This window comes from Nuphar pumila, chromosome 8 (genome assembly GCF_984573655.1).
Source record: "Nuphar pumila chromosome 8, dmNupPumi1.hap1.1, whole genome shotgun sequence".
NCBI lineage: Eukaryota > Viridiplantae > Streptophyta > Magnoliopsida > Nymphaeales > Nymphaeaceae > Nuphar > Nuphar pumila.
In genome coordinates this window covers 104170486-104242574 of record NC_143256.1, presented here as the reverse complement: position 1 = coordinate 104242574, position 72089 = coordinate 104170486, and the positions used below count along the sequence as shown (strand labels likewise).

At 35.1% G+C, this 72089-nt stretch overlaps 1 protein-coding gene across 3 annotated transcripts; it reads left to right on the top strand.

Moving 5' to 3' along the window:
- Positions 1–29340: 29340 nt before the first annotated feature.
- Positions 29341–60555, top strand: LOC149830104 (inositol-tetrakisphosphate 1-kinase 3-like). Of its 3 annotated transcripts, none has more exons than XM_090016314.1 (9): positions 29341–29582; positions 30568–30649; positions 30795–30827; positions 49298–49418; positions 50617–50709; positions 50953–51072; positions 51342–51571; positions 58651–58735; positions 60191–60555. In XM_090016314.1, exons 1-9 carry the CDS (start codon positions 29485–29487, stop codon positions 60274–60276), a joined length of 948 nt encoding a protein of 315 aa, XP_089872440.1. In that variant the 5' UTR covers positions 29341–29484; the 3' UTR covers positions 60277–60555. The 3 variants fall into 3 exon arrangements, with proteins under 3 accessions (XP_089872440.1, XP_089872439.1, XP_089872441.1); XM_090016313.1 differs by having other exon boundaries at positions 29349–29582; positions 50590–50709; XM_090016315.1 differs by lacking the exon at positions 58651–58735 and having other exon boundaries at positions 29349–29582; positions 50590–50709.
- The last annotated feature ends 11534 nt before the right edge of the window (positions 60556–72089 follow it).

Sequence of the window (72089 nt, the reverse complement as noted above, 5' to 3'; positions counted from 1 at the left end):
ATCTAAGTGGCAACATCAATCAAATCCATGAATGTCTCACACCTTTGAGTGGTTAAGAGTCCTTTGAGAGGTTGATTTAAGTTGTTCATGATAAAGGTGATGGCATGAAACTTGGTGATTGGATCATTCATATAATGGTATACGGATCTCCGTCTGTTTATGAAGTCTTGTTCATCCTCATATTTCTTCTGCCTAGGAGCATACAATTCATTGATCGTTGGCAGGACATTCACCTTGAACTTGAATCTCTCAATAAGCAGATTCATTAAAGTCTTAAATTGTCGGATTTGATGGACATCCAAGGTTAAGAACCAAGACAGAGCTTCTCCTTCTAAATTTCTTGGAAACCACTGAATTAGAGCTCGATCATTATTGAGATAGTCTGAACAAGCATCTAGAAACAGGGTGATATGGGTCTAAGGGTTCCCAGTTCCATTTAACTTCACAAACTTTTGAGAGATCAAACCTAAAGGTTCAGTGTCTTGACTTGGGTCGAAGACATGAATCTCATATGGTCTTTTCTCTCATTATGCTTCTTTTATCTAACAAGTCATATTTTTTAATTCTTCTTCGAGATGGTGAACCCACTCCTCATACTCATTGGATCTATGATATATTCCCTTGGAACTGGTATCACTGGTGATTCTGGCATCAAAATGGATTAGACGTTTCATATCGACACTTGTTGTGTCTTACGCTTTTGACTTTGGAGCTTTTCATCTTAGCTTCATTTTCTATGAATTGTTGTTGTGGACCTTGCATTATGGTTATCAAAACTTCATTGGAGTTCTTGACTTCTTACAAGACGGATTGTTCCAAGAACTCATATGCAAAACCTTTATTTGTTTTTGCGTATCGAATCACTTCCTCGCCATCTTCTTCTTCTTTTGCTTCTGGATCTGATTATGATAGATCTGAATCTTCTTTGATGGGTTTATTGATGGATATCCCTTTGGACGAACGAGTTGTCTTCATTCATTTGAGTGAAATCCTAGCTAACAAAACTCTTAACTCCCGAGTGCCTCTGGGTAGCTTCCTTGGATTCCTAGATGGATTTCGGGTCACATGCTCAGGTCGATTAGGGTTCTAGGAACTCTGACCCAAATCTGAAATCAGTTTTTTTAGGGGATCGGTAGGATCATTTTGTGGAACCGTGGTTTAAGATCTAGTACACATAAGAGTTTAAACGAAACAAATAGCACACAGATCAAGATTTCAAAAATGGGTTTCCTATTTATCCTCGAATGCTCCACGGATCTGCGAGGTTTGTTCTAAATAGGTTATATTTGGATGGGCTTTCTCTGCACTGGTCTCCTGGTACTGTGAGCGGGTTACCGGTCTCCTTGATCCATCACCGATATACCAAAGGTGAAGGCTTCTAGTACTAGTGGGGGATTCAAAGATCCAAAATAATAGGATGGGTTGAGGGGTTTTAAAAATCCACACAATAAAACAGAGTCTCTATAATCAGAGTTCTAAGAAGAAGGATAAAGTATTGAGAACATGCGCAAAGCAATATATTGTTTTCACCTAAAATGATTTTCTATTTTTTTTGAGGTTCAAAATTTTCTTAAGAAATTCTAAGTGTCATGCAAGTCTCCAACAATTTTTTTAAGTTATTTTTCTAAATCTAAAACAATAAAGTAAACATACAATCTATCTATTGTTTTTACCTATGAAAAATAGAAAATGCATGCGAGAAAATACAATGATTTTGTATCCAAAATAATTTTCATGTAGGAAAATAAAACAGAGTAAATTTTTGGATCCATATATGGATCTCATCTAAAAAGATATATCTGATCCAAACACCACACACACAATAGAAAATAGGATGCAAAACATGGGTTATGGAAACCAGGGCCCCGAAACACAAGAAAATTGGATCCGATGCAAAGAAAAGTATTTTTTTCAAAAATCTCCTATGTTCAAAAGACAACAAATGTTTATACTTATTTTTGACTTATAAGATGACAAAATAAAAAAAAAACTCCCAATAGAAAAAAAGAAAGAAAATAAAATTATCTTTCAAATGGAATATGTCATGCTAGAAACTAACATATGAGTGTTGAGATATGACCCCAGAAATGCTCCTAAAAGCAGGTGCTGAACATACACCAAGATGACTTCTGACTATTGTAGCCTATTTTATGGCCACCTGTTCTGAAAATACAAAAAATGATAAAAATAACAGAAAGAGATAAGTCCATTATCTTTTCAATGCCATCGAAATAACAACAATCTAGTGCACAGTTGGGGAGATAAGCCTCCGAGAATCCTGACTGGTTGGTTGTTTTACATAACCAGGAAAGTACAAATGCCAGATTTTGAATTGAAAAAATGATCACTCTAGAGGAGTTTTCGGTTATGACTTTTAACTAGAAAATTTTAGATCTAGATATGAGCTTTTCAATAAATTTAAGAATATGCATTTTTATCATTATTTTTTTTAAAAAAATATAGAAGACACTTGGCATTTGTTTGCTTTAAGTTGATATTGTCATCTTGGATGAAAAATGGTTGTATTGTCAAAATGCATTTCTAGACATTCCTTACTCCCTAGCATGTTGATTAGTCGTTTAAGGTGGGAGGGTTTTGTCGATGACCAACCATCGGCCTTAACACAAATAAGGAATCTTGTTGCGCACGAGGGTGTCTCTAGCATAATATGCAGTCATGCAAAGTGGGAGGCCTTGCCGACAATCAACCATCAATCTCAAGATAAAATAAGCAAAACAAAATGTATAAAGAAAGAGACATATTTTTAAAAGATTGACTCAAAATGACACTTCTTGCAAAAGCTGACAATGATCTGTGCATTGTGAAAACCCCAATTTGGATCAAATCAATAAAAGATTGCAAAAAAATTTGTCAAAACAAATATTGATGTAGGATCAACTTGTTAACCTTTATGGGCCAAATGAATGAATGAATGATTGCAATATGAATACTATTGATGAAACAATCAGATCATGATGTTAAAGAACTTTATGACATGACAAAGATGATATTTATGAATGACATAATTTGCAAGACATGATGTTGAGTGCCATGGTGAGACTTATGAAATGCAATATGCATGATGGCCTAAGTCTAAAAATGATGCTATAATTTTTTTGTTCTAAAGAAGAAATTGCCCCTTGCGAAAATTTTTGAGAACAAATAAAAATTTTCACTTGATTAGATGCTTTCCATGAAAAGTGTTGCAGGCATGAGAAGACTGAGCGCAAAAGTGAGTGGGTGCAACTTGCATTACTCTGCAGCAGTTTATTTCTTTGTTATTATTGATCAGATTTAACTTTTCAGTTTTTACCCCTAATTGATGTCATCATAAAATAACTAAGCTCGCTCTTTTTCACTATAATAAATCTTCTATTTGACCTTCAACTTTCAAAGTAACTAGTCATAATAGCACATGTACAAACTCATACTTCAATAGATGCCAATCTAATTTTATAAAGACTGAGACTATAGAAACTTTCAAATAAGCAAGACTCCTTGGCCATCTAGGCCTGAAAATGAGAGCTCGAAGCGCATAAAAGCCTGGGACTTTCTATTTCGATGCATTTGAACCTCCTCACTCCAAGGCTTTCATCAAACTGATCCATATTGAATATTTTCAAGCAGCTAATCATTTTCCAAAGACTTAAAAGAAAACAAGTAGGACATGAATTATTGGACTTGAAATAATTAGGATAAATGGTGATAACAATGGTTAATGATAGAATGGTAATGTTTTTTTTTTTTGGTAAATGAACTTTTCTTCTTCTTTTTTTAACTTTGGTTTAACAAAAAAGTTGGACACAACATTCTTGAATGTAAAGCTCAAAGAAAAGCAAGTGGGTTAAGGAATCCTAGGCATTTCTTTCTTGAGATCTTTGATTACAGAGGAAGTATTGAAATTTTTTTAGTTTTTTTTTCATATTTTTCTTTTCTTTTCTTAATGCTATTTTTTTTCTTAATGCATTTTTTTAGAACATTTTTTTATGCTCCTTTATAAAGATAATGCCTCAGGATAAGGCCTGAATGATAGATTTTGCTTTTTACAATGAGATGACAAACTTAGTCCTTTTCAAGGATATTGAAAACAAGACTTAGAAGCAAAAATTACTAGTGCATAAGATGGATAAGTCCACATGATTGACCAAATGAGGGGATAAGAGGCAGAGGCAAAGACAAAGCAGAAGGTAGTCTTTACATCTTTTAGTATGAAGAGTTTTTTTCCTCTAAGTATACCATCATGGTCTTAAACCATAGAGTCTAAGTATGTATATGCCCCTGTATGACTCATCCTTTGCTATTTTCAGGCTTTACAAAAAGATTTATCTTTCTATTTCACTACAAGCTTCTTCATTTTATGTTGTCTTCTAAAAAATGACTTTATCTTCAAGTTTTCTCTTCACACTAATGAAAAAGAATCTGACCATTGGTAATGATGAAAATATTGAGATGAAGTGCATGTGAATTTCTCACAAATGCAATGATTTATTTAGCAAAATCAATTTAAATCACAAAACTTTTGCAACAAAAGAGGTAATCCTTTTGAAAATTTTGATTTTTTTAAAATATCTTTTGGACTTTCAAGAATTTTTCGTTTTTCAGGGTTTTTCAAATAACTATTTACAAAAGATGATTAGACAATTTATTCATATTTTCAAAAGATGTGAGAATGATGAATGTGTGACTTTGATCTATAAGAGGTTGAGATCAAACCTTATCCGGATGGTGTCATTTTACCTTGTATGACTCTCTAACCCGATGTAGAGAACAAGGTGTACTTTTGATATGTCCAAGTGATAAACTGCAGGTACTGTGGAGATAAGTCCATGGCATTTTCTCCTTGACTTATATTCTCATTTTGTCCTCCTCCTTTTTAACCCCAGTCTTTTAAAGGAATGGGAGTTGGACTTTGGCTCTAATGTTTCCCCAGATGTGGCTCTATGAAATGCCAGATGATATCGACCTTCCACGTTATTCAAAATATTTGTTGACCTTTTGGCTCTCTTGACCCAGCATAGATTTGCTCTGTATAGTGCAGACTGGAGGTGACTTATTCACCATTTTTTAAATCAAAAGCAGAGCTTCTGATTGTTCTTGCAAAGATGTTGGTTCTTCCCTCGACACTGCTCAAGGTCCAGATTGAGATCATAAGATTGATGACCAACATGAGCATGAAAATGATGCTGCTGCAATCCTTCGGCAAATTTTGAGCTATTTTGGTGAGTCTCCTCAACAAAACTTTCTTCTTCCTCAATAGACACGGGGTTTTTTAACTTTTGAGGAAATCTCCATGACATGATCTGGACAGTTCATTTGAGCATGATCGTCTATGTCTGCCATGTTGGATGAGTCAAAATCTTTAATTGCATTAGTATATTCAGGATCTTCCTCTTCGATGGGAATTTGAGACACCTTTTCTTCCTTTAAGGCGAGAGAAATAGTAGTTGATTTCAACATAGTCGAACCTTCATTTTCTGGAGTCTTGGTAGGATTATCTTCTTTTGGAGCCATGGAAGGACTTTCATTTTTTGAAGCCATGACAAGGCCTTTTTCTTCCTCTTTTATAATGACGACCTCAGTGGATGACTCAAGAACGATTGGTTTTCTTGGGACTTTAACAAAAGTGTTCACTTCTTTCTCCTCAATTAGAGTCTCACATTGGTGGACCTGAAGCCAGGCAAGCTGTGGTGATTCTAATTATTGTAAGGCTCATTTTAGATCAACAAAGTCAACACAAACTTTGGAAATTATGATAAAACTCTTCAGTATTGATTCACCTTTGCTAATCATGTAGAGTTCCTCATTCTGAATGCAACTTTGTTTCTCTTGGACTTTTTTATTTTTCAAGATCTGTTCACCTTTGTCAATATGGTCCTATATTATGTGCTTAAGAGGAATATATTTTTTGGTGTCATGACCCAAGGCTTGATGATGTTTGGAGAATTTTGAGTGGTCTCTTCCTTTTATCTGGAGAGGATTTGACACTTCAGACAATTCATATTTCTTATTTTGCAACAAAATATCAAAGACTTGGGATTGAGTCTGCTCGATCTTGGTGAACTCTTGGTCACTAGGCCATCTTGGATTTTGGGTTTGCCTCTAGTTTTGCTTGGGAGACTTTGACTTTTTTCTTTCTCTTTAAGGAGTGATCACACTTAGTTGGATCTTGGGTGACTCTTCCCTTTTAGATTTATCCTTTTCAGACCCATTATTGACCAAAATCCCATCATATATGCTCTTTTTAGGGTTAAACTCAATCCAAGTGGCAACATCAATCAAATTCATGAAGATCTCACACCTTTGAGTGGTTAACAGTCCTTTGAAAGGTTGATTTAAGTTGTTTATGATGAAGGTGATGGCATGATACTTGGTGATTGGATCATTCTTATAATGGTATATAGATCTTCGCATGTCTATGAAGTCTTGTGCATGCTCATCTTTCTTTTGTCTAAGATCATACAATTGACTTATCATCTACAAAACATTCATCTTGAACATGGATCTCTCGATAAGCAGATCCATTAAAGTCTGGACTTGTCAGATCTGATGGACATCCAAGGTTAAGAACCAAGTTAAAGCTTCTCCTTCTAATCTTCTTGGGAGCCACTGAATTAGAGTTCGGTCATTATCGAGGTAGGCTAAACAAGCATATAGAAACAGGGTGATATGGGTCCCACTGAACTGAACTTCACAAACTTTCGAGAGATCAAACCTAGAGGTTCAATGTCCTGACTTGGGATGAAGTCCTGAATTTCATATGGTCTTCGCTTTCCTTATGCGTCTTTTATCTAACAAGTCACATTTCTTAATTCTTCTTCAAGATAGCGAACCCTCTCCTCATACTCATTGGATATGTGATTCATTCCCCTGGCAACTGGTATCACTAGTGATTCTGGCATCAAGATGGATCAAACGTTTCAGATCGACACCTGTTGTGTCTTACGCTTTTGATTTTATTTAAAGCCTTTCAGCTTAGCTTCATTTTCCATGAATTGTTGTTGTGGACCTTGCATTATGGTTATTAAAACTTCATTGGAGTTCTCGACTTCTTACAGGATGGATTGTTCCAAGAACTCATCCACAAAACCTTTATTTGTTTTTGTGTATCGAATCACTTCCTCGCCATCTTCTTTTTCTTTTGCTTCTGGATCTAATTCTGATAGATCTGAATCTTCTCTGATGAGTTTATTGATGGATATCACTTTAGACAAATGGGTTGTCCTCATTCCTTCGAGCAAAAGCCCAGCTAAAAAAGCTCTTAACTCCTTAGTGCCTCTCGGTAGCATCCCTGTATTCCTAGATGGATTTTGAGTCACATGCTCAAGTTGATTAGGATTCTGGGAACCCTGACCCAAATCTAAAATCAATTTTTTGGAGGATAGCTGGGATCATTTTGTGGAACCATGGTTTAAGATCTAGTACACATAAGAGTTCAAACAAAACAAATAGCACACAGATCAAGATTTCGAAAATGGGTTTCCTATTTCTCCTCGAATGCTCCATGGATCTGCGATGTTTTCTCCAAGTAGGATATATTAGGATGGGTTTTCTCTGCACTGGTCACCTGGTACTGTGAGCAGGTTACCGGTTTCCTTGATTCACCATCGATATACCCAAGCTGAAGGCTTTTGGTACTAGTGGGGGGATCCGAAGATCCAAAATAATAGGACAGGTTGAGGGGTTTTAAAAATTCACACAATAAAACAACGTCTCAGGATAAAGTATTGAGAACATGCACGAATCAATATATTGTTTTCACCCAAAATGATTTTCTATTTTTGTTGGAGGCTCAAAGTTTTCTTAAGAAATTCTAAGTGTCATGCAAGTCTTCAACAAAACTTTTTAAGTTATTTTTCTAAATCTAAAACACTAAAGTAAACATACAATCTACCTATTGTTTTTACCTATGAGAAATAGGAAATGCATGCAAGAAAATACTATAATTTTGTGTCTAAAACAATTTTCATGTAGGAAAATGAAACAGATTGAAATTTTGGATCTAGATATGGATGTTATTTAAAATGATATATCCAATCTAAACACCACACATAGCATAGACAATAGGATGCAAAACATGGGTTATGGAAACTGGGGCCCCGAAACACAAGAAAATCGGATCCGATCCAAAGAAAGGTATTTTTTCTGAAAATCTTATAAGTCCAAAAACCAACAACAAATGTTTCTACTTATTTTCGACTTATAAGATGATAGAATCTAAAAAAACTCCCAACATAAAAAAGAAAGAAAATAAAATTATCTTTCAAACGGCATATGTCACGTCAGAAACTAACATATTAGTGTTGAGATATGACCCTAGAAATGCTTCTAAAAGTAGGTGTTGAACAGGCATCAAGACTCCTATGCCGATTGTTCTAGCCTATTTTATGGCTACCTATGCTGGAAATACAAAAAAATGATAAAACTAACTAAAAGAGATGAGTCCATTATCTTTTCAACGTCATCAAAATCACAATGACCCAGTGAGCAGTTTGGGAGTTAACCCTCCAAGAATCCTAACTAGTTGGTTGTTTTACAGAATCAAGAAAGTACCGATGCCAGATTTTAAATTGAAAAAATGATCACTCCCGATAAGTTTTCAGTTATGACTTAAAACTAGACAGTTTTAGATCTAGATCTAAGGTTTTCAACAAATTTAATGATGTGCATTTTTGTCATTGGATCGTCGAGATACAGATGAAAGAACATGTACTTTTGGTGGGAAACAGTCACCGAAATGACTATTTTCTACTATTCTTGCTGATTTTTAGAGGTCATATGAACATAATCTAGAAATTAACCAAACATGTGAAACTTAGCTATTTTGTCAACTTTCCAACAAGCCTAAAAACAAGAGAAAGTGATCTACAAGTGCAAAGATATGTCTCTGTCACTATCATTACTAGAAACAAAAAACAAAAAATAACAGACTCTGGATTTGGATTTGAGGTGGATCCAGGTTTGAAAATACACAAAACAGAGTACCAACCTTGTAGTGCTATCCTGACAACTTTGATCTTCAGATCATGCGAATGGTCCCACCGTGATCGCCATTCTGTGGATCCATAATTTTTTAAAGCAAAAATACAGTTTTTGCAATAAAATTTGATTTGGAAAATAGATCCAAGATCTAGATCCGAATTTGAGAAGAGTGTGGGAACTGTTCTTCAAGACATAGAGCCTTTCCTCCTTCATTGAGCAGGGATCAGCTGAATCAAGGATGTCGGATCATCATGACTAGAGTTGTGTTGCAATGGTATATGCCTCATACACGAATTCCTAGGAAAAACAAGTTCGGTAGTGGAAACCTAGGCTCAGTTGACTAGACTAGGCTAGGTCGTGGAAGAATTTTTGTAAAGTGGTGTTGCTTGAGAGATTTATTCCAGATCCTCTAAATAGAGAGAATGTCTCTCCTATTTGTAGATTTTGAGATGAATTTAGATATGTTCCTACATATTCAAGATTCAGGACAAGATCTAGGGTTGAAATCAAAAGAATTCAAACCTAGGGCTAAGATTTGATCTTTGGAAAGTGTTTAGGGGATAAGATTCGGTTTTAATAAATATCATTAATAGAGGAGAGTGTTCTTGGCTGTAAAAAATGGACGAAAATGGGTGAGACGTGTCATTTTCCAAGCTTGCTGACATCCAAAACGTAAGACATTTTTAAAAGGTAATAACAACAAATGGGTGAGTAATAACGATAAATCATTTGTCATTATTACTTCCTAATAATGACCAATGTTGAAAAAAAAGTAATAAAGATACATAAATTATCTTTATTAGCTTTAGGTCAAAAGTAATAACAAAAATTCATGAAAGTAATAATGGCAAATGATTTGTCGTTAGATGACTAGACAAAAATATGTCCAATAGATCAACTTGTTTTGGCCATAACTTTTTATTTGGTGGTTCGTTTAATATGATTTTTATTGCGTTTGAAAGATAACATCCTCAACTTCAATCTATATTTTAAGCAAAAAACTAGATTAGATTGATTTAGAAGCCAAAAACTTGGTTAAAATGGAGACATACCTGAAAAGCATTTTTTTTACCTAAAAATAGTTTTTTTACTAAACAAGTCACCTTGTTTTGGTCATAACTTTTCATTCTGACGTTCGATTGACCTAATGTTTTATTCGTTATAAATTTGAGATCCTCTAGTTTAATTTCTCTTTTGTATAAAAACCTTGAAGATGTTGTTTTAGAGGTGAAGTTGAAGTTTGCAGAGCCTTGAAATGTGCCAAAAACACTAGTTTTTGTTACATGATTCATGACATGAAATGACTCTGTCAAAATTTGTCTACAAGGTCTGCCTAACCCCAACTTACCTTTCAAAAACAAAAAAGAAGTCTTTAGTACACACATCCATACTTTTTCAATGAGTTGTAACTTATAGGTACAAGTTGTTTTGACTTGATGCTTTCAATGTGGTCAAATTACAAAAGATGGGCTTCTAAATCATATTTTTCTGACAAAAAAATTATGAAAAATGACTGTAGTGTATGGTAAAAATGATATGTTTCCTTAGAAAGCCTATAATTTACCAAAATTTGTCCGATGACCAAAACCACAAATAGCCAACTTAGTTAGGAGCTTTTTACCCTTCGCATGTGAGAAACTTACAAAGTTCGTGCAATATATCATTCCGCTCATCAAGTATTGCAAACTCTCACTTAAAAGGAGGTCTACACATCTTTTTTTTTTATAGTCCGCAAAAAGTGCACAAAAAATTATGTTATTTATGTAGTCTTCTCTGTTAATCATAAACTCACACATACCTTAGTAAAATTGCATATTTTATGTCAAAGTCATGGGATACCATGCAAACCTCATTTTTCCTTTCTTTAACCATCACTTTAATGTATGTTTGCACCTATTTTTTTGTGATCTTCATGAAGCATGCAAAAACAAGTTTTATGCACCTCCTTATGATCATAACTTCGCAAATACCTTAGTAAAGTCACATTTTTTTGGTACCTATAGAATGTAATTTTCATATTTATGGTTTTTCATGGTATAAAAAATTATTATATGCACCCCAAGGCTATTTTCGCATTTTCTAGGGTTTCGTTGTGGTCTCCAACTTGCTTGATCTTTCCCAAAAAAAATCTGATGACTTTTTTGGCAACTATTTTCACCCACTTTTTCCTAGTGATTCATCGGCAACACTTCATTATTGCATTCTGACGAGGTTGCAACCCCAGTTAAGTCAAAATATGAGTTTCATACAAACAATATATATATATGCATATTATTTTATTTTCATTCAGGAATTTTTCCTTTTTTTATAGAAATGAGCATCATCTAGACCCATGCATATTTGTGTCTTTTTTTGCTTGTCCTATGTTTTATTTAATATTGTTTATGTGATTTACTGATTAGGGTTTACTATGTTTAAGGTTTTTTTGGTATATATATATATATATATATATATATATATATATATATATATGTGTGTGTGTGTGTGTTTATGTTGTAGATGATTTATGTGTGTTTAGTTGTCCTTTATTTAATTTTTAATATTTTTGTATTGGTGTAATGGGCTAGGGTTGACTGTATTGGTGTAATGCGTACTGATGGTTTTCTATGTAGGTAGTTAATGGACCTCAGTATTTGTTAAACTACACTATTGTTTTACTGATTATCATAGTTAAAGATCTTTAGTGGTTCTAAAAAACCTTAGCTTTTGTCAAACTTTATGAATTGGCAAACTTTAAGGATATAAATTATGACTTTCATCATTGTTCTTTAAATATTTTAAGTTTAATGTTTTGCAAATTTTGTATGTTTAAAAAGGACATAGAAAAATAGCATAAGTTGGTTAAATTCATATATATTCGTCATTGTTGGCAAACTTGTATTGATGGTTTGCAGAAGCACAAATAATAGTATGTTAAAGTACTGATGGTTTGCAAAATATGTATTTGTTAGAAGTTGTTTAATAAATTCCTTATTTGTATTTATGAAGTCTTTTTTAATAAATTGCTCCATGTATTTTATGTATATCTTAGGCAACTTGTGATGAATACTTATAAACCAAAAAGAAAACATGGCGACAGAAAGCCATTTAAACCCCCAGCCCCAGCCCCAAGCAAAGATGCAATTGTGGTGCCTAAAGTACTTGTAAATGTCCTGAGTCATGTTTATGTGTTTATATTCAATTTGAAGTAGTGGTTTTGACATGTATGCATTTATATTCAATTTTAATTATTGATAATAATAGGTTGGTTAGGAAAGTTAAAACGAGCTGAAAGCGTATGAACTTTACAAAGATACTTTGATGAGAAGTGACTTAAGTGTTAGGTTTGCACGCTTGTTTGTTTGTTCTCTTGTTATGTTTATATGTGTACTCAAATGAATCTAACATGAATGTATCACATATATAACATTTAGCAAGATTCATAAAAAAAACTAAAAAAATACACACAACTGAGACATGGAAAAATGAGAGAATCTGCTAAGGACCCTTTACCTTACCTCTTATTTTTTTGTGAGTCTAAAAACCGTTGGTTCTGTTGTTTTACTATCAACTAACAAAAACTAACTTGAAAATATTGATTGGTCACAACAAATGCTCATAACTAAAGGAAAACAATAGGGGGCTCATGGATGCTTGGATGTTGATAACATGCCATATCTTTAGTTTCATGCTAACAAGGTATTTGTTGGATAATGTTACGTAAGTAGAAAACATAAATTTGAGGTGCCTAAAGTTACCTTAAACTCAATTTATGTTATAGGTCTTATTTTTTGTCAATTGAGGCAACAAGTATTAGGTTCTTTGGAAAATGGACCTGAAGGCGAAGAAGTTCAAGCTGTATAATTCAATTTGTAGCATAACTTGTGCACACAAGAATATTTGCAGTATAGTAAGTTAAAATTACTTATTTAAACATGAACTTATTGCTCTCTCGTACTCAGTAGGTTCAATTTTTTGTTATAGGCCAATTTTTTTGCAACATGGATAGGCTATAACTGTTACTCCGAGTGGGTGGTCTCACTTGTGGATGTTATTTCTCAACAAAAGAGTGAGTAATTACTTTGCTTATATATTTGTTAATTCAATTAATATTTTATACATGTTGTTGACTTGGAATATGAATGTTACAACTATGATTATAGTATATTTGTCCTTTTGTACATGCACTACTTAGGCAAGAATGAAGAATTAACCTTCACCCAAGTACATGTTTATGTGTACCTTTCTGTAATGTTTAAAGGAGGTAGGTTATATTAGTTGTTTGCTCATAATCTTTTTTCAAAATGATGTTATAAAGTGAAAGAATTATATGATCTCATTCTATAAGAAAATGAGCAAGGATGCTAAGGAAAAAATTTAAAAAAAAATTACAATAGAAAACAACAAATACCAAAAAGGCAAAGGCTATGGAGACAGGGGCTACAATGATGAATGCTATGGAGACGGAGGCTACAAAGATGGATGCTATGGAGATTAGGGTTGCAAAGACAGATGATGCAGAGACGGATGATGCAAAACTGTTGGCAATTCTAGAGACTATGTGTTGATTAATATTATAATTTATGAATTGTCAAACTTTAAGGATGCAAATTATGAGTTTAAATTTGTTCTTTAAATATTTCATGTTCAAATGGGCCAAAATTTATAGTTGATTAAATTTTTCATGTTTAATGAGTTTAAATTTGTCAAACTTTATAAATTGACAAACTTTAAGGATGTAAATTATGAGTTTTGTCATTGTTCTTTAAATATTTTAGGTTTAATATTCTGCAAATTTTGTATGTTTAAAAAAAACATGTGCAAAACATAGAAAATTGGCATAATTAGGTTAAAATCCCATATATTCATCATTGTTAGCAAAAAAAAATTGTGAAAGTCTCAAAATTTCTTATGTTAGCAAAATCACATATCTTGTGTTGAAATTGCATGAGGAAAAACACTTATTTTGTGTTGCAAATATCCTAAATTTCTTTAAAATCACATATATTCATCATTGTTCACAAATTTTTTTGTAGAGTTCTATATAGTTGCAACTCTTTGTTTACAAAACTGCTTTGCAAAAGTCCCAAAACTCCTTATGTTCACAAAACTTTTTTGTGGAGTTTCGCATCTTTGCAACTATTTATTGTAAAACATTTAGGTTAAAATCAAATATCTTGTGTTGAAATTGCACATGAGGAAAAACACTTATTTTGTATTGCGAAAGTCCTCGCAACTCTTGATTATTATTTGATGCAATTATTTGCAGAGTTTCCTAAAGTTACAAATCCATCATTTTCTATTATAATTCACCTGTTGTAATTCAACAGACATTTTATAATTCAACATACATTTTATGTTATAATTCTACAAACATTTATAATTCAACAGACATTTTACAATCAGCAAACATTTCATGTTATAGTTTAGCAGACATTAACAATTCAACACATGTTTCCTGTTATAATTCAACAAACATTTACATTCAAATTTAAAACTATATACAATTCACCTATAATATTCAAAACTACATTCATTCATTCTCAGCATACATTTAAATTGTTATAGATATTCAAAGTTAAACTATGAAATAAAAATGCAATTACAATTGCATTTATAGATATTTACAAAACATTGTTTATTTAATTATAATGATTTATAATTATAAAACACTTTCACTTTTATAGATGCCTTAAGTGCTCGTAGCTCCTTAATGATCCTAACATAGTTATCAATAAGCTCAGCTTGATTTTGTATAATGCACTCTTCTGCCGCAAGCATATCCTTTAACACATGGATCATGTCCTGTGTAAGAGCAAACTCTACATATGCTTCACATGTAGTCTTTCTATGCTTTTGATTCATTCACCCATATTCTTCCTCCTCCTTAATGATCCTCTTTCTAGAGGGGCTACCTGCAAAATACTGGGATTGAGCAGTTACATCCTTATCATTACTGACAAGTATCGTGGAGTACAAGTTGATGTCTTCACCACCATCATGCCAGTCTTCAAGTTTGGAGAATAATTGGATGGGATAATCTTTTGCCCTGTCCTTTATTATCAGCAGGATGATTTTGCTAACTACGCCAGGGCGACCGATTGGTTGCTTAACATAGCCAAATTGTCAGACCACTCGGTTAGCCATTTGACACTCAACTTCATTTATATTATGCAACCAAATGTTCGGCCTCACAATGACCTTTGCTTGCATAACCATATATTGATTCTTCTCCTCCTCATTCACACCTTCATAGGGTCACCACTTTACCTACATGATGAAGTTTCATTCATGGTTATTCATATATTGCATTACTTATAAACAAATATAAAATATTATATAAAATGCTTCATTTTTCCTAGTCATTGTTCACAACAACTCTAAGTAATGAGAATTGTCCATGTGATGACCAAATGCTCTTTTATCAGTCCCCTCTTCATTGCTTGACTGACTCCACATTGCAATACGTGGAAATTGATGAAGAATGTGACCTCTTAGAGGCCTTCCAATAGATATGTGCTCATATATTCAAACCTGCAGAGATTCATAAAAGGATTAACACATATTAATATATAGTATATTAAATAAAAAAAGTTAAATAATATTTTAGCTTAAATCAACAATTTAGGTACAAATAAAGGAGTAACTACCTCTAACAACACCAACATATCGACGATGCTCATTTTTTTGGTCCTCACGCTACTCAGACCTACATAGAGGTGTGCAAGTGCGGCTACCCCCCATGCGTATTGCTCAACGTGATCCAAGTCTCCCACCAATTCAATATATGAATTATGGATCGACTTTCCACCACTGTTGATGAATATGCATGTGCCCAAGAGCTAGAGCAAGAATGTCTGTAGATCCTTTTTGCAAATATTACCAGCCTTCCTTCTAATACATAGTAGTTTCTCTTTTATTCTCCTCGTTTTGCTGGAGTCAAAGTGATTCCTCAGCCATGATAACCTCAACATTTCTTTTAAGAATGTATCATCCTTCGCTCTTAACTAAATATCACACACACGCTTCAAATATCTTCACTGATATTCATTCACTGGCTCTCCATGATACTTAAATCTGGTGATTTGTGCCACGTCCTCCAACATGATGGCCATCTTAATATCTCTGAACTAAAATGTGTTGGTTGCCAAATTCTAGAACTACACAATAGCCTCTTTGAGGGGGTGGCTGATGTCCCATGGTATGAACTTCAAGAATTTTTTAAAATGCATATGATCAAGCCTATCTTTCGCATAGTCTAAAAGATATAAGAACCACTATTGTGCTTGAAACTAGTAGAGTTAGTGCATGTGGCATGCATGATCATTTTCCTCACCTTGTGGCTTCGATAGTATATATATAACAATTTAATAAATGATTGGATGTAAAATAGAAAATGATTGTAAAAATCTTAGAAACATCTATATACAAAATAACAAATGACCAAAATACCTCTCCAAGAACATCAGACCTTCTTCCCCACTTCAATCTCTTCCCCGGAGCTTGCACTTTCTTCTCCACATCCTCCCCTTACTGAGGTTCCTCCTCTGCCACTCTATCATCCACATTCTTTGTGGTCGCATCTTCAGCTTCATCTATTCAATCATTGAAGTTAGCAACAACCTCAATGTGAGTGCATGAATCAAATTTCATGTTCGCTAAGTTTCCCTCCACCACCCTCTTCTTAGATGATTCCGAGATGGAAGACATGATCATGGAAACAAACTCTTGAGTTTTTTTGGACATTTTGTTTCAGTTTTGCACCACCCAAGAGTTGTTAACTATAATTTAGCCAATATTTCAGGTATTTGTGTTGCTCCATTGGGAGTGGCTCATAACTTAGTCTGCATTTTTTGTGGTAAATGTTAGACAACCAGTATTTTGGTCATGGAGAAGGCTTTCTCTCTATCCATATGTCAAGCTTCTTACGCAGATTATAGTACATAGAATGACTCAATACATAGTTTTTATTCTTTGGCATTTCTTGTTGTGCTCCAACACTAGCAAACAATATGGGTGTGGACCCCTCAAACACAGATTTTTCAATCGCTATATTGTGTCAAACTCAGAAAACTCAACACTAAAAATGCATAAAATTTAACCATTGACATTAAAGTATACACAACACTAAGAAACACAAAATTTATTTATCAATGAGAATAAATTATTAGTCATAGCTACCATTACTACACCACTGTATACAAAACAACTTAAAATAAATTAAGCAATAAACTAAACTAAAAACGTGAGCCTCAAACCTCTACGATTTAGAAGATAAAAGTGCTCATAGCCATCAAACAATGTTGTATGCAGTCCAGAAAAGCTAAACCAAAAAACATGCTTAAAAAACAACAAATAATGTTTAATTGTATCATATAAGAAAACAAATGTTTGCAATGCCTCTAGGATTTAGAAGATGAAACTGCTCATAGCCATCACCAAGGTGTAGTTAACTCGTTGTCACACTATAGAAGCAAGAGCCTCAAGGCATTAAACCAAACAGTTATATAGCACCCCAAAATTTTAGCCTGAAAATTTTAGAGATTTTTTTTTTAAAAATATCAGAAACAACCTTTTTTCTTTGGGTTAAACATTCTGGGTGGGTTATAACACAATCAATCATCATGACTTGAATTAAAATTTATATCAGAGTATTTTCAATCCAAAATAACAATAATTATTTTTTTTTCAAAACTATCCTCGAAAAAGGAAAGGACTGGCGCTCAATGCCACCCAAGCATTATGCATCTGTTTCATAGTTGTACATCATATTTCACTTACAACTTCATAAAATAGGTCAGACTCGTGAAAGTCTGGTAGGAATTGCTATTCAATACTTGTAAATTAAAACAAGTATGCAAAATAATATTCCTACAACTCACACATGCAAACGAGCAATCATCAATTTCATCATATAAATCATTATAATGCATCAACAAATTTTCAATCATAAACAATTAAAATTTTATGCATGAATAATTAAATATGCATGCACTTACCATTGTAGAACAGATGGTCATTTATGCATGACTGACTTAATTATCTTTAATTAGGTTTTCTTTTTAAGTGATGCATGCTATGACTATCTAAATGCATAATCAATTTAGGTTCTCACTTCTTAGCCCCATGGGTATGACATAGGCAATAACTTGGATCAGAGCCATGGCGCAGGGGGTGTATTCATACAATTTTTTAATTTATTCTTGGATAGACACCTTACACCAGTCTAGAGTGAGGAGCAACCATATCGAGAGAGAGCGCCCAACACCATCATCCTGATGTATCAGATTTTTACTTATGTGTTTCTAACCATCCACCCTGCGGTCTAGTATGGAGGCTTTCCCTATCTTCACTGTTGAGGAGGAGCAACATTTCGTGCTAAAAAACAATATCCATGAAGCTAATATGTACCACTTATCATCTCCTTGTAAGCATCAATAGTTTAGTATCACATGGTTAACCTTTTTAATTCATTAAGTTCATGTTGTTCATCTATGCATAATATGAATCTAATTAAAGATCCAGGCCCCCTTCTGGGCTCATGGATGAGCAATTATAATGTCAATTAATTAGTCATACATAATTACACATTTTTAATATTTCAAATTTTAAACATTCATTCATCAATAGGCATTGTCCATATATAATTAAATGCATCTATACACATTTTCATAATATCTAATGCAGGTTTCATTCATTTTGTTCATAATTCACAATAAGGCATATACGTGTAGCAAATGCCTTGTTCAGTTCATAACCCATTTGGGCACTCAACACCTGCATAATATCAGTGTTGGAATTATATTTACAGCTTCAATGAGAATAGAGCTTAGTTTCTCATAGAATGTAAAAAATTCTGTCAACTTTTTTATGCTACAAATCGCTCATAAAAATTCCTCCAAATGAGGGAGATATGACTAGTTTAGTGCTCGCCTATATTTTTTTGTTTTGAGTATTACTATTTTGTGCACATTTTGAGACCAGAGCTCTAAAATTCATATATTATATAAAATTTTGTTAGCTTTCCAATGCAGCAAACCATTTATAAAAACTTCTCCGAACGAGGGAGACACGAACGATTTACCGAACATGTGTCACGTCGGTTATGTACAATAGAGGGTAAAGTGCATTCGGATGACCAGAAATCTGCAACTCGAATTAAAATTTTACGTACATAGTTTTTCACTAATAGCATATCAAACATGAAAAAATAAAATTCATACATTAGCAACACAAGATTACTTGCATATTGACCACATAGCCTCAACCATTTAATCGGGTAAACAACTCATGATCCCGAAAATGTTTTTCTCAAAAAAGTTTTTAGTATTTTTTATACATATATGCATTTATTTTGAACAACAGTTATTTTCTATATATATTTTTTTAATTTTCTTCTACTAATATTGTAGTCCACAATTGAGAGAAAGAACAACATAAATATCAGTTCTTTCATAGAAAATACAGTCCGTATTGAGTCTAAAATCCTCAATCAAACACATGTTTCGGTCAGTGCACGGGCACGACTATCCTCAACTCCGGATCAGTTCAGTTATGAAACTGGTTAAAGATAAAAACCTGATCTGATTTGGGCTTGATGGACATCACCCTAGGGTATGATCAATAACTGGATCAACCCACTTTTGGGCTCTTACACTGTTTTTCCCGACTTACCGATTTTCCAAAAAATGTGGCAGTTTAAACCCATGAATCTTACTTTTTCTTAGAACCGTTCAGACCTAGCCCATCCAAGGACTGATCTGGATGGTTTATGGGGTTGATCAAAACTTATCCATGTGTGGGTCAGTTCGATACAACATCCCATACTCGATTTCATGATGGATTGTTCTAAACCACTTACCAAATCTTTTTTTTAATTGCACCCATATCATATTATATATTTTTTTCTCTACAGGCTGAACTGACCACACCTATAGGATCTGATCAGACCCTTTCCTTCACTGACAAAAAATTGGATTCATGAGGGTTTTCATTCGAGACCCCTTCTGCATCCAATTTCGGGCCAATCAGCTATGCCCGATTTCACCAAATAAAGCTTTAATACGTCAAATTCCATTTTTTCTTCTATATTATCGCCCCCTGTCCTAAAACCTAATGTATTCATACGTATATGTATATATACATATCAAATTTAATATACAAATTCAACATATGTACGCAACCAAAAATTTACATTATCATCGGGACCGTTTGGGGTTTAAATTGAGTCCTAGAAGCAATTTTCATTTCCGAAAATTGTTTCTGTGCTAAATATGGTAGAACCAATATCAAATCCTCACGTGAATGGGTCGATGTATAGTTTCACATATTCAGCCTCGGACATGTAAACGAGTTCCGGTCTATGCGTAAAGAATAGAGCCCCCTATCTTGTTTCATTGAAATCGGTAGGTGTGAACATCAAAACAACCGGTTCAATGGCTCAATTTGCACAACTCCATCGATGTTTGATTGCAACTCCTTGATCAGACCACCTTCAATAGAGATTTAGACTCAATGGAGAAAGGAGAGAAGCAAGGGGAAAAAAGAAGGAAAAGAGAGAGAAAGACTTAAAAAAATTTAAAGAGACCAATGGGAGGGGCATGAGCCCTTCCTTGGCTCTTTATAGAGATTCTTCCCTCTTTCAAACATTTTCTAATTCCTCAAGTTCCAGCCCAAACTTACCAATTTTCAAAACCACTTAGCATAACACTAGTACACCACTTATTTGGTAAGCTTTGAATTTATTTTTCTCTTTATTTGTTTTGTTTTTAGCAAACTTTTAGAAAGATATTTTAACTAAGGTTTGTAATTTATACTTTTAAATTAAATTTCAACATGAGGTGCCATATAGGATGGGCCCACATAGGAGGATGCCCCACCCTATAGACCTCTACCATTTTATTAAACTTAGTTAATTCAAGTTTTTCGTTCTGTAAAATCTATATTTAATATTTTATATTATTTTAGAATTTGGATTTCAAATTCATACAAACCCAAATCTAATTTAATATAATTATATTAAATACATATCAAATTAAACCTAAATTCATCTGAAATCATATTTGACTTTATTTTGATAAAATTTGCCAATTATTCTATTAAAGTTTTAATTTTTTATAAATTTAATTTTAAATGCAAATTTCACTAAAATTAAACTAAAATCAACTTTAATTCTTCATATATGGGCTTTACAAGTTGAACTACTATTTAGTTGTGTCAATAAAACCCAACGTTTATGAAGGTAAACTAATACTATTATAGTTTCTTACATTTTTCAATGTAAGCATATTTTTCATATGAAGGATAAAGAAAGGTACAAGAGAATATGCAACAATATAAAAAAAGGTTAAAATATATAGGTTTAATGTTTTTAGTATTTTATGAAGGAAAAGGGTTACCAAAAAACTCATCAAAAATACTGTGCTTACCAAAAAAACTCATCGTTAAGAATTTGCTTATTGGAAAACTCACCATTGATTAATCTAGAAAATTTAATGATGAAGTGTCTTTGATGAATCACCAAAAAAAATGGCCAAAAATAATCACCAAAAAGTTGTTAGATTTTTTTGTGAAAGATCAAGAAGGAAATCACAAGTTGGGGATCATAAAGAAACCCTAAAATATGCAAAAAATAGCTCTAGGGTGTGGACAATCACCTTTTATACCCTAAAAAAGTCGCATTTATTTTAGTAAAAAAACTGCGAACATGAAAAAACATCATACATTCAGATATGCGGTATTTGTATAGTTAGTAACATATTTGTGTCTCTCCGCACAATTAGATATGAGATCTTCTAATAAAATATGTGATTTTGATGTATTCTTTGTGAAGTTATGATTAAAAGAGGTTCACATAGTTTATATTTATGTGATTCATGAGGATTACAAAAAATAAGGTGTGAATATACATTTAAGTGACAGTTAAAGAAAGAATAAAGGAGGTTTGCACGGGCTCCAATGACTTTCGTACCAGATATATGTGATTTTACTAAGGTATTTGCGAAGTTACGATCATAAGGAGGTATGCAAAACTTATTTTTGTGTGCTTCGTAAAAACCACAAAGAATATGTTCGAACATACATTTAAGTGACAGTTAAAGAAAGAAGAAATGAGGTTCACATGATTTCCCATGACTTCAGTATAAAATATGTAATTTTACTAAGGCATTTGTGATTTTATGATTAACAGAGAAGACCATATAAATAACATAATTTTTTTAGGACCACAAAAAAACTATGGAGACTTCCTTTTAAGTGGGAGTTTGTGATACTCGATGAGTGAAGCGATATATCGTGCGAACTTTGTGAGTTTCACACATGCGAAGGGTAAAAAGGTCTTAATGAAGTTAGCTATTTGTGGTTTTGGTCATTGAGCAGATTTTGACAAATTGTGAAGTTTTTACAAAAACATGTCATTTTTTTCATACAATTATTTTTTATATTTTTTAAGTCTAAACACTTATAATTATTGTTTTTTATTTGCTTGAAAAGCCTTTGAATCTGGTGATCTAAGGGTCAATTCTCACTAAACAAAACATGTAGATCACATCTAGTGTGCTGGATTGAGTCAAAACAACAGGACACGTACACTAGTGACTTATCAATTCTAAATTGATCAACAATTAGCCATGGTTGAAGGAAGAATATTTACCAAGGGTATGGATTTAAATAAATAAACATAAAAGTGTCACAGTAAGTTGGTCAGGACACCCGTTATGATCTTGCGACAAACAGTGTCATGGTAAGTTTCCAATCGTAATGTCAGGTGACAAACCATGGTTGTTCCTAGTCCAGAAGGCAAGCCTTTCTGGGCAAAACATAAACATGCTTGGTAAATGTTATCAACTATGTCACAGTGATTCGTGGACTTGAGAACATGGGATTCAGATTCAACTCTAAAAATTTTCAAAAACGAGAAACAAGGACACAATTTTTTTTTAATTTTTAAATATTTTAACATAAAAATAGCTTTTTATTAAAGTAAAATTAAAATATTATTAAAATAATACTGTATGTGTCAGTGCACGTCTGCTCGTCTCACCAAGGACAAGCTACCAAAATGGCTTGTCCCTGTGACATAAGTTATCAACAATGTCATGTGTCTTGCAATGCCATTCAACAATAACAGTGACCAAATCATATATGTGATTCCAAACTATATCTCAACTTTATGAGCTTTTGTTACGTTTCTGGTGGTGCCATACATATCCAAAAAGCTTGTGAACTTTTGGGGAGATATTCTGTCAAATTGGTCACATGTCAAATGATGCCAATCACACCCTAAGAATCAAGTCAACATGCCAGTGAAACTCTCTCTCTCTCTCTCTCTCTCTCTCTCTCTCTATATATATATATATATATATATATATATATATATATATATATATATATATATATATATATATATATATATATATATCGTTTACCGAAGAGGACATTTAGAAGGGGTCCACTGAGAGGATAGAATGGACAAGGGAGCCCCACTGGGATCTTCTGCACCTTGACTAAGATGGGGAGCATTGTTTAATGGTAAGAGTGGAGAGTGCACTGAGAATATGCCTGCAGCCTATCGATACTCTTGGTATCAAAAGAATATTATTAGTGGAGGCATGGAGGGCCAAAAGGTGTTAGACTTAAAAATGTAAGACAAAGCACTACGTCTCTTTTATTTTGAAGGTTCACCACATGCCTTTTCAAAGTGCACACCGTTTGATGATCAATTTGAGCATTTTCTTTACAATTTGATATTTAAACAAATATGAAAAAATCTGAAACTTTTGGATTTGATTTGGAGCCAATAACCAAGATGGATTTCCGATGACATCTACCTTTTCTACTCAATGTCTGTCAAAATGTAATGATTATCCAACAGAAGCATTTGACCATTCAGTATACTGTGATACTATCAATATATAGTTGACTACTTAAAGCTTATGCATGACTGGACTAACTCAAATCAAGTTTATGTCGCATGGATAAGCCATTTTTAAAATATATAAAGGACGCAGAACGAGAGTCAATATAGAATAACTGTTTGACAGAATCATATGAAATTAATTATTAACTCTTGATTCATATGGACAAAGCACCCCCAAAGAAGAATGCAATGGAAACATAATTGCATACGTCAAAAAAGCAACAATAAAATAAAAAATAAATAAAGAAAATAACAACTTTTCAGTTTTGGTCAATAAAAATCTTGAGCTTAAGACTACATATTAGCACTATTTGTCCAACAATTGAATCCTTTTACATTGTGCAAATTTAGGCTAATGGTTCAAGATAAAACAATGGAAAATTCAGATTCCGAACACGCTTTACGAAGTCCTCATTCCCAACAAAATTTATGTCATAAATGAAAGTGATAAAAAAGCTGTATTTGGATGCAACCAACAGTCTACAATCTCTAGGATTTTTAAGTTCCTACTTCTAGTTGCCTTTGGTAAAGCCTGCAAAACACTGGCATTTTTTGAATTTTCTATGGCAAACGAATTATAATGAACGAACAAACAACAATTATTTGGGATCTCATCGGCCCTTGGATTCGCAAAAGCTTTTCTGCTTCTTAGTCTGCATTATTTTTCTTTTTTTTGGATAATCCAAGGGAAAAACCCCTCTCATAACCGATCACACATTGGCTAGCCTCTGTTTTTTTTTGTTCGACAGAGAAATTAGCTGGGATTAGTTAGACTCCTACCAGTTATATACAACTATATACCATAGGGATTGGAACTTGCAAGGTCCCAACACAAGGTGACGTTCACTAACTGCACCTGCCACACAAGCCGAGGCCCCCATTGGTATTGGGTAGCTTTGGTTGGTAAAACTCTTGAGGTCCTCCCTGCCCACAGGAGAGTAAACTCAGCTTCGACCTTGTGGCAAGGGATGCCACCTATGGGTTGACATTAACAAGTTGCCCCTACCAAATGAGTGGAGCCCTTGTGGGCCTCTTAGTTTGCATTATCACTTCATCGTAGTTTTCTTTCAATGATATCCAAAACTAATTAAGACCTTCCATAAGGTAGAACCTTAACCTTGGTTCGTAGTTTTCTTTCAATGACACCCAACTTTGTCGTTGTGGGAAGGGAAGCATCTTGTGGGTTTCAAAGCCTGACCCATTCCCTTAGCAGAAAGATGGAACCCTTATGGGCTGTGGTACATCATAGTTATCAATCAGTGCTTACAACACATCTTTTCAACAAAACTCTGTAAACTAAAATTTTAAAAAATAAAAAAGAATGCAATGCCATCTTAGAAATTTAGAATGCTTACAAAAAAATCGCTCTTTGCAGAGAAATGTCTAAAACATGAAAATATAAATTTAAAAAAATGCATTTAAAAAACTTTAATATAGAGCCGAATTTCGTCAAACTCATATTGAATGGGATTTATCGAATCTCCAGTTTGACTATAATTCACATACCATTTTTTTAGAGGAAAAAGATCTTGTATATCTGTAAAAAATTTTTTTAATGATCAAGCTGGGGGATTAAGGCCCCCTTCTTTTCAATAGATAAGCCATATAGATAACTCTGCCTGTGTATAACTGTTTAGTTATACACTGCCGGTCCCAAGCTCGGATAAAGGAGGAGGGTTGCGGTAGGCCAGTGACAGCCATCATAAAAACTTAGTCATACCCTATGAATATGAACCAATATGAGAATTTCGTTGGAGCGTTTCCTACTGAACGACGCGTTGTACTCTATAGGCCCGGAGGCAGTGATAAATGGGCAAGGGTTGCTAGGTCATTGCCCGAAAGCGACGTGTCACATCGACGCCCGGGTGTGGTGTCAAATAGGCAAGGGTTCCCTCACTTTGTTGGACGGGTGGGGGTAAAAAAGTTAGTCCAAGACCATAAAATTAGGTTAGCCACTTGGAACATAGGGTCTTTAACTGGTAAGTTGGTAGAGTTAGTAGATGTTATGTGTAGGAGAAAGATTGATATTTTATGTCTACAAGAGACCAAATGGGTAAGTGAGAAGGCAAAAGTGATAGAACCTCGGAGATATAAGATTTGGTATACAGGAATAAATAGAAATAGGAATGGAGTAGGGATTGTTATGAGTCGTGAGTTTATAAATAATGTAGTTGAGGTCCGTAGGAAGAGTGATAAGACTTTACTTATTAAATTAGTATTAGGTACAGATATTATTAATATTATTAGTATTTATGCACCTCAAGTAGGTTTAGATGATTCTATTAAGCGTCAATTTTTGAAAGATTTAGATAGAGTAGTACAACGGATATCTTATGGTGAAAAGCTTTTCATCGGTGGTGACCTTAATGGACATGTATGCATTAGTAGGGATGGATTTGAGCGTATCCATGGAGGCTATGGTATAGGAGAAAGAAACGAAAGTGGAGAAAGGATTTTAGATTTTTGTTTGTTCTATGATATGATCTTAGCAAACACTTGGTTTAGGAAGAGGGAGTCTCACCTAGTAACATTTAAAAGTGGGGTTAATACGAGTCAGATAAATTTTTTCCTACTTAGAAAGAGAGATAGTGGTTGTTGCATCGATTGTAAGGTTATACCGGGAGAAAGTGTAGTTACACAACATAGAGTCTTAATTTTAGATCTTAGAATTAGACAATGCCGCAAAAGGGATAGACATAGGATAGATCCTAGCATTAAGTGGTGGGCACTGAAAGAAGCTAAACAAGAAATGTTTGTAGAGCAGGTAGTTAAGGAAGCTGATTGGTGTCTCGAGGAGGACTCAGAATCAATGTGGAATAAGATAGCGGGTGGCATGAGAAAGGTGGCTAAGGAGGTATTGGGTGAGTCTAAAGGCGGTGCACCGCTAGGTAAGGATACATCATGGTGGAACGAGAATGTCAAATTAGCTATTAAGGTTAAAAGAGAGTGTTATAGAAATCTAAGTAAGAATCGTGATAATGAGAATTTAAAGAAGTATATGATAGCAAAGAAGGAAGCTAAAAAAGTAGTTTGAAACGCGAGAGATAAGGTATATAAGGAGGTTTATGACAAGTTGGATACCAAAGAGGGCAAGAAGGATATTTATAGGCTTGCAAAGATGAGAGATAGGAAATCGAGGGATCTGGGTATGATTAGATGTATCAAAGATGAAACACAAAGGGTTTTATTCAAAGATGAGGAGATTAAGGAGAGATGGAAAAATTATTTTGATAAGCTATTTAATGGAAGTCATGCTCAGGATCTTGGAGACTTGTCCATTCTTTTTCATGAGATGAATCGTGACTTCATGCGCAAGATTCAAAAGAAAAAAATTACAGAGGCTTTGAAGAAAATGAAATCAAGAAGGACAGTTGGCCTAGATGGTATACCTATCGAGGCTTGGAAATGCTTGGGAGAGAAAGATTTAGAATGGTTGACAAATATTTTTAACAAGATTTGGCGGACAAATAAGATGCCTAATGAGTGAAGAAAGAGTACTTTGGTGCCTCTATATAAGAATAAGGGTGATATACAAGATTGCACAAACTATCGTGGTATAAAACTCATGAGTCATACTATGAAACTTTGAGAGAGGGTGATTGAGTCTAGGTTGATGAAGGTTGTCATGATATCGGAGAATCAATTTGGTTTTATGCCTGGAAGATCAACTATGGAAGCTATACATCTTCTTAAACAACTTATTGAGAGAAATAGAAAGAGGAACAAAGATTTGCATATGGTTTTTATTAATTTAAAGAAGGCATACGATAGAGTACCTAGGGACGTTCTCTGGTGGACAATGATGAAGAAATGTGTTTCTCTCAAGTACATTAGTATAATTAAAGATATGTATGAAGGAGTAGTAACCAATGTTCGCACTTGTGGAGGGGTGACAACCAATTTTTCTATAACGGTTGGGTTACATTAAGGATCTGCTTTAAGCCCTTTCATATTTGCTATAGTGATGGATGAGCTTACGAGATCAATTCAAGAAAATGTGGCATGGTGTATGTTGTTTGCTGATGATATTGTTTTGATTGATGAGTCTAGAGCTGGGGTTAGTGCTAAGTTAGAATTATGGAGACAAACATTGGAAGCAAGAGGTTTTAAGTTGAGTAAGAGTAAAACAAAATATATGGAATGTCGGTTTAGTAAGCAACAAAGTAGTGAAGCTTGGTGAGCAAGAAATACCGGTGGATGATTGTTTCAAATATTTGAGATCTATCATTCAAAAGTATGGAGAAATTGATGGAGATGTAAATCATAGGATAAAGGTTGGGTGGATGAAATGGAAAAGTGCAATTGGATTGTTGTGCGATCGTAGAATGCCATTGCGGTTGAAGGAAAAGTTTTATAGGATGACTATTAGGCCCGCTTTACTATATAGTACAGAATGTTGAGCTGCCAAGAGACATCATATTCAAAAAATGAGTGTAGCTGAGATGCGTATGCTTAAATGGATGTGTGAAAATACAATAAAAGATAAGATCCAGAACGAGGAGATACGTAAGAAGGTAGGCGTTGCACCCATTGAAAATAAGATGAGAGAGAATCGTTTAAGGTGGTTTGGACATATTCGGCGAAGGCTTAATGATACTCCAATTAGAAGGATGGAGAAATGAAAAAATATATTAGTTAAAAGAGGTCGGGGTAAGCCTAGAAAGACTTGGATGAAGATGATAGGAAAGGATATGAAAGCTTTGAACCTCACCGAGGACATGGCATTGAATAGAAATAATTCGAGTAGAAGGATTCATGTGGAAGACCCAGAATGATTTTCTTTGTTGGTTCATATCGCCGACCCCAATTGTTTTGGGATGAAGGCGTAGTTGTTGTTGTTGTTGTAAGCCCTATACAAACCAGGCAGTTATACGACCACCCATACCGGTGGGGTTGGAACTTGCAACGTCTCATCACACGATGACTTGCACAAACTGCTCCTACCAAACAGATCCATTTTATTTACCTTGTTTTATAAAACTGAAACAAAATTAAGGTTGTATATAGTATTTGTTTGATTTTTACATAGCTGATCCTTTTCATCTATCTTTTTGAATGAAAAACATTTTTAGTCATATATATATATATATATATATATATATATATATATATATATATATATTCACGTATTGGCTATTGGCATTGCTAACCATAGTCACAAATATCGCCCATGGCCAATGAACAAAACATGATCGTTTCAAATAAAATTTCTAATTTATTGCAATATTAATAATTCATGAAAAACATTTGTGTAAAGTTCTTATATTATTTACCTTTGTATTCATGTCTTATAATTTTTTTTATGAGCCATATTTTAAAATTTTATGTTCGCTGATATTTTCCCGAAAACGGGATAAAAGCACCGATATTTTGAGGGACACATTGGTCTTTTAAAGGATGCCTAGCATAATGGATTTTTTTACGACACGAACAATTCTCTCATTTTAAATCTCTCTCTCTCGCGAGTGAGTGAGATGAAGTATTGGGCAATCGTTATATTCTCTCTCCCTCTCTATATCTTTATCGAATCCATTCGACCTCTTGCTTGGGGAGAGTATTCTGATCTCCCGCAAGGCAACGGTCCTCGCGTGTGATGCCTAGGCAGCAAAATGTCGGCCTCTTCCAACCACAGATTGGTGGTGGGCTACGCTCTCACATCTAAGAAGGTTAAGAGTTTCTTACAACCAAAGCTAGAAGGCCTAGCAAGGCGAGTTCTTCCACCCTTGTTTCTCTTCCCTGTTGCCTCCTTGCTCGTACTTCTTGACACCCATTTGGAGTTCTTGGTTCCTTTGAGGGTGTTTTGTTGGGTATCTTGATTTTGATTGTATTTCTGAAGATGGGTATTCGGATTTGTCGAGTTTTGATGGTTTTCTTGGTTCAGTTATGCTTTCCAGATTCCTTGGAATGGAAATTTAGTTGTTTTCTCTTGGTGGTATGCCCGGTATTTCGGGTTTGGTTCCTCTGTTTTAATTGAGAAGGTTTTATAGAGGTGGTTGTTTGGTTATCATTTTTCTATTGAGGAATTTGTTAGCATATGCCACATATATTCTTCTTCGTCCTGTTTTGTATGCTTATGTTACTTGTGGTCTTTTGGGTGCCGGGAAAAGAGGAAATCAGTAAGCAAACGTGAAAAAATCGTAAACAAACAGAAATGCCACTTGTCCTGTTTGTGTTGTTGCGTTGATGATTTTGTTGGCCAACAAGGACTCAGAATATTTGGTTTTGCTTCTTTATTCAGTTTCTCTTCCTTAGGACGCTAGTCTTGTTGATTTGGTTTGTGTTGGTTGACTCTTTTTCCTGATGAATGATTATATATTGATTTCATGTCCAAAGAATTTCCTGTTTCATTTTCTTTTTGTTTTTTATTTTGTTCATTACCAACTCCATTCGCATGTCCTGAAGAAACGCATGACTATGCGTGTGGTTCATGTGCAAATGTTTCAAAGATGAAATGTTAGATAGCTTGTCTTTATTTCCCTGAACAATCCAAGTCTGTTTTAAAGGTCTTGTGAATTACCATTTTATTTGTCTGAAAAATGCTACTCTTTTCCTTGGAGTGGCTTATTTTTTTTTTTAAAAACAGATTCTTAATCAGGAATTATATTGGAAGTGTATTGTATGCCATGTTTTATTTGAAATGAAACTATTGTAAAACATTGCAGCTTGAAGGCTTTATTTTCAAATGAATGCAGGAAAGAAGGGATACTGTTTGTTGCTATTGATAAAAATAAACCACTCGAGGATCAGGGGCCTTTCGATGTTGTTTTGCACAAGGTAGGTTATTTGTGTAGCTTACTTTGTCCCCAGCATTTCTTCTGTTTCTTGATTCCTTTAGTATGTTATAACTTTGACATATGAGTGTTTCTCTCTCCTTTTTATTTGGTTATGCATCTTCTTAATGCTTTCTTTTCTATTCCAGATGTCAGGAAAGGAGTGGTTCCAAATCCTTGACGTAATTCCACTATCAGAATTCTCTGCCCAATTTACTGTTACTCCTTTTGCTTCCAATCAGTTTTCTGTGTCTTTTCTTGATCTGCAAGTTGATTAACATTGGTTTTAGCTATGATATATTAATGTAGAATAAGATCATATAACTCTTTTTTGGGTCATATGGAAGATACATGAAAGCACAATCTTTACAGCTCTGATTGTTAATTTTCTGCATCAATTAGAAATTGCCTTCCAGGCCTGCCATCTCAGAAATTCTAATTGCAAAGTTCATGTGCACATTATGATGGTTGATCTCTGAAATCCGATTTCTGTCAATTTGACTGCCTTATTCATTGGGTGGGTTGTTACAGATCAAACTTTTCACAAGAAAATATGGTAACAATTTGATCAATATTCTGAATCTCATGTTTATTCCGCTTCTTTGTTGCATTTCTTGATGAAGGAGACTCCTAAGAGATGCATGCATAGCTGAAGTACAAGTGTACATGAAAGCTACCTTCTACAGAAAACCTCTGCTTTATGTTGAATGGTACTTCTGCTGGAAGTCTACTTTCTTGGAATTTTGGTAAATATGATACAGATATCTAAATGTTTCCTCAAACACAAAATTATAGGTTGAAAGACTGATTGATAGTGACTAGATGATTCATGAAATGCAACCCATGCTTCCAGAAACACACTTTATGACAATGGTCAATGTGTGGGCACAGAAGAATTGAGAATTTGATTTTTATTTTCTTGAAAGTCTGAAGAATTTTAGCATCAGAATAAAGCGTAACCTGGGTTGAAAATTGAAAAATACTCCTTCTTATCTACTCTGTCCGGTTCAACAGCACGATCTAAAAGGCCAAAAATCCTAACTCATGGTCACAAAATAGCGTGGAACCCAAGACATTCCAAATCGTAGTTCAAATGCCAATCGAAATGTATTTGAATACTAACAATATGCAAAACTTGATACAAGTTGTATGAATAAATGATTTCATTCATAGTGAACAAAAATACATAAAGGCCTCACTACAATACACTAAAAAACATACAAAAGAACCTAAAACTACCCATCACTCTTTCACCCACAATAGGCACACGCACTATATATAGAGAGAGAGAGAAAAGAGAGGGGAGAGAAAGTCCTCTCTAGCCATTGGACTAAAAATCCAGCTTAGTTCCAAACACAAATCTAGCTGTTGGGTTGAGTTCCCAATAACTAGATTATTGGACTTAGTTTCCAACACAAATCTAGTTGTTGGGCTGAGTTCCCAACAACTAGTGTAAAGTCAACTTTACTTGAATTTACAATGAATATATATTATATATATGTACATATATATATTATATATATAATATATATTATATGCATACAAAAAAAATAGAGTAGTCTTAACACCCCCCTCAAACTTACGGTGACTCACCATGAGTTTGAAATTACAAAGAAAAAACTTATTACATAAAATGTCTTCATTGACTTCATCAAGTTCTTCCATTCATTGCTTCCTTAAAGGATGCTCTTGATCTTCAATCATACCCTCTATTATACAAAGGGTCTTTAGGATCTTTAATATCATCAATATTTGAGAACCTGTAAATAGAGTTAACAAAACATCCCAACTATACATATATATCATAAAACATAAAAGATTTAAAAAATAAACTATATCAGTTATATATTATAGAGAGAGGATGACCAAACACACCAAAAATACAATATATAGAAAATATTTAATAAGACAATTTAACATTTTTCAAAGTCATTTTAAAAAATTAATTTTGAAAAATCATTAATTTTTCAAGCACAATAGTCATTGAAAGACTCACTTCAATAGATAATTTTAAGAAATCATAGTTCTTAATTCATAAGAGAACATATTTGCATATTATCAAAAAGAAAAATGCATGCATAAAATATCTCAAAGATAAGCTTATAAACCATTAATTATTTTAAAAATTCATGAAAACATGCATTATTCAAAGTCAATACTCACATATATCTATCACGAAAAACACATTAATGCATAAAAGCCATGAATTTTCAACCAACATCAATACCATGAAGAAATAACTGACAAAGGAGTTTAAATCCCAAAATCCCACAAAGGAGAGTAAATTACTCGTACTTAGATTTTCTTTCAAGAACAAATCATTTTTCCACCGCGGAAGATATAAAAAATAATGCAAGTCATTCGATAAGGATTTAAGAAGATACAAATAATCATGGATCAATTAACTATTACAATTTAAAAGCAATATTAACCACACAACTAATGCATATATGAATGAAACATGCAATAGTTTAGAATCAATGGAAAATTCACTTAATGGACCAATTTTAAGAGATAACAATGAAAAACTTTCAAGAGACAATACCTTATAGGAAATATGAAGAGATTTAAAATCCCACAAATATAAATAAATGATAGTTTGCAAATATCAATATATATGCAAAAGGCAGGCAATCATGAAACAAATTTTGCAGGCAATCATGAAACAAATTTAAAGTATCCTTAATCATGCAATTAAAGCATATTTAATGCAAAATGAATGAAAATATTTCAATGACCATTTCTCATACAAGGACAAATGAGTAGTAAAAAATTAAGAATTTTATGGAGAGATTTAAAAATCCCACATAACACAGTAAAATATTTGCAAATCCCAACAATAGTTCAACCACCACAATCTATCACCTCACTAGACCTCCAAACCTCAAAAATCAAGTGTATCAGCTACTAAAACAAGAGTATAATCACAATGCCACTTATGGACTAAACAGACACACAAAAAATGTGAATAATCAACAGACGCACATAACTCACCACATTGAAAACATATTTTGTCTATATATAATAACACTCAAAATAAGTGTATCAACTACTAGAACAAGAGTATAATCACAATGCCACTTATAGGCTAAATAAATACACAAAAAATGTGAATAATCAACAGATGCACATAACTCACCACATTGAAAACATCTCTTGTCTACATATAATGATACTCAAAATAAGTGTATCAGCTACTGGAACAAAAGTATAATTACAATGTCACTTATGGGCTAAACAAAACACACAAAAGTGTGGATAAACATCTCTTGTCTATATATAATAACACTTAAATAAGAGGCATAATATGAGAGAACATACGAGGTAAGGAGTGCTTGTAATGAAATAAACTAATCTCTCTAAGAAAAATAAGGATATCAATTTTAATAATTTTTCGAAACACCATGGTTTAAAACATAGACGGTCATAACAGATAATCATAATTATAAGCATCCATAATAACAATGGCCAAATAAACAAATGAGTAATACAATACACTCACAGAACCAAAGATCAAACAATTGTCAGTTAGAGCCAGACTACAAGTTGACAATCTAAACTGACACAAACTGAGGTGCACATAACTCACTCCAACAAGAAGGCCAAAGAAAATGATGCATCATATAAAATTTTTTGATGGACAACCAAATACCATAAGAAGACAATAAATACTCATAGAAATCAATTTTCAAATAAGTGAGTTCATGTATAAGAACCGATTTGAAAAAACAAAGTTTCAAATCAAATCAAATAAAAGTAGATGAAAAATTTAGAATGATTATATTGCAATCATGTGCACAATAAGATGTCAATTGATATTTTTTCACAAAACAAAATTACATCAATAACAATGAAGGATTAGCATGGCTAATATAACCAAGCTATATAGAGAGGTAGCTCAATCTAGATTATAAGTCTATTTATGAGACAATAGTAATTTTTAGCATTAAATGGGCTAAAATATATAGAGAGATTTTTCAAAGAATCATAGAGAAAACCAAAGAGCATACACAAGTACAACTAATCATGAATACTCTTAAAGAGATAAAAGATCATGTATATGCAATAATCTAATGACTTTAAAGCCACATATCCTATATAAAAGCTTATGAAAGATCACATAAGATATGCATAGGAATATGCACAAATAGCCATAAAGATACTAACATACCCAAAATATATTTTTTGAATTATCATGATTATGCAAGAACCAATAAAACATTACCTCATTTTTAAGAGAAAATATTAATTTCAATTAATTTGTGAACATGTCTAATTTTTCAATAAAATACAAAACAACAATTTTAAAATGACAAATAATCATTAATGGCACATAAAAACATGCATAGACATATGTGTATGACAAATGAATACATAGATGATATACCGATAGAGCAAACTCACGAGAGCATACAAACCATCCATGGCATGACTAATGAGAGCATACATACAAGAATTTCAAATTTATTAAGTAGCATATCTCAATAAAAACACCACATAAAATTTAAAAAACATGCTTTGACATGTGCATAAAGTCACCAATTACGATAAACACAATACATATAACAAATTGATATTTTTGTAAATAACATGAAAAAATATGTAAGCATAGTATTTAAGATTTTAAGAAACCACATATTCTTGCAAAATATAATTTTCATTACGATATTTTTCAAAAGATATATTTATAATCGAAATATATACTTCTAGTAAATATGTTTACGTAAAAACATATGTCAAAAGACAATAATTTTCACAAATTCTAATTTTAATTAATTTAAAAATATATTCATTTTTAATAAATAGCCACAATATTTTAAATACATTTTTAAATATATACCATAAAAGTTTAAAGTAGAGAATTCAAAGAAAAATACATACCAGAATACAAGAGTCTTGAGTTCAAGCTGGACATCAATTCAAATATTTCTTTTGAAGCCCAAACACGAACAAGATGCCTAGACCAAGAAACCTGGCTCTGATACCATGTCACAAAATAGCATGGAACTCAAGACCAGAGTTACCGAAGCGAGGCACTTTCAAAAATTTAGAAAGCGGGGAAGCGTGGGACCACTTAGAAGAAAATTCCGAACCGTCTCGGAAGCGACCTAGAAAGCGAACCGGAAGCGAGGGGGAAGCGAAAAAATGAAAAAAATGGGGAAGTGTGGGGGAAGCACGCTTCCCAAAAAAAGGGGACGCTTCCCCTCACGCTTCGGGGAAGCGTGCTTCCCCTTTTACCTAGGCACTTCCGGTAACTCTGCTCAAGACCTTCAAAATCATAGTCCAAATGTTAAATGAAATGTATTTGAATACTAACAATATGCAAAAGTTGTATGAATAAATGATTTCATTCATAATTAACAAAAATACATAAAAGAAATAAATACGTAAGGGCCTCACTACAATACAATCAAAAACATATAAAAGAATCTAAAACTACACATATCACTCTCACCCATAATAGGCACACACACCCCATATATATAGAGAGAGAAAAGAGAGGCAGAGATAGAGTAAAGAGAGGAGAGAGAAAGTCATCTCTAGCCATTGCACTAGAAATCTGGCTTAGTTCCAAACACAAATCTAGCTGTTGGGCTGAGTTCTCAACAACTAGTTTGTTGGGCTTAGTTCCTAACACAATCTAGCTGCTGAACCGAGTTCCAAACTAGTGTAAAGTCAACTTTAGTTGACTTTACAATAAATATATATGTATGTATATATATATATAATATATTATATGCATACAAAAAGGATAGAGTGATATTAACAATAGTATTAAAAAACAAGAGGAATACAATCAGAACCGGGAATTCTCATAAAAATGGAACTGCCTAGAGAGCAGCTCTGCAATAGGTGTACATAAGTTGGACTTGAAGGAAAGCATCTATATAAGTATATTGTGAGCATGCCTATGCACTTATCAGTATATTCATGTTTTTTTCTTTCCTTGAAGATTAATAGCTAACACATTAATTTCCTTTTGCCTACTTATTTGTGTATTGATATATGGAGCATGTGCTGTCTTATGCCTTCTACTTATATCAATCAACATATAAATATATTTGAAATTTGACTTACAAACTCTTACATATTCTTTAGTGCTTTCATTTTATTTTGTGGTTAGAAACACATAATAAAAATATAACTATAAAGTCAATGATAAAATGTGATTAGGCATAACTGGATCTGGATTGGATCCAGATCCGTGTATTTGGTCACGTAATCACATTTTATATTGTAATGGCATATTTTGTAATTTGTTTGTATTTTAAACCCAATGTATATTATGTTGCATATAATACCATTAAGGCACGCCTATTACAAGTGAGGTTGCCGTTTTTCCTTTGCATCTCTTTCTCATTCTCCTTCTCTCAATTTCCTGCTGAAACAACATTGTGGTGGCTTCCAGGCATCTGATTCAGAAAATATTTTCATGGTATCAGATCTAGGCTGTGGATTTCTTCCAAAAGGAATGCCCTTAGAGATCTGAAATTTAATCTTCAAGTCAGAAACTCCCTCCTTTCTTAATCTAATCCTTCCTTTTCTTCTTCTTTCCTCTCATTCTGTTCTCCTTTGGATTATTTCTTTCAAATAGCATCAAACCCTATTAGACGTCAAGTTTTCCATAAAAAACCCTAAAATATTTTTTGACGTCAAATCTGCGTTTCTTATTTTTCAAGATCTTAATCTTAAACCACGTTTGTTCTGGTATAAGATTAGTTTTTGTGAAACTGATTTGTCGATTGTTTTAAAGTTCTGAATTTGTTTTGACATTTCTTTGTCGTGTTTTGAAGCATTCGACTTATAGATTATTCATTATCTTATTAAATATTCAATCAGTATAAATATCGGCAACATCTGTTGTGTCCGCAAGTCTGATCGCAGGGATCAGACTGTGACTGGTGAAGTGCCTATTTAAAAAAAAAAGAAAAAGAAAAAAAATGCACGTTTACATAATTTTAGCTGAATTTGATTTCTTGTTGCTGCGCATTTGTACTTGATTGAAACTTTCTGAGTCAGCTTGTCTCCGAAAAGTTTAATCATACTAATTTTCTGACTTGGAAGAGACAAATTGTTCCTTTCATAAGGATCCAAGATCTGTTTAGGCATTTGGATGGATCGATTCCAGTCCCATCACAATTTATTTCACAGGAATCAAAGGATGATAAAGGAGTTGCATCATTTAATTATATTTCAAATCTTGAATTTACAACATAGATGAAGCAAGATCAGGCCTTGATTGCATACATTACTTCCACGCTATCACATGAAGTGTTGATATCAATACCGGATGATTGCACGACTGCACAACTATGGAACAAGCTTGCGCAAACATATTCCTAGATTTCAGAAGCAAGAGTATTATTCTTAAAAAGGGAGTTTCGGTCACTTAGAAAAGGCTTAATGCCAGTCATGGAGTTTTTAAACAAAGTAAAGTCTATTACAGATCAACTCACTATTATTAGAAGTGCTCTCTCAGAGAAGGAAAAGGTTCAACAAACTCTTAATGGATTGTGACCAAAATACCATGTTCTCTCTATATCTTTATCTGTCCTGCCCATGGTTGCCAGTTGAGGAAGCGGGAGCGGGAAGCGATACGGGAAGCGGGAGCTGGAAGCGCGACACTTTCAAAATTTTAGGAAACAGGGAAGCGTGGGACCACTTAGGAGCGATTCGGGAAGTGTCTCGGAAGCGACCTAGGAAGCATCTCGGAAGCGAAAAAATAAAAATAAAAAATAAAAAATACAAAAAAATTGAAAAAAAAACAGGGGAAGCGAGGGGGAAGCGTGATGGGAAGCGCGTCCCCCATTAAAGGGAAACACATCCCCCATTAAAGGGAAGCGTGCTTCCCAAAAAAGGGGGATGCTTCCCCCCACGCTTCGGGGAAGCGCGCTTCGCGCTTCGGGGAAGCGCGCTTCCCCTTTTAGCTAGGCACTTCCGGTAACCCTGGTCCTGCCAGTGCTGCCCAGTTTTGAAGATCTTCAAGCCAAACTTCTTCAGTATGAGATGAGCATAAAGAACATGACTGAAGGTGGTGAAAGATGCACATAATGTCTTGACCTCAGATATGTCTCAAGGTACCGGACGTGGGGGTAATAGTTTTCAAGGTGGTAGGGGACGTGGTCCTTTTGGACAAGGAGGTCGTGGCATTCTTCTTACTCCGAATCCTTCAGGATATTTTAATGCAGGGAATTAGAGGAGAGTGCCTACATGCTTTTTATGCAATAAGAAAGGACATGTGAAAGCTGACAGCTGGTTTAATCTTCAAAACAAGGGAAAGAATAACAAAGCAGGAAACAAAAGGGAATATGAGGGACAAAAGCCTCCTAGAGATATGCAACAATTTTATCTCAAACGACTATCAAGTAGAATGAGCAAGGAGAGTGGTATGTGGACTCCAGAGCAGCCACTCATATTAGGGGTAATGTTGGTAAGCTCTCGAACTTATCCTCTTATTTCAGAAAAAGTAGCATAGTCACAGGAGATGGCACACATCATCCCATCACTCGCATTGGAAGTGCACAAATTCCTTTATCTAGTTCTTTCCTTGTTTTATCCAATGTTCTTCTTGCCCCTAACATTAAAAAGAATATTGTATCTGCCTCCAAACTTGTTGATGATATAAATTCTTTCGTTGAATTCACTCCCTCTTCTGTGTATGTCAAGGATCTTCGAATGAAGGAGACGTTTGCTAAGGGGGAATGACGGGAAAACATGTACGTCTTTCAGGAGGATCCCACTACACATTCATCTTCTGTCTTGAAGTCTACTTTCTTGGAACCAACGTACCAGAATCTTAAGTCTCGTTATAGAGATGTCTTCAGTCTTTCTCAATATAATAAGCCAGATTTGTGGCATAGCCATTTGGGTCATTGTAGTAATGGTTTCATTAAGAAACTTGTATCAGAGAATTTGATTCTGAAGTCTTGTCCGCACCCTGTTTTGGATGCTAAAAAGTGTTCAAGTTGTCAGTTATGCAAGAGTCATGTACTTTCTTTTAATCTTAATGAAAGAGCATCAAGAGCTTTTGAAATTGTGTATTCTGATGTATGGGGACCAGCTCCTATTCATTCTTCATCTGGGAGTCAATATTATGTTTTATTCATTGATAGTTATTCTCGCTTCACCTATATATACTTCATGAAACACAAGTCCGAAGTTTTTAGATTATTTCAAGACTTCTGTGCATTCGTAAAAAACCGTTTCTCTTCTAATATTATACATTTTCAATGTGATGGGGGAGGTGAATATTCTTCAAATTGATTTTCTTCGAAATAATGGGATAAGTAAACGAGTGTCTTGTCCACATACCCCTTAACAAAATGGAGTGGCTAAACGGAAACACTGCTATATTGTTGAGAGTACTATGAGCATGCCTCATGATAGTAATGTTCCTATTAATCTTTGGACAAAAGCTTTTCACACTGCAGTACATGTGATTAACTACCTACCCACGGGAATTCTAAAGGAAAAGTCTCATTATTTTACTTTTTTTTGGAAAACATCCTGATTATAATGACTTGCGTATTTTTTAGTTGTGTTTGTTATGTTCATGTTGACAAGTCTCTGAGAAATAAATTCCAGGATAAAGCAGTGAAGTGCAGGTTTGTTGGATATGCGAATGATTATAAAGGATACAGATGTTACGATCATGTAACTAAACATATCATGATTTTTAGAAATGTTGTTTTTGATGAATAAAATTTTGAGAGCACATCATTGTCTCAAGAGCAGGACTCACTTTGAAATGTTGAAATTTATGATCCCTGGACGAGTGCAGGATTGTTTACAAGAGAAGGGGGGACTTGTCTGCCATTTTGTAAAGAATTGAGCTCAAATGGACAAAATCTCGAACCTCCACATACTTCAGAAAATGAAAGGCCTAGAGAAATTCATAGATTCTCTAGTCAAGTCTATGTTCGGAGAAAAAGAGATCCTGTCACAGACAATACCGAGCAGAATATGAGTCAACCTCCATTAAGAAGATCAGAAAGGATACGTCATCCTATTCAAAGGTGGGTCAACTATGATAATTTTTCCATGGATTTTCAGTTATTTATGTCACAAGTTGACTATGTCACATGGATTCGACCAACCAGGTGCCGCACCTGCGTCGACGCGATGCGACGTCGGTGTGCGTGTGGGTGCGGCACTCGGTGCAGTCAACCGGACCCTGGGTGCGGTCAACACACCCAGGGTCATTTGTGTCCAATTTTTGGACAAAAAAATGGCTGATTGATGGTGTATTTGTTTGCTTCTTGTAACTTGTGTTTGGTTGGTAAATACTAGCCGATACATGTTCCTAGGCATCATGGAAAAAATAAGGACGTTACCACTAATGGTTACTTAAAGGGGTTTCATGGAAAATGAAAGAAGAATTAATTCTACATGATTTTTAGTTACTTTTATCTTGAGAAGAAACTTCTTAGGGGCTAGCAAAGATGTAACAACCGAGGGGTTGAGATTTAACAAAGGAACGGACTGCTCAGTTCCCATTAATTATTCTCTCTCTCTATATATAAGTAATCAATAAATGCATTAGAAAAGTTAATTGCTTTGACCGGTAAAATATCATGTCCATTTATGTTTTACGCCCTACAATGTAACGATGAAAATGGGGTTGGGTAGACCTAACCCAACCCGAATTGACCTAGCTCGACTCAGTCATGCCGAAGATGAACATTCATTAGTGTTAATGTTGTTAACTGTTAAAACTTAAAAATATATATATATATATATATATATATATATATATATATATATATATATATATATATATATATATATCTATATATATTTGCCGCACCCCCGCACCCAAGTTTTTTGAAAGTGCCGCACCCCCATACTCGCACCCGCACCCGCACCCGCACCCATGTGACATAGCAAGTTGAGAAGCATGATGAACCGGTCAATTTCTATTAAGCCATTAAATCTCATAAATGGATAAAGCCTATGAATAAAGAGATGGAGGCTCTACATGAGTGCCAAACCTGAGAAATGGTTCCTAGACCCGAGGAAAAAAACGTTGTGGGGTGCAAGTGGGTTTATAAGATTAAATATAAGCTTGATGGATGCATTAAGAGATATAAAGCAAGACTTGTGGCACAAGGTTTTACACAAAAATATGAGTAAGATTATGATGAGACTTCCAGTCCCGTGGTTAAAATGGGAACAATTCGGATTGTTATATCCTTGGCAGTTGATTATGGATGGTAGTTGAGTCAGTTAGACGTAAAAAATGCCTTCTTACATGGAGATCTGAAGGAAGAAGTTTTCATGGAACAACCTCCTGAATATGCTGAAGGAGATCCCAATGATTATGTCTGTAAACTGAAAAGAGACCTTTATGGATTGAAGTAAGCCTCTCGCTCTTGGTTTGAGAGTTTTTCTCTCAAAATTCAAAATTATGGCTTTCACAGATGTTCTTTTGACCATTCCCTATTCATTTTCAAGGATAAAGATGCTACTACCTTATTACTTATATATGTTGATGACATAATCCTTATAGGCAATTCAGACAGTCATATCCAGACAGTAAAGAAATTGTTGATGCAAAATTTCAAGATGAAAGATCTTGGTGATTTAAGATATTTTCTTGGAGTTGAAGTGGATAGAAGATGTGATATTTTAACTCTTACACAACATAAATATACTCTTGATCTTTTGAGTAGGGCAGGAATGACAGATTGTAAACCCCTAAACACGCCTAGTGTTTTGCATCAAAGGCTAAGCTCTAATGATGGGGACTTATATAATGATCCAACTAAATATCGGAGCATTGTTGGGATGCTTCAGTATCTTACCTTCACCAGGCCAGACATTGTCTTTTTTGTTAATCAGGTATCTCAATTTATGCATGAACCAAGAACTAGGCATGTTGATGCTGTGAAGAGAATTTTAAGATTTTTGAAAGGAACCATTGGAGATGGTCTTCTTTATCAAAGAAATTGGCCTAACAATAAGGGGCACAAAATTATCACTTATATAGATGCAGATTAGGCAGGTGATCCAAATGAGGAGATCTGTTCCTGGATATTGTATATTCATTGAAAGAAATTTGGTGTCATGGAGTAGTAGGAAACAAAGAGTTGTTGCTAGATCCAGTACTGAAGCAGAATACAAGTCTATGGCAGCCGGGACAACTGAAGCTACTTGGGTCAGACATCTTCTAGCTGATCTAGGAGGAAGAATTTCTCAATCATTTTTGTTGTCTGATAATCAGAGTGCTATTAACATTGCTTACAATCCAATACAGCATGGTCGCACGAAACATATTGAGATAGATCAACACTTTATCAGACAGAAAGTTGAAGACAAGGAGATTGAGCCTTATCACATTCGCACGGAAAGTCAAGTTGCCGACTTTTTCACTAAAGGCCTAACAAAGCATCATTTTTGGTTCTTAAAAAACAAGTTGTCTATGGTCCAAGACCATGTACAATTTGAAGGAGGGTGATCAAATGTGATTAGGTGTAACTGGATCTGGATTGGATCTAGATCTGTGCGTCTGGTCACGTAATCACATTTTATATTGTAATGGCATATTTTGTAACTTGTTTGTATTTTAAACCCAATGTATATTATGTTGCTTATAATACCATTAGGGCATGCCTATTGCAAGTGAGGCTGCCGTTTTTCCTTTGCATCCCTTTCTCATTCTCCTTCTCTCTATTTCCTACTGAAACAACATTGTGGTGGCTTCCAGGCATCCGATTCAAAAAATATTTTCAGTCAACACATTCATTGATATGAAATTTGAGTTACAAGTCTCATAAGATTCAACCATATTCATTATGGGAATTACTCTTCTGATTGGGAACAAGCTTTGATTTAGTTGGAGAGCATGAATCAACTTTTCGGTTATGGAAGAATTATGTCATGGACGAATTATGAGTGGATTGAAGATATTAAAAGAATCCATATACTAAGTACTAACCCAAGTTTGTTCATTAAGTATTGCGATATCTGATGAAATTTGTATGTCTGAACGATCTTAGAGAAGTAATATTTTCATTGTAGAAGAAAATTTCAGAGTTAACAAATGCCTTTTACATACTTCATTTGTATATGATTTATTTTAAAATATTAGATGATATATATGTGTGTGTGTGAGAGAGAGAGAGAGAGAGAGAGAGAGAGAGAGAGAGAGAGAGAGAGAGAGAGCATCCACAAGGGCTTCTCTTAGATAGCATCTGCAAGGGCCTGATAGCATCCACAAAGGCTTCTCTTAGATAAATTTCAAAATCAATTCTTCATATACCCCTTACCTTTGTGGACAAGCAAGGAATGATCATTTTCAGTGTACCCCTGTGGTTGTTCCATATAAACTTCTTCTTTCAGGTCTCCGTGTAAGAATAAAGTCTTAACATCAAGTTGGTTCAACACACAACCATGATGCACGGTTAGAGACAAGATGATACTTATTGTATCCATTTTAACAAGGTTTAATGTCTCATCATAATCCATGCCATACTCTTGCATCAAAACCCTTTGCAACAATCCAAGCTTTATACCTTTCAATAGTCCTATCTGATTTATATTTAATCTTATAAACCCACTTAGACTCTGTCACATTTTTATCTAAAGGCCTTTTAACAACTTCCAACGTTTGGCATTCATGCAATACTTTCATTTCTTCGTTTATGGTTTCAACCAATGTTTGGTTTAAATTTGTTGGCTATGCTAATAGTTATAAAGGGTTCATGTGCTATGACATCAGAAATAGATGTATTCATATTTTCATAAATATAGTATGCCTCGGCCTCCCTGATTATCCACAACCACGTCCCCTGCCTCCTTTAAAGTGTCCACCTCTTCCACAGCCTTGTGAAACATTAGTGACAAGAATTTCTTGAGTTTTACTAGAGGCATTTGCATCAACCGAAAGAGTCATCTCATAATGTAATGATTTGGCCCTCAAATTCTCCAATGTAGGGAGAAAACCTGAGTACTGTAGGATGGTAGAGAGGATGTGATATTCAGGACCAAGACCGCTGAGAGCCTATTGGACCATATCATTATCTGATACCTCATAGCTGACCATAACAAGTTGATCAATGATGCTCTTCATCTTGTTTAGATACTCCATGATTGGCATGGATCCTTTCTTCAAATTCTGAAATTCTCGCTTCAAAAACATTATCCTAGACTATGTCACAGGGATTCGGCTAGCAGGGTGCCGCCAGGGTGCCGCACCCGCATCGATGCGGGTGCGGGTGCAGCACCGGGTGCGGTCAACCCGATCCTGGGTGCGTTGACTGCACCCAAGATCATTTCGGTCCATTTTTGTTTGGATTAAAAAAAAAAAATTGCCCTACGAAATGGCTGCAGAATTTAAAAAAAAAAAAATCTGGACAGCTGCTTGCTGCTGCTGCTCTTGTTTTATACAGGGGCACTTGTGTCCACAACATCTGACAAGCTTTGTTGGCATCCCATGCTATTCTTGCCTCCAAACAATTAATTCACATCGTTGGAAAACATACTGTTAACTTGGAAATGATGATCCATCTTCCTCAAAAATTAAAACCAAAATTCAAGAGCCTTTTGAAGTCTTTATGCTTCAACCAACCAAATCCTTTTTCGTCAAGGATTTTCTCTCTCCATAATAAATGATAATAAATGATAATAAATGATAATGATGGTGGTAGAGTAGAGCCTTGGTGGCTATTAGTATTCACTTTTCTCCTGACGAGGTGCTCTAGCCGTAGCCTTGTGTAGACCTCTCTTTTCTACATGTCAAATCCAATAAATTTCTTTTAGCTATCATCTGTGTGCAACTGTATATAAAATGAAATTTGAAGAACCCCAGGCAGTGGCGTGGCAGTGGTGTCGTAGGCCTCTTGAAGACTCTCTCTCCAACAAACCATGTCAAACCTTTCGCTTATATTTTTTTTCGTGAAGACCAGGAAGTTTCAGACATTATTGAATCATGACAGTCAGTAGAACGCAGCAGGCTGGGTCAATCAGATTGCCAATCCTTTTGGTTCATCAATTTTGTCCCGTTGAGCTAAAGTACACAAGCAGAACGTGGGTAACAAGTCTTCACCCCGACCCCCTTCTATATATATATATTTTACATTTTTGCCCTTGCCGCACCCCCGCACCCATTTTTTTTTGGAAGTGCCGAATCCCCGCACCTGCTCCCGCACCCGCACCCGCACCCATGTGACATAGGCGAGGAGTATTGCGCTTTTGAAGTGAGTTTCCGGGAAGCACGCTTTCCACATACCTAAAAAGCTTTCAGTAACTCTGGTTACGACTATGCATTTTCTAGTGTTAAGATATGAAAAAAATCAAAATTCATATTGTATAATCACTAAATTTAGCATATGACATCAATGACTAAGCTATATAAGCATTCAACTATACATAATTGTTAATATTTATGATTTAAAAACATATAATTCTTTATAACAAGTATTCTTTTATGGGAATGATGCATTAAAATCATAATGCATGAAAAAAATACGTAAGTGGCATGTGGATCGGCAGTTTAGAATCGGTGACCCAATTGGTGTCCAATCCGGGTCGACTCAGGTGATTCCCGAGTTGACTTGCTGGGTTTGCCAACTATGATGACAACCCCTTTGTCATCCTTTTCCTCTTTGAGAATATACTTTGGTGGAGGGACGATGGACCCATCAAGGTGTCCAAAGAGATCTTGACTTCTAATGAAAGATGCTATTTGCGTGTTTAAATTGTTCAATTTTTCAGAGACTAGGGGTAAAAAGTTCGAAAATAAGGACAATTGTGGGTTTGGATCCATGAATAAAAGAATAATAAGAATAATAGAGAAAGAAAAGAATGGAATATTCAAATTATCATGCCAAAAAAATAATTGCTGAGCCTTTTTTTTAGGTCGGGATGCCACAACAAGCAGGGACCAGAATCAGCTTGATCAGAAACTGGATGTTTCTGAAAATTTTTTTATGAACTTTCAATATGGGTGATGTGATATATGAAACCAAGAAGGAACTCTGCAAATCTGCAGATGATAAACAGAATATGCAGACCTTAATATGCTCGATTTGGATCCAAATAAAGGCAGAAATAACAGGTTATTGAAATTCTTTATGACGTCAAGGCAAAAGAAATGAAAGAGGAGAAAAAACTGAGAATGACGTCAAAAAAGGGTTTTAAGAGAATTAGAAAATCAGATTATTATCAGATTCTTTTCCTTTGGACAGATTGAGCTGCAACGACAGTCAAACAAATTGGGAATAATAATATTGGAACAACAAGGGATTTAAAGCAGAAAAGAAGTAAAAGAACAAGAAAAAGAAGAAAGAAAGATGAACAAGAGAGAGGGGAAACTTGAAGAGAGGCAAACAGGAAAAGAGAACCCAAGATCTCTTAAGACGGACCTTAATGGATGCTATCAGATGCGCTTTTGCTTTGACACCATATTAGAATTGATACCTTATGGTGTTCCAGAACATAGCCAAAGAAGAAGAGAAGACAATTAAGATTGGGGCTGCAACTCCTTGTATAATGATTCCCAATGAGGGGACGTTGGGTAGATCTATTCTATTATATAGAAAACATTACAAGGCTTTCCATATTTGCCTATAACACAAACTCTACAACAAAGAAACCTAGCAGCAATAGGAAACCAACACCAATAGGAATCCAACATCACGGAAACCGGCTTCAATAGGAAAACCAGCTTCAATAGGAAACATCAGCTGTATTGGATCTGGATTTGGATTCGGATCCAAACCCAGATCCAATGTCGTTATCTCTTAATAAAACAAAAGAATGGGGGAGGCGCTCGACAGGTTAGAGCACTCCTTTCTCTCTCTCTTCTTCTTTTCTTCTCTTTCTTCTTCCCTTCTTTGTTCTTCTTCTTCTTCCGTATATTTGAAATTGTTTATTGTTACTTTCAGTTTCTGTTATTATTTGCAAATATGCAGGTGAATGTGTATGTACATGTACTTAGACTGTTACATCATGAAAAGTAAAAATTTATGCCATATTTTCAGTATTTATTTGAGATTTCCTATTTCTTATTGGTTGTTGCTTCATCAATAAAGCATTTATTTTATTTATTTATATTTTTATATATTTTTAAGTTTTTTTGAGTTTTTAAAAATGTATTTGTAAGGCTTACGCTTTACACCTTACTTGATATTTTGGTGAGCGCTTCACTACGCCTCAACGCTTTTCACAACATTGAATGATACTATTGCAATATTTTCATTTTGAATTATAATTGTTTTGCAATATGTTGGAATTTTTATCAATTTCAGATTGGTGCCTACAATGCATGCAAACACACATGCACACATTATATATAGCCAAGCTGTTTCCTAAAAGAATTTTGCAATGAACTTTTAATAAATGGAAAGAACTCTGGTTGAAAGGGTTCATTATGCTGGTTGCACCATGCTTTAATCCTGGCTACCAATAAGTTATTAACATGGATTTAAATCTTTTGGCTTGAATCCATGAACAGCACCCTAATGCTCTCTTGGTGCAAAACTTGCTTGATGACAAGTTTAACTAGACTAAAACATCGGAGGAAATTGAAAAATGGTGGTTCAAAGCTGCTGGAAGGACTGATGGTCTCCAAAGATACGCAAGTGATGTGACTGGCCTTCAGAAGTAGTTTGCTTGGTAGCAAGAGCAAGCTATGCAATTCATCGGTCCTGGGGATTGTCAACATGCCACATCATGATTGTACTCATTGATCCTCACCATGATTCTATTTCATCATGGGTGTAATTTAGGGACATGGGATTGTGTTGTAATTCGATAAGTTATTTGGAATATGGCAGAACGAAAGACCAAAGAAAGGAAGAAGAATGCACAAATGCGGGTTCAGCACCAAATGCTGGTGGTTGTTTCTTGTTGGTTGTGAATGCAACAAAAAGATGCCACATCCTGATTTTACTCATTGATTCTCACCATGTCCACGATTCTGTTTGATCATGGGTGTAATTTAGGGTGAGATATGGTATTCTTCACAATATGGGATCATTCCCTCTTTGCCAACAGTCTAGAATACGCATGCCTTTTATCTATGGTTCTCCTTTGATTTCTTATCTCATGTTTTTTCAATCTCTAGGTCATCGTAATTTTTCCTCTGTATTATTTTTTCTTGTCTTTTAAACAACATTTCCACCAGTTTGCGAAGTCTATGCTATCTACTTGGAAAGAAATCAAAGTTGTAAATGGTGAAATTTGTTTGAGAATAGAATTTTTATTAAGACAAAAATGGTAGCTTTTTTAGCTGCATCATCTTCTCTGTCTTTGTTTATCAGTCTTGTGAGAGTTTCAGACAGAAATGATGAACAATTTGAAGGATCAAAGATGAAATGCTTAAACTACAAGGGATCTCAGGTTCAAACATCATGTGGGGAAATCCTGAGCTTGACTATCAAAAAGAAGTTTCTTTCTCAAGTGAAGTATGTTAAAATTTACATGTTCATGTACTATGCAAATAATGGTTGTGTGTAGTTAAGAATAAGCCAAGTTGGTGACATGCACACCCAACTTCAAAGTAGATAAAATGTGAATTCCATGTTTCTCTTTCCTCTCTTATTTTGTGTATCGTCATCATTGTAGTTTCACATAAATGATTAATTTATTACTGAAGAATATATGTTTTGTAGCAAACAAACAATAAAATGGCTGGATGATCCTGTTTTAGGAATACAAGCAATTGCACCCTGAGGTCACTGTCCTAGATCCTCCTAATGCCATCCAGCACTTAGACAATCGCCAGTCCATGCTTCAAGATGTTGCTGACTTGAATCTTTCTGATTCTGAAGGTATCACCCATAAAATAGTTCTATTTTTATACAAGCAACTGCTGATCATAGTTTTTTCAGAGACACGCTTGTTTTGTAGGTTAATACTATATGATATCCCAGAATCCCCAATATAGCAGTTAGTTTCTACTGGGCAGACATATGGACATAAATAAAATCTGAATGGTGACACTATATTGACCATATAGGGAGGAGGCTGCACTGCATAATCATGGTAGTACTTAAGCATCCAATCAGAGTTTAGCATTGGAAGAGGATAATCTTTAGTACTCAGATGGCTATAACTTATATAAGCTTCAAGGGACAAGACCTGCACCTTGCACAAGAAAAGACTAATGATGTAAACATGTGTGTTCATGTGTGTATGCTTGATCACCACTATGGCCTTTCCCAGTGGAGAATGGCTGAGCTACAAAGTATGTGGGGCATTCTACTTATCCCAAATGTAGTGATCAAACGTTGTTCTTATCTTCTGTAGTATTACTATCACAAACATTTAGATGGACTCATAAAAGCTAGGATATGAAGCTTGATTCGGACGACCATGGTTACACTAAGGGCATGTTTGGAAGCGAGAAAATGGTAGGAAAAATGCAAGTAGGAAAGAAAAAATGACAACTTTTCCAACCATTCCAAACGAGAATTTTTGAAAGGAAAGTTTTTCTAAAAAGTGTGATTTTTGAGAGGAAAAATTCCTCCACCTGGAGGCGTGGAGGAATTTTTTCTATCAAAAATTCTTTTTGATTAGGGCAATCATTCAACCTCAAAACAACTCATCTCATGTACTGCCACAAGAAGACCTTCCTTCATGTTCATCTTCCTCCCAGCCACCACCATTTCCAGGCCTCTCTCTCTCACACACATACACACATACACACATTTTCCATTCTGTTTTTCTCATGCTACACAAACAAGTGAAAAACTTTCATTTAGAAAAGTTATATCAAAACTTCTCATAGGCAAAATTTTCTTTTCCTGTGAGATTTTTTTTGCTTCCAAACGGGCCCTAAGTCTTAGGCCAACATGCTATAAAGAAGAAAAAGAAGACCTCATTTCAAACCATTTTTACGACACAAAATTGTGGCTTTGTCTCCTTTCTATCAAACCATTTCCTACCATAGCAAAAATATGGATTTGGAACCCCTTGATCCAAAGAATAACGATTAGTCAGTTTATCTGTATTTCATCTTAATGGCAGGGAAAGTTCGTGTCCCTAAGCAGCTAGTTGTAACCACAGATCCAGGAGCTATTCCTGATGCTGTTGCAAGAGCTGGATTGAAACTGCCTCTTGGTAAGAAGGCTATCTGACTTAACTGTGGCTTTGCATCGTTCTCCATTATTGTTTTAGTTCTCTTGTGGTTTAGGGGAAACATGACCAACTCCACCAGAAGCACTGGTTCTGCTGTGCTATATATATATATATATATATATATATATATATATATATATATTGCATGTGTATGAGAGAGAGAGAGTTGCACTTTGTTTTTGAATTCTATAAATCATTTATGATGTTTCTTTTTGTTTATAACAGTTGTGAAACCTTTTGTTGTCGATGGAACTGCCAAGTCACATGAACTATCTCTTGCTTACGATCAGGTGTCTCTGTCACAACTTGAACCTCCAGTGGTGCTTCAGGAATTCATTAACCATGGTATATTATCACACTTTGTATGGCTGTTAAAAATTTCTCTTTGCCTTTAGCCATTTCAAAGGATAGACTTTCTATAGCATAGTTGCTCCTTTCCTGAACTTCGTTGAAGAATCAGTTAATTTCATGTGCATCTCGTCCATTTTGTACACATTCTATGTTTATCACATATAGCGATAATCACTAGAAAATCCCTTAATTATTTCATTTTGTTATGATAGCATATTTGATTTTTCATAAACTAAGTTGTCTTTCTGTGGTATTTTGTTCAGGTGGTGTTCTTTTCAAGGTTTACATTGTTGGTGATGCTGTCAATGTGGTTAGGCGCTTTTCACTACCTGATGTTGATAAATGGGGACCATCTGGTTATGGAGTCATCCCATTCCCAAGGGTGTCATGTGCTGCCGCTTCAGCTGATGGTGCAGACCTAGATCCATGTGTTGGAGAGCTTCCTCCGAGGATTTTGCTAGAAAAACTTGCAAAGGAACTCCGAGACAGGCTGGTAAGCTATGTCACATGGGTATGGGTGCGGGTACGGGTATGGAGGGTATGACACTGAAATTTCAAAAAATGCGGGTATGGGGACACGGCTATATATATATATATATATATATATATATATATATATATATTAAATATCACATAAATACAAAATAAATTCAAAATAAACTGAATATAATCTAAATATATATGTTATATCTAAGATATATATTATATACTGAAAATATAATTATAAATTATAAATTGAATACAAACTTGTATGTATGGAGGGTAAAATGGAGTGTCCAAGTGTCGATGTGTGTCGACACGGGTGTCCTCGAGTCGATGTTAAAATGTACTTCATATATATATATATATTATATATATTACATCAATACCCGATAGGGGTATTTTTGTAATTTCACATAGTTGTTTTAGAAAACAACTATTTTCGAGTTTTGCTAAAATGTATTTTTTTTTTATTTTTTACAATTCTTTTTTGTAATTTTTAGAGACCAAAAGGGACTCCAACCATAGAGTCGTCAACGGTCACAAATGTGACCGTTGGGGGCTCCCAACGACTCCATGGGAGCCCCCTTTTGGGCTCTCCTTTTGAGGCCTTTTGACCTTCCTTTCTCTCCTCTCCCTCTTGTATAAATAGGGGTGAACCCCTTGTATATTTTCATTCTTGAGAGCTCTCTCTCTTTTCAATAAGAGGCTTTTTATATTGTTGCCTTCTTAAAGGCTTGTGCTTGTATTGTCCCTTAGTGGACTTGTGATATTGTCTCTTTTATTCATTGTTGTAAGTGCGTATAAGCACTCTTTACATTTCCGCAATATCTCATTACATGGTATCAGAGCCACTCGATTCTTGAAGGAAAGGTGTGGTTCGTGTATTTCATATTTTGTGTATCTCTTCTCACTTCTTGGAAACATCATGGAGACGAAGATTGACCTATCCTTCAAGCTCAATGGAAAGAATTACATGATGTGGGCATCGACAATGGAAAATAATCTCAAAGGAAAGAAACTTTGGGGTTTTGTCATGGGTACCATTCCGGAACCTAAGCCGTAAAATCCATAAAATAGAGATCACCCCTTCTATGACCTTGCCCAATCAACTTCCCTGACTGGAGATCCTGCACGGTGCAATCTTTAGGTGAGAAAGAGACTTGGCATCCATGGTCGGTGATTTGAGAAACGGAAAAGAGATTTAAATTAATTTTTGGGACGACTCTTACTTTAGGAACAAAAAAGTTTTGAGATTTTTTGAAGTCAAGAGTTCCAATACTTTCAATTTTCAATGACGTTCCATCTGCCGTTGAAACATAGGAGGACATGGGTTCGGAAAAAACATTTGAAAGAAAGGTTTTATGAGATGTCATATGAAAAGAAGCACCAGAGTCTAGTATCCACATACTTGGAGGTGATGAAGAGTAGGCGATGGCGGCACCGGATGTTGAAGGAGAAGACTTGAGAAGATGTTGGAGAACTTCGGAGATATGATTAAGAGTTTCTTTGATATCTCCTTCTTTGGTACTTTCTTCCTTCTTTGGAGAGCTTTCTCCAACCGTGGCAACCTTTCCTTTAAGCTTTGGACAAACCGGTCTAATATGCCCCGGTTCATTACAATAGTGGCATATAATTCCCTTTCTAGGCCCATTACTATTTTTGTTAAAATGGGGAGGTCTATAAGCTTTAACATTCGATCCGGGTCTATTAACGGCCAAAACTTCATCACTCATAATGCTCAAGCCAAGTCGAGTTTCTTCTTGACATATCTCGGCAAGGGCATCTTCAATAGGTAGGGCTTTGCTTCTATGGAGAAGAGATGCCCTTGTTCGAATTCCGGGCGAAGACCATGAAGGAATTGGAAAAAGTGCTCCTTTTCAATTTGTTCCCTTCTTAGTTCAATATCTTGTGGAGCAACTCATTTGGGTTCAAGAAGGGCAAGCTCATCCCAAAGAGGGGTTAGAGAGCTAAAATAGTCCCGGACACTCATATCCATTTGTTTGGTAGAACGAATTTTTTCTTGACAAAAAAATTGCCGAGCAAGATCCTTTTGGGTATACATACCCTTAAGGAAAAACCAAGCCTCATTGGCTCTTCTAAATTTGGCAATATTGGCACAATTTTTAAGGTCTACATTATTCATAAACCATGCCAAAATTTTGGCATGGTTACTTTCCCAATCCTCAATTTTGGATTGATGTTCATTAATGGCTTTGATGCGCTCATCGCCATCTAAAGCCTTTTCAACTTCATTTTCAATTTTGGTAAGAACAAGAGAGGGTTCGGGAGTAGTTCCCATAACAAAGCCCCAAAGTTTCTTACCTCTTAGATGATTTTCCATAGCAGAGGCCCACATGAGATAGTTGGACCCATTTAGCTTGAAAGAAAGCTCCACTTTAGAGTCACGTTCCATCGACACCAAATATTCTTCCTTTCTTCAAAACTTTGAGAGGCACGCATTCCAAGATGTCAAAGAAAAAAGCCCAATCACCAACCGTGCTCTGATACCATGTAATGAAAAGAGGCGGAAGCACCAATAGAGCAAAAGGTCACTCTTTAAAAGTGACTACAAGAGCCAAGAACACAAACACCAAATGTGCACACACACAACTCACAAATATAGAAAATGACTTAAAGTCATAAGTTGGATTTTATTGAAGAAAGAAAGAGAAGGGTGTAAAAACCCATACATTTAAGAGGGGAACACCTCCTCTATTTATAGAGGAGGAGAGCACAAGAAGGGACCACAAGGGGGCTCCCTTGTAGTCGTTGGGAGCCCCCAACGGTCAGAAATCTGACCGTTGGGGCCACAACGACTACAAGAGTGGGGCCCCTTGTGGTACAAACAAAAAGCAAAAAGAAAAAGAAAAAAAGGGAAAAAAGGAAAAAGAAAAAGAAAAAACAAAAATATAAAAAGTACATTTTGCAGTTTTACAAGAATACCCCTATTGGGTATTTTACTAAAAGCAATATGTATATATATACATATATGTATATATATACTTATATATATATATACGAATGTATATATATATATATATATATAAGTATATATATATATATAAGTATATATATATATATATATATATATATATATATATATATATATTTTAACAGAACCTATAAACCTCCTCATTTTGGGAAACAAGGAAACTATAATGGAGGAAGAAAAATGATTGTTTGTCATCATTGCTATGAGCCGGGTCACACTAAACCCGCTTGCCCAAAGCTTAATGGAACTTTCAAGCCTAAGGTGGCCTCTCTTGAAAAATCTACCACCAAAGAAGATGAAGGCAAAAACAATGACCTCAATGAGACTCTTGGGCAAATATCTATGGCTCTCCAACAAATTCTAAAAGTTTCTTCCTCCACATCGGGTGCGGCTATTGCTTCTACATCTTCACCCGGTACGTATTCTTGGATCCTTGACTCCGGAGCCTCTTTTCATATGACCCCTCATGAAAATGCACTTATTGATATTTGCACCAATTCAAAGGATTCTTGTGTTTCTACGGCCGATGGAACCTTTTTAAAAATTTCAAGTATTGGTTCTTTTAAAGATTTTCAAAATTTTTGTGTTCCAAAAGTAAGAGTTGTTCCCAAACTAAATTTAAACCTTTTTCGGTCTCCCAAATTGCCGACCATGGATGTGAAATATCTTTCTCATCTAATGGTTGCTTTGTGCAGGATCTCCGGTCCGGGAAGCGGATTGGGCAAGGCCATAGAAAGGGAGACCTCTGTTATATGGACCCTCTCGATCTCCCTACAAATTATTTTTGTTCTTATATCCAAGAAAAAAGCATGAAAACTTGGCATAAAAGACTTGGTCATCCAAGTTATTCCAAAATGTATCTTTTCCCTTTTGGAAACAAATTTTGTAAGGAAAAAGAAATTAATTGCAAAGATTGCATTTTTGGTAAAATGAAGTCTATTCCATTTTCAACTAGAAATTTTCTTTCATCAAGACCTTTTGAATTGGTGCATTCAGATGTTTGGGGGGCCTTCTCCGGTTATGTCTAAAGGGGGCTATTCATATTATGTTACTTTTAGTGATGACTTTACTCGGTATGTTTGGATTTATTTTCTTAGTCATAAATCGGAAGTATTTTCCTTCTTTAAAGATTTTCATAGAAAAATTCAAAATCAATTCCAAAGTAACATATCTATTTTAAGATCTGATTCCGGTGGTGAATATTTATCTCACGAATTTCAAAACTATTTAACCCTAAATGGCATTTGTCATCAAAGGTCATGTCCTAGGACTCCTCAACAAAATGACTTAGCGGAAAGGAAACATAGGCACATTATAGAAACCGCTAGAACATTACTTGTTTCTAGAAATATTCCAAAGAAGTTTTGGGCCGAAGCCGTTCTAACCGCAACCTATTATGATTTTAAGAATGATAAACTATATGTTTCAAAAGATGTAACATTTCTAGAAGAAGAGAATGGTTTTGATAAAATGGAAGAAGCAAATGAAATTGATTACATATTTCTATATGATCTTATTGATGACATACAAGAAGATTTTCTTGAAAACATAGAAGATACATGAGGCATCCCATCTTGATATAATACCCTTAAATAATAATGATACAAATATGAATGTTTATTCAAGAAGAAATCAAGAAAACCCTATTAGTGCCCTCGAAAAATACTCCCAAATTTCTGAAGAACCACAAGTTAGACATTCTTCTAGAATATCAATACCACCAAATAGGTTTGTATCCTATGATTCCTTAACACCCAATTATCGGGCATGTTTAATAACCCTACACTCTTATTTCGAACCCACTCACTATAATCAAGCTAAATCCATACCACATTGGGTTGAAGCAATGCAAGTTGAACTAAATGCATTAAAAAAGGCTAATACTTGAGAAATAGTTAATCTACCTCCACACAAAAAACCTATTGGGTGTCGCTGGGTCTTCAAAGTTAAAACTAAAAGCGATGGCTCTTTGGAACGATATAAAGCTAGATTAGTCGCTAAGGGATACTCACAAGAATATGACATTGACTATGAAGAAACATTCGCTCCCGTAGCTCGTAGGACCAGTGTCAGGATTTTAATAGCTGTCGTATCAACCAAAAAATGACCTATTTATCAACTTGATGTAAAAAATGCTTTTTTAAATGGAAGTTTAAGTGAAGAAGTTTACATGGATCCACCACCTGGAATTAATATTAAGCAAGGTCAAACACTTCGGCTTTTAAAAGCATTATATGGCCTTAAACAAGCTCCTAAGGCTTGGTATGATCGTTTCAGTGATATCATGATAACGTTGGGATTTTATTCTTGTTATACTGACACTGCTCTTTTTGTTAAAAATGCAAGTACTAGTATCGTAATATTGTTACTTTATGTTGATGATATGATTATCACTGAGAATGATCAAAATAGTATTATTAATGTTAAAAATATGTTGAAAAATAATTTTGATATGTCTGATTTAGGTTTTCTTAGATATTTTCTTGGAATTGAAGTTGCATACTCTTCTCGAGGATATATTTTGTCACAGATGAAGCTTGCTGTAGATATATGTTCTAAGTCTGGGATTTCTGATGACAAAAAAGTAGAGACTCCCGAGGTTATTAATGCCAAATTACGTTTGGAGGATGGGGTTCTTCTGGAAGACCCCACACCCTATAGACAACTCATTGGGTCTCTCACCTATTTAACAATCACCAGACCGGACATCACCCATGCGGTTCATTCAGTTAGCCAATTTCAGCATGCTCCTACAACTGTGCATATGAGCGTTGTTCTCCGGATCATCCGTTACATTCAGAACACCATCAATAAAGGGCTATTTCTATCTTCTTCTTCTTCCTTGATTCTTCTTGCTTATACTGATGCAGATTGGGGAGGTAATCCTAATGATCGAGTCTCAACTACCGGTTTTTGTGTCTTTTTAGGGGACTCTTTGATTGCCTGGCGATGCAAGAAGCAGCAGAAAGTTTCACTATCATCTACTGAAGCTGAGTATCGGGCTATGTCAACCACGACAATGGAGCTTGTATGGCTTCGCAGTTTGCTTAAAGACATGGGGGTTGATATTACCGAAGCTTCAAAATTATGTTGCGACAACAAGAGTGCCATCTATATTGCAAGCAATCATACCTTCCATGAGCGTACAAAACGCATCGAAATGGATTGCCACTATGTTCGTGACGAATATTTACGAGGAACAATTACTCTACCGTATGTCACTTCAGAATATCAGTTGGCGGACTTCTTTACTAAAGCTCTTCCGGCTCCCCGCTTCATGTTTCTTCTTGGCAAACTTTCCGTCATTTCCCCGTAAAGTTTGAGGGGGGGTGTTAAAATGTACTTTATATATATATATATATATATATATATATATATATATAACATCAATACCCGATAGGGGTATTTTTGTAATTTCACAAAGTTGTTTTAGAAAACAACTATTTTCGAGTTTTGCTAAAATGTATTTTTCTTTTTTTATTTTTTACAATTCTTTTTTGTAATTTTTAGAAACCAAAAGGGACTCCAACCATAGAGTCGTCAACGGTCACAAATGTGACCGTTGGGGGCTCCCAACGACTCCATGGGAGCCCCCTTTTGGGCTCTCCTTTTGAGGCCTTTTGGCCTTCCTTTCTCTCCTCTCCCTCTTGTATAAATAGGGGTGAACCCCTTGTATATTTTCATTCTTGAGAACTCTCTCTCTTTTCAATAAGAGGCTTTTTATATTGTTGCCTTCTTAAAGGCTTGTGCTTGTATTGTCCCTTAGTGGACTTGTGATATTGTTTGTTGTAAGTGCGTATAAGCACTCTTTACATTTCCACAATATCTCATTACAGTCGACACAGATTTGGAGGGAAAAATGCAGTGTCCTTGTGACATAGCTGGTAAGTTGTTGGTTTGAAAAACTGTGGTTCAAAGTTAGATAGTCATAGGTTATCAAAAGGCTTAAATGGAAAGGTCATAAAAAATCCAAATTTAGGCTATATACATAGTTTAAGAGCATGGAGCAATCCTGTTACATACACTTACTGTTGGTCCACTTATATGCATAGAAGACAGTTTCCTAATTTTCTTCCTTTTTTCTTGTTGTTTGGTAGGGCCTAAGGTTGTTCAATATAGACATAATTCGGGAACATGGGACCCGAGATCGGTATTATGTAATTGACATCAACTATTTTCCAGGTTTGGCACTTGGACTCCTCATATAACCAAACTCTCATATTTCATGGCTCCATCATCATATGAATCCAAATTCTGAAATGCATGTATTTGGATAAGGGGGATTTCCTTTCCTTCCATATGCCATTTTTTAAGAAATGAATGGGAAAGGAACTCAACTTTGATTAAGAGGCATACTCAGTTTAAGGAGCTGTAGGTGATGTCTGTTAAAAATCACACATTAAGGTTATCCTGCATTGGATGCCTTGTGACTTTATTCTCTAATATAAAGGACCATTTTTACTGTTCAAGCAAACTATGATATGAATTATCTCTATGATTTTTTTTGCTTTTTACACTATTAATTTTTTAAATAGAAGTATCGACCAGACTTTATACAAGTGGCACCTTCACATTGAATACGTGTCTTGATGAAATTTGTATTGGAAATTGAAAATTTTCAGAGTGGGAGAATTATCAGTCTTAATATGAATTGGCTCTCTAGCTTCTTTGTTTTGGTGATGCTGATCAATGAGAGAATTATGGTTATCTACTTCATATATTTTATAGAAAATGAAATTGATACTGTTTTCTGCTATAGTACACTTTTTCATTGTTTTTTGCAACTAAAGCACCGTAGTTAGATATACAATCATTTGTGCTTATGTTTCTGTTGAAGAGCAGTTGTTTATCCCCCAACTAATATTATCAGCTGTTGATTTCATGTTGTCAAAGAAGCCCATTTGTATTTCTTTTTGAAGCATTTTAAAAAAAATGAAAGAGAAATTCTTGACTTCCAGAATTTTGTAGTTTGAGGTACTCTCATGCAGAGGTGTGCAAATCAATTTTTGTTTTTAGGAATTTGCTTCTAGCAATGCGAGAATGGAATTGAAAAGGGAATCTGGTTTGCTAGTGTAGTTGGTAACTGATTCTATGTCAAGTATGGCTGCGTGTTGTGACTGTTTGATTTGTCATTGTGCATATTTTTTATACCCTTGGACGTATCCATTTATTGGGCAGTAATAAATGGAGCTTGAACCTTCATAGGGAGATGTTTGCAGTGACATGCATTTGAAGTCCTTGTCTATAGATGATCCTTAGAAGAGATGATTTTTGCCAGTAAACGTATCACAGCGATGACAAGTATATTCATTACAAGCTTTTTTAAAAGGGAAAATATGGAAGAATAATTTAACTAGAGATGTTATACTAATAAAACTAATAAGATAAAGAATATATTTTAGGATCATGTGTGTGTATGCTTGTCAATGTTATGATAATTGTTGGTCTTTAGGCATCATCAACCAACTCTGCTGTTGGTACTTGAGTGCGAAGAATAAAGTTTGATCATAATGAAGCAGATAAATCAAATGCAATCTTGTCATGAAGTTCCTCAGTCCGATGTTCTGCTATTTAAGCTCTCATCAAATTTATTTTTAGCTATTTATTTTTAATGAAGGAGCTATTTATCTCATGCAGGATATGGGAAAATGCCTGGATATGAACACATTTTCACTGATTTCCTGCTAAGCTTGCGTAGAGCAGCTACGGCGCCTGAGCAGTAGTTGGCAGCCAAATAGGGAGATTGGTGATGAACATTTTCCAGTCTAAACAAAACGAGAGTATACCTACACATCCATCACTTTTCACATTTTGATTCAAAGATTGATTATGAGCTTAATGTAAGATAAAACTAATTACGGCCAAAGAGGCATCTTCTTAATATCTTTCTTCTTTGCTTGTGCTTCTTTTTCCTTTCAACTCTTTTTCTCTTTTTTGTTTTTGGTGTAAATAAAGCTTCAGTTTATTATAAAAATGCTCAACCAAAGTTTTGCTATTTGTTACCACACGTGAGCAACTCCCTGAATTCTCTGCTTCAGATATTTTCTTTTCCCCTAATGGCAAAAAAAGACATGCCACATTTAAGCTTCTCCATCTAGTGCCTGATCCCATATTCATGTGTAAAAAGGTTATTTCCATAATGGTCCCTATCTTATGGGGCTATAGAACTTTTTTCATTTCTCAAGAAAGTCCCTAATTTTTCATTAATCATTCCAAAAGGAACCCTTCACAAAGGATATAACCATCATAACATTGAAAAGGGTAGGGATCTTGAGAAATGTTAAAAAGGCAGGGTTGGATTTGTATATAGGCCCATAAGATAGGGATGATTATAGAAAAAACCTTTTGTATGTAGGCTCATGAGATAGGAATGATTATAGAAAAAACCTATGTAAAAGCATTACACTCGACTCAACTTTAGGCCATGTTTGGAAGCGAGATAAATTCTCATATGAAAAAAATATGTAGATATAAGTTTACATATGAAAAGTTTTCTTCTATCTGTGATGTGAAAATTGAATTGGAAAACTGTGTGTGTGTGTGTGTGTGTGTGTGTGAGAGAGAGAGAGAGAGAGAGAGAGAGAGAGAGAGAGAGAGAGAGAGAGAGAGAGAGAGAGAGAGAGAGAGAGAGTTGATTGTCAAATGAAAATTTTCTCTTCTCCAAGGATGGAGTAATTTTTCATTTTCCTCGTTGAAATAATTCTTTCAAAAAATAATCATATTGTACGATGAAAATGATACATTTCTTGAAAAGCTTTACAAATTTTTAAATCCGTCTTTTGTCCAAAATCACAAATACTATTATTTTTATAACATTTTTAGCTTTCGCACCTATTGTTTTCGGTGTGAATTTTCTTCACATGCGAATTTTCTCTGTCTCCACTAGAAGCTCCAACCCCGTAAATACTTGAGTTATCATACATTAAAAATTTACTAAATTCGCATAAAATAAGTGCAAGTGAACTTTCTTTTACACTAGAACCGACAAACATCATAAATACTTGAGTTACTTTGCATAAAAAAATCTTAAATTTGCATAAAAAATCTATGAATTAATTTTTAATTTGAACCGACAAACATCGCAAATACTTGAGTTACTTCGCATAAAAAATGTGATAATGTCGCATACAAATTTTGCAATTTTTTTTAACTCGAACCAATAAACACCAAAAATATGTGAGTTATCTCGCATAAAAAATATAATGCCGCATAAAAAATATAATGCTTTTTTTTTAACTTGAACCGATAAATATCGCAACTACTTGAGTTACCTCACATAAAAAAATATAATAATGTTGCATAGAATTTCTTTTTAACTCTAACCGATAAACATCATAAATACTTGAGTTACCTTGCATAAAAAATGTAATAATATCACATAAAAAATTCATAAATTTTTTTGAACTCTAACTAACAAACATCGTAAATAATTGTGTTACCTCATATAAAAAATATAATGTCATATAAAGAATTTGTGAAAATTATTTTAACTCGAACCATCAAACCTCGCAAATACTTGAATTACCTTGCATAAAAAATGTAATAACGTTGCATAAAATATGTGTGATTGAACTTTCTTTTAATCTCGAACCTCAAAACATTGTAAATAATTGAGTTACTTCGCATAAAAAAATCTTAAATTTGCATAAAAATATGTGATTTTTTTTTAAACTCGAATCGAGAAACTGCAAAAAATACCTGAGTTACTTCACATAAAAAATAAAATAACATTGCATAAAAAATATGTGAATGTCTTTTAAAATTTAAAATACATGCCTTTTTCTGTGTTTGAGATGTTGGTATCAAATCTATATTAGAGTTATTTTTTCTTAGGGTTATTTTTGACCTGATAGCAGCATCTCAAAAATTTTGCTTCTTTTAAGAACAAAATCTAGGGTTCTTCATGGTCTCCAACCTGTGGCCCCCAAAATCTCCTTCGCGCAATTTTTGAGTTTTTCTTATCTCCAACAACTTTTTCGATGATTTTAACAAGGCTGCAATATTCTTTCCATTGACTTCTCTTGTTAGATCAAAATGTGAGTTCTTTATGGTCTCAAACCTATGGACCCCAAAATCTCCTCTGCACATATAGTTTAGGTTTTTTTTTTCCTGAAAGAATATAATATGTTTGTTTTGAAGACCTATGTTTACTTTGAAGATGCTTTATCACATAAAAAAAATAATATTTTTGCTTCTTTGAAGATGCTTGTCCATTATTCTATGATTTTTAATTTTTTTGTGTATGTGTAATGAGATTTTTCTGTGTTGTGATGAGCTTGGCCTTAATAGGAAAAAGCACATTAAATCATATGTTTATTCTTTAGTTTATTATGTCATCTATATTTGTTAATTTTTTAATGGATTTTGTTTCTTTGTATTTATGTAGTCTTTGTTAATGAGCAACTTCAATGTCTTATGTGTTGTATGTATATCTTAGGTAGTTCACAATGAATACAAGGAGAGCAAATGGGGAGATGTGGAGGATGCCAACTCTACAAAGCCGCATCCCCAGTGCCATTTGTTATGCCCGAGGTACAGGATATGCAAGAGACTCGTAGAGATTCAAAAGAATTTGATTTTGACAAAGAAACTTAGATGAAAAGTTATGTAAGTGTGAAGTTTGCATGTTCGTTTGTTTGTTCTTTTGTATTTGTACTCATTCTAATATAATATGCATGTACCACATATGTAATCGCCTCATGAGAAAGAGAGAAAATCTGCCAAAGACGATTTACCTTATTCATTATTTTTTTTGTGAATAAACGCAACCTTTGTTTCTTTTATATTACTATTATAAATAAAAAACTAACTTGTATATGTTGATTGACCAGAACAATTGCTCACAACTCCCGGGCATAAAGAGGGGGCAGTTACATGCTTGGACAATTGAATCCTTGTCTTACATTTGGTTTGAAGCTGACAAGGTATCTCCAAACTGAAATTTTGGGTGCCCAAGTTATTTTTTTAATCTTGATTTATTTTGCATCTCTTATTTCCTACCAATTGGAATGACAATCATTGGGTTTTTTGGCAAATGGACCTAAAGGCAAAGAACTTTATGTTGTATAATTCACTTCGCACCATAACTTGTGTAGTTGATAACATCATCGACATAGTAAGTTACTGTTACCTAGTTAACAATAATAAGATTGCTTTCTCGTACTCAATAGGTTTAATGTTTTGTTGTAAAGTAATTTTTTTACAGGATGTATGGGCTACGACTGTTTTACCAATTGGATGGTCACACTTGCAGATATCTCTTAGCAAGATAATGAGTAAATACTTTGCTTATATGCTTGTTAATTCAATTAATTTTTTTTACATGTTGATGTAGATTGTGATTGTTATAGAAAAGACTGTGGTCTTTTTGTGATGACTACATGTCACTTTTGGGGTAGGGAGTATAGGAGAATTTCACCCAGGTATGTAATTAAATATTTTTGTTTGTGATCAGCATCAAAAGGCTGGTAATTGTTTTTATAATGAACATAAGCCCTTTTGTCAGGCTAATATCATGGACAATAGAAAACAAATGATCACTTACTACATGCAAGTTAAGAAATTTGAGTTGGCAAAGGTAGCCGAAGTAGAAAAGGTAGCGATCGAAGCGAAAAAGGAAGCAAAAGCCATAATAGCGCAGCCAGTGAGATCAAATATTGCTGCACTACAAGAAACCAAAATAGCCAGCCAACAGGAAAGGTAGGGCTATTGGCATTGCTAAAAGAACACACTCCGCTAGTGGCAAAGGCAGTGTGAATGAAAGCTCTGTAGTTGACAAAGGCAAAGGAAGTGCAAGTCGATGCTCTGATAGTAACATTCACATAAAGGGGAATGACAATATTCGAAATGAAAAAAAAGAAAAAGGTAATGACTAAGGACAAGGTGCATCTTCATTGATATTCTATCTCCACATTATGAGACATGAAAATTCATGGACAATCTGACCTCTCAGGGGCATTCCAACATATATGTGCGCCCATAACCAAACCTACATGGATTCATTCAAGGATTAACACGTAGCAACACAATAAATTACATAAAAATATAAAATACAACTAAATAACTAATATTTTAACTTAAACCAATAATTTAAGTACAATGAAGGAGTAACTACCTCCAACAAGACCAACATGTCGGTCAAATTTATTTTTTCGACCTTCACGCAAGTTCAAGATGTATAAAGGTTTGCACGTGCAGCTGCCCCCTATGCGTATTCATCGACGCAATCCATGATTGCCACCAGATTAACATAGAAACTATGGATCAACTTCCTACTGCTATCAATGAATAGACATGTGCCAAAGAAGTAGAGCAAAAATGCTCTCAGATATTTCTCCCAGGTACTATTGGCCTTCCCTCTGGCACACTGTAGTTTGTTCTTCATCCTCCTTGCCATTGTAGGGTCATGGTAATTCCTCAAGCATGCTAACTTCAGCCTTTCTCCTTCAAAGGCACCATCCGTCACTCCCAAAATCATGGTAGCCAACTGCTTGTGATTTCTCCACCGCTGACCACTCACTGATACCACGTGATACTTCAATCTGGTGATTCGTGCCACGTCCACTAACGTGATGGTCATCTCCATATCTCCAATTCAGAAGGTGTTGGTTTTTAGATCCTAAAAGTTCACCATGACCTCTAAGAGGAGGTAACTGATCTTCCATAGTAAGATCTTGAAGAAACTTCTGCAATGCATACCATCAAGCATTTCCTTGTCCTATGGGAGAGCTTGGAACCACTATCGTGTTTGAAACCAATAGAAGTGGTGCATGCGACTATCATTAATTTATTGCTCATGTCTAGGAGCATCATACCTTCTTCCAGTCTTCAAAAAAATCCTCAAAGCTTGCACTTTCTTTTTGGTATCCACCCTTTGCTGCAGTGTCTTTGGCCCTTGCTGAGATGCCTTCTTCCCTTGTTGAGAAATGTCTTCATGTTGAACAACTGCCTCCAACCTTGGTTGAGAACCATTTGACCGTTGTGCAACTCAGTCTTTCCCTTGTTGAGGTTCATCCTCTACTATTCTATCATCTACATTCGCAACAAGGGGAGGAGACAACTCAGTACATCTTCAACAACCTTCGAGTGAGCGCATGGCTCAAACAAATGATCCATCGCTGAGTCACCCTCCACCTCTCCCTCCTTAGATGCTTTGGGAATAGGAGATATCATTGTGATAGCTACCCCTTCATCCATTTTTTTGGCTGGCATTTATAGCTTCTTCTTACGGAGTGACAAAGATTTCAGCTTGCATTTTTTATGGTAAACATTTAAAAACCTTTGTTTTGTCCACTATTGAGGCAAAGACGGTGAGGGTGTGGCCCCCTCTCTCTAAACTTCAAGGCATTCACATACTTCATGGTACAATGGTTAAAGGATGATGTAGTCAACGAACACAGGATTTTTAGTCGCCATAACGCCAAAAAAAGGTTGTCAACATGCTGAAAATAGCTGCCAGATTATTTTGGTAGGAACCATAAAAGAAACCCTAGAATATGTGATGTCTTGGCCACTACTATTTATATAACACGGAGGAGCCCAAGAGTCAGTTTGATTTTAAAAGACAATTCACATACTTTTTATGCGAATTGCATATATATTTTTATGCGAAGTAAGTCAGGTATTTACGATGTTTGAAGGTTCGAGTTTAAAAAAAAGTTCGCTCACACATATTTTATGCGAAATTAGTAAATTTTTTATGTAAGGTAACTCAACTATTTATGAGGTTTGGAAGTTTGAGTTTACAAGAAATTTCACAGCTTTTTTATGTGCATTTATGAAATTTTTATGCAAAATAACTCAGGTATTTGCATAGTTTGGACGTTCGAGTTTGAAAGACATTTCGTAGATTTTTATTTGATGTTGTTACATTTTTTATGCGAAGTAACTTAGGTATTTACACAATTTGTCAGTTTGAGTTTAAAAGAAAGATTATAGATTTATTATGCGAATTTGGTAAACTTTTCATGCGAAGTAACTCAGGTATTTGCAATGTTTCGAGGTTCAAGTTTAAAAGAAAGTTTGCAAATTGTTTATTCAAATTTAGTAAATTTTTTATGCGAAGTAACTCAAGTATTTGTGAAGTTTTGAGTTTAAAGAAAGTTCATTATTTTTTATGCAAGTTTGCACATTTTTTATGCAAATTTCATAAATTTTATTCGTGAAGTAAATCACGTATTTGTGCAGTTTATGCAGACTTCGTAGGTTTGCAATTTTTACCTTTTAGTAGTTTACGCAAATAAAAAATGACAATGAATCCAATTTACAAATGGATCAAATTAACAATGAATCAAATTTTTTTTAATGAATCAAATTGATTTCATTCATAAACAAATGAGTCTTCTCATACGATCATTCATTCAATTAATTTGTCAAGGAATCAAATTTATAATGAATCAAATTGATTCCATTAATTAACAAATGAACATGCTCAAACAATCATTCATGCCAATGACCCACTTAGGTGATACTGTCTCATTTGAACTTGTATCGACAAGTTTAGGAGAAGTTAAGCTTACATTGTCCTGTGACTCTTCTTATACAAAGTCTGATTTCTACAGTGTGTTAGCGTTATATACTCTTTCAATTTTCAAAGTGAGTTTCTTTGAACTATATAGACGATCTGAGGTGAAGGAAAAAAGTTAACATAAAAGCATGTAACATACCAAGCATGTAACACATTGTGATAAATTGGGAGAGTATCCACTATAACACACTATGAAAATCGGATTGTATATGAGAAGAGTTACAGGACAATACAAGCTTAACTTTCCTTAAACTTATTGATATAAGTTCAAAGGTGGTAGCAACACCTCACAAGGATATTACTCCCAGTATTTGACTATTGCCCTTCACTCCAACACATGCTAGCCTCCCCTTTGTTCTCCTCACAAACTTGCATACAGGTGACGTCCAACTAGAGAGAGAGCAACAAGCTTTCCAATCATTTTGTTTTCTTGTCTTATGCTAACAATGAGAGCTCCCTTTTATAGGCCAAGGAAGACTCCATAAAAGCTTCACAAATTGCAAAATATTTTGTAAATGAAATTGTAAAGTCTCAAAAGGCTCAACCCTAATTTTGGTTAGGGCATTTGAAGAGGGAAAGTCGACCGGTCAACCTTATCTCCTTGTGTACGTCTACCTAGGACATTGAAGATTCCCGCAAAAATACTTAATCCAGATCTGTTTAATGAACTTTAAAACTTTAAAACTTGAACATTCAAACATCGCAAATACCTAAGTTACTTCACATACAAATTTCTTAAATTTGCATAAAAAATCTATGAAATTTCTTTTAAACTAGAACCGACAAACTACACAAATACCTAAGTTACTTCGCATAAAAAATGTAATAACATCACATAAAAAAATTGTGAAATTTCTTTTAAACTTAAACTTCAAAACCTCGCAAATACTTGAGTTACTTTGCATTAAAAATTTTAGAAAAGCGCATAAAAAATATGCAAAATTTATTTCAAACTCGAACCGACAAACTCTGAGGTACTTTTCATAAAAAATATAATAACTTTGCATAAAAAAACTATGATTTTTTTTTAAACTCTAACCTCAAAACATCGCATACGAAAGAAATTCACACCGAAAATGATAGGTAGGAGGGCTAAAAAGGTTATAAAAATAACAATAATTGTGATTTTGGACAGCTGACAGATCTAAAAATTTGTAAGGCTCCTCAGGAAATGTCATTTTGGTTGTAAGTAGGGTCATTTTTTTTTTCTTTTCTACCTACACTTTTCCTATCATTTTCCAGCTTTTCAAACGTGCCCTAAGGGTAGTATCAGGTGGACGGTCTGACCCTCTGGGCTAGGTTTGGTTGTGTTTTTTGAGCCTTGATCCAGCTCAGACTGGGCGTAGCCTGGTCCATCAAAAGTCTAGGTCAGGTTTGACACACCCACGACCTGTTCAAAAGAGGGTCTGGGTAGCCCAGCCCATTGCCTCTTCAGGCCAGGTTTGGTTTGGCTTGACTCTTGACGGGCTCGAGCTGCGGCCCAGTCCCGGCCCTTATGGAGTCGGGTCCGGACTACTCATCAGGTAATCGACCCGATGCCCCCCACCCTTAAGTAGACCTTGCTGAACTGAATTTTGAATTCCAGCATCCAAGATCCAATGGACCCATCACTGGCCCATCCAACGCACGTCATCCCTTTAAAAACGCACTCCATCAAAGTAGCCGTTAGATATTCAAGGGGAGCCCCCACGTGCCGACTTCAACGGCTATCAAACCCTCTGGAAGTGGCAGAAACCGTTCATCAATTATATCTCTCTCCAACGGTCGAAAAGATTTAAAAAAAATCTTGAACTTTTATGCTTCTCTTACCTTTTCTCTTTTCGTTTTGGTCTCTCTCTCGTTGTCTTCCATTTTTTTTATACTTGGGACTCCTATTCAGACAGAAGAGAGACCCCAATCTGATTTTTGACCAAAGATTGCTTCTACCAATAGATCCACCCAAGATCTGAATGGAGAATTTTAGGGGAAGTTCATCCTCGAATCTCCCCAACAAGAACTCTGTAAATCCCAAATGCCACTCTTCTCCAACCCCGCCTTCTAGTGCTACAGGTGATTCGGAAGCAAACCATCTCGCTCTCTCTCTCTCTCGTTGGTTTTCTGTTTCTTGAGCTACAACACATTTTTGGTCCTCCATTGCAGTTCATCAGAGCAGAACCCCAGGTTCTAGAGACTCATTAACCAACAAGTTCAACGAGAACAACCAAGATCCTGTATTGCGCCCCAGCACGAAGCCAAACGGATCGAATCATCAAGCTTCTACAAAGTTTGCCAAGCACTTCATGGCGCCCACCGCATCCACTGCATCTAAGGTGGCCTCACCGAAGAAGAAAATCCTCGTGGAGAACATCGAAATCTTGAATTCTTGCCACTCTAATGGTGAACAAGAGGAACCAATCTCTTCTACATCGGATTGGAGCTCGATCAGAGTGGCCGAAGAAAATCAGAACGAGTGCGTCTGGTCTTCTGACATCCACAAGAAGGCATCCACTCATCAGGAATCCCCTGTTTGTTCTGGCATCCCATGCCTGGAAGATTTTGACTGCCCAAGCACACCTTCTCTTCCCTATGACCCCATCAATAACTACTTAACCCCAAGGCCGCAGTATCTTCGGTACAAGCCTAATCGGCGCCTTGAATCGGCTCTGCGCAAAGAAAACCGCCAGGATGACGAGGAACAATCCGTTTCGCCTGAATCAGACATTGAACAGATGGAAAAAGATCGGAATTTCTCAGACGATGAGAACTTGTGCACTCTTTCATCTGAGGAGGATTGCTCCCAGAACCAGGAAGATCATTCCAAGTCCAATCAAGAAACTGGCGATACTAAACTGGCAGAGGAGGCAGAAGAAGCTCCTCAAGACGACGAAGATGGCTATGACCGCGAAGAGGAGCAGAAAGGGTCAAAATTCAGGCGCTTTTGCTTGACAATTATCTTCATTCTGCTTCTCGGAGGTTTTTCTTTATGCATCATGGATTCTTCGGCTGCCCCTATGTCACATACATTTCCTGATAAAATCGCTCTTGGATGGAAGTTTGCCGCCAGAAGCATGAAGGCAATGTCAGATGCTTTCCAGGGAAAATGCTCGAAAGCGATAGAGAACTGTAGAAGGAAGGATCAAGCTGGAACTCTCCAAGTTCTTGCTGGAGATATATGTACTGTATTATATCCACATAGTATAGGCCATGAGGCTCAGTCAGGAGAAATGGACCCTGTCTCTGTCATTTTGTGTCTGGGCTCAAATGAAAATTGTAGCCACATCCCTGAAACAGAAGTCGGAAAGCCTCTGTTTATGGAGGATACGAGCATTTTGGAGCCTGTTCATGATGGAGAAAGTGATGAAATATCAAGTGAAATATCAAGAGAAAGGGAACCGGAAGGAAAGGAAAAATCTTCTGAAGTATTGGAGGCTCCAGAGGAAGTAGTCGATGGTAAAGAGCTGCAGGAAGTCCAGGTCGATGAAGAAAGGGGAGAAGCAGGACATGAGCTGCCTGAATCTTCTGAAGTGCTTGAAATCAAGGACGATGTTGGAGATAATAGTGAACCATATGGAGGGGCTCATCATATTGCAGTTGTGGAAACACACAGGGTTCAGCTCATCACTGAGCATGAAGAACATGAAGAGTGTGGTGATGAAGATCAGCTTGATATGGATGCTGATGTGCAATTGAATGATTCTGAGAGCAAATTAAGCGACCAATGGAATTCGTTGCTAAAAAACAAGTTGAAAATCATTTTTGCATTTGAGATTTTTGCAGCTCTAGCTGTTATAATCTCAACCACATTGTGCATTTGCTATAGGAAAAAGCACAGCAGACTGGGTGGAGTTGAAGAAAATGGAACCCCATTGTTGTCTAGCAATGATGAGAGTGTGAAGATTGATGATTCTCATCTTGAGCCTTCGGTCGCATCCCATTTATCCGATGACGAAATCAGCGGTGTACTCCCTCCAAAGGTAGAAATGCTAGCTGAATATCAGGTGGATCAGACGCACGTTCGTCATACAACTTCGAGCCTTTACTGCACTGAAGCTGAAGCTAATCACTCGGTTTCTTACAACAGACATCATGATGCAGCTTCTAGCCTTCACTCCACCAAGAGTATTGATGCCGATCATGACGTTTTTTCTGAGAGGTCAAGAAGGAAGGCTGCTGTATTTGCTTCTCCCTCCTCAGAGAACTCCACTGCTGAATCTCTTTCATATGGAAGCTTTTATTCACAGGAGAAAATTAAGGTAAGATTCAACTTAATCTTTAACAGCAGCATTTTCACCCCATGTAGGTGAGAAAACTAAACCATTCTTAGTCTGCTTTTGTTGGTGTGTCCATTTGAACAATATTTCTGTGAATTGTGCTGGCCGGTGAATCAGTTAAAAGAGACCTTTTATGCATAGGCTTTGCCTTTTCTTTGTCCATAGAGAACAAGACTTCGTCTGTTTCAATTCAACTTTTGGATTCAGAGTTTTGAATCCATGGAAACTAAATTTTTTGACCATGGATTTTTGTTTGAGTTAATATTCTTGAATCAGTCTCTAGTTTGTAATTGGTGCATTAAGGCTAAATTGTTTGAAGAGACCTTCGATAATGCAGGGACGAGATGAAGAGATGATGACTCCAGTGAGGAGATCGAGCAGGCTTCGCAATCGAGTGCTTTCTCCATGATAGTTTCTGTTGAATGAACGGATCTTTGGTATTCTCTCATCTTTGAGAACCAGAAGCAGTTTTCTGCTGTTCGATGTGTATAATGCAGTTCAAACAGAACAGTCTTAATCAAGGTTCTCTTAATTGATTTGTGTACGTGTGTGTGTACGTGAGTGTGTGTATGCGTTTGCGTGTTTTGAAACTTTTGGTCTGTTTTTCTCCTTCAAAAAAGAAACTTTTGATCTGTTTTATTTTTACTTTCCGTTCAGAGTCAATCTGCTTGAATGTGTGTACATGCCCAATGAGGAAAAGATATAAACCAGAATCAAGCAATCCAGACCTTCACTAAGTTTTCTAATATCTATGTTCAGC

What these genes read in the sequence shown, in the direction of transcription:
- LOC149830104 (XM_090016313.1), top strand. Translation starts at nt 29,485, where the DNA reads ATGTCGGCCTCTTCCAACCACAGATTGGTGGTGGGCTACGCTCTCACA. An exon ending in AGTGGTTCCAAATCCTTGAC is followed by an intron (nt 30,828 to 49,297) that starts GTAATTCCACTA and finishes ATCCTGTTTTAG; the next exon opens with GAATACAAGCAATTGCACCC. An exon ending in TGGATTGAAACTGCCTCTTG is followed by an intron (nt 50,710 to 50,952) that starts GTAAGAAGGCTA and finishes TGTTTATAACAG; the next exon opens with TTGTGAAACCTTTTGTTGTC.